At 47.4% G+C, this 70,041-nt stretch overlaps 4 protein-coding genes across 4 annotated transcripts in view; 1 reads left to right on the top strand and 3 right to left on the bottom strand.

Moving 5' to 3' along the window:
* Positions 1-1,872, top strand: part of LOC127013866 (secreted Ly-6/uPAR-related protein 1-like) — a 4,799-nt gene extending 2,927 nt beyond the window's left edge. The window contains exons 2-3 of the mRNA XM_050892924.1: positions 236-355; positions 1,661-1,872. Of these exons, the coding sequence (XP_050748881.1) occupies positions 236-355; positions 1,661-1,872 (332 nt within the window). The remainder of the gene's footprint in view (positions 1-235; positions 356-1,660) is intronic.
* Positions 1,873-23,282: 21,410 nt separating this feature from the next.
* LOC127013842 (ly6/PLAUR domain-containing protein 2-like) lies at positions 23,283-31,523 on the bottom strand. Its single transcript, XM_050892883.1, has 3 exons — positions 31,472-31,523; positions 24,982-25,101; positions 23,283-23,494 (listed from the first exon to the last, which is right to left on the bottom strand). Exons 1-3 carry the CDS (start codon positions 31,521-31,523, stop codon positions 23,283-23,285), a joined length of 384 nt encoding a protein of 127 aa, XP_050748840.1.
* Positions 31,524-45,882: 14,359 nt separating this feature from the next.
* On the bottom strand, positions 45,883-52,186 carry LOC127012977 (lymphocyte antigen 6E). The gene is made up of 3 exons (XM_050891479.1): positions 52,104-52,186; positions 47,855-47,974; positions 45,883-46,706 (listed from the first exon to the last, which is right to left on the bottom strand). Exons 1-3 carry the CDS (start codon positions 52,153-52,155, stop codon positions 46,498-46,500), a joined length of 381 nt encoding a protein of 126 aa, XP_050747436.1. The 5' UTR covers positions 52,156-52,186; the 3' UTR covers positions 45,883-46,497.
* Positions 52,187-62,696: 10,510 nt separating this feature from the next.
* Positions 62,697-67,588, bottom strand: LOC127029885 (lymphocyte antigen 6E-like). Its single transcript, XM_050915687.1, has 3 exons — positions 67,537-67,588; positions 63,720-63,839; positions 62,697-62,908 (listed from the first exon to the last, which is right to left on the bottom strand). Exons 1-3 carry the CDS (start codon positions 67,586-67,588, stop codon positions 62,697-62,699), a joined length of 384 nt encoding a protein of 127 aa, XP_050771644.1.
* Positions 67,589-70,041: the final 2,453 nt, after the last annotated feature.

The following is a 70,041-nucleotide window of genomic DNA, read 5'->3' as shown; positions in this document are numbered from 1 at the left end:
TCCTGCAACACCATCCTTGTCCTTTGGTGCTGGGGTTTGGTCTATCCCTCCTGACATATCCAAGCTTTGCCATTGCCTCCAGATATGCTTAGTTTCCAAGACCACTGCATCTTGCTCAAGGGGGGATGAAGCACTGACCGTCACATAGTCCCCACCACGGAGCAGAGAAACTGCAGACTTGCTGTCTGTCTTCGCTGCTGCGACCACCTCAGACCCATTCTGTTCCCTTCTGCAGCCCAGTCCTTACGATGTTACACGTGCAAGGAACCCACGGACATTGCTGAGTGCAAAACAGCCACCCTGTGCCCCCCGAAAGCCACTGTGTGCACAACAACACTGCACTCCGTAGACTCAGGTAAGTTTCATTGCTTGCTGTGAGTGCTCGTGGGCAGAGATCATAGAGTCATAGAATGGTTTAGGTTGGAAGGGACCTTAAAGATCACCTGGTTCCCACCTTCCTGTCATGGGCAGGGACACCTTCCACTAGATCAGGTTGCTCAAAGCCCCGTCCAACCTGGCCTTGAACACTTCCAGGGACGGGGCATCCACAGCTTCTCTGAGCAACCTCTTCCAGTGCCTCACCACCCTCACAGTGAAGAATTTCTTCCTAATATCTAATCTAAATCTACTGTTTTTCAGTTTAAAACCATTACCCCTCATCCTATCACTACACTCACTGTAGTCCCTCCCCCTATTTCCTGTAGGCCCCCTTTATTTAAAGTATTTACTAGAGGGCCGCTATAAGGTCTCCCCGGAGCCTTCTCTTCTCCAGGCTGAACAACCCCAACTCTCTGAACAACCCCAACTCTCTCAGCCTGTCTTCAGAGGAGAGGTTCTCCAGCCCCCTGATCATCTTTGTGGCCCTCCTCTGGACCTGTTCCAACAGGTCCATGTCTTTCTTCTACTGAAGACTCCAGAGCTGGATGCAGTACTCCAGGTGGGGGCTCACCAGAGCAGAGTAGAGGGGCAGAATTACCTCCCTCGACCTGCTGGCCACGCTTCCCTCTCCCCCTCCCAGTCCCAGTTTGGATTATCCTTTAACTTCTCTATAAGAATCCAGGTGGAGTTATCCAACTTTAGAGCGGGAAGGAGAGAAATCCATCACATTCAGAGCCTCATAGTGAAGTATACAGGACTCACTCTGCTTACTCTGTTTTGCCTTTCCTACCCCTATGCCCTTACGGACCCTGAACCTATAGATGTGTGCAAACATATCGCAGAAACCCAGGGGCTCTCTCCTTGTTTGTAGACACTTTCACCTAACACCAACTGTCTCACCAATGACCATGCTGGCGTGACACCAGTGCTTCTTGGCACTGCCACCTTCTAGGCAGAGCCATTGCAGGAGCAACTCACCTGAACAAAACAGACAGGGACTTGTGTCCCTCGTCCACGCTAGAATAAATTTGGAAGGAGGGAGAGAGGGAGTCAGCAGGGACAACTGGCGGACCTGTTCCTACAAAGAGCAGTCTGGATTACAGAGACCCATGGATTAGAGATGCTCAACACCCTATTTGCCTTTATGTACCTATAAACACTTTACTTTTAATCGTCCTCCATTGCACAAAGTCAGTGTTTCTCGATGCCAGCTGTCTGCACCTCCCTTTACCATTTTTTTTCTCTCTTATCCTTCTCCCCCTCTCCAATCTGCCTGTTTCAGGTTACCCTTTTTTCGGCAACATCACTGTGACCAGAAGCTGTGAGGAGGAATGCCTCTCCTATAATGGGATAGGGGCCACCAGACCCAAGACATGCTGCTACACCGACCTCTGCACCGATGACACCAGGAGCAGTAATGGGGTGGCAAGCAGCTCTGCAACGCTGGGTCTGATGGCCATGGTTGTTGGCACACTCCTCCAGTGCACTCTGTAACGTCGCAAGTGCCCATGCTCCAGCCAAAACATCCCCACCTCTCTCTCTGCCAAGCTGCCTCATGAATTTTTAGATGCCTTGGGAATAACTTTCTTCGTTGATGTGCGGCTTCACCCATCTTCAATGCTGCGAATTCAAGTGGATTCAAGCCAAGAGTTTGGGAACCGGGACCTAAAGCCCTCAAATTTCCAGTTTCCAGCTGCTAAGCAGATGTTCCTCACCTTCAGCTGCTTCTGGTCCTCAGGACCCACGTCTCCTCCTACACCTTTCCTCTGTGGGGAGCAGTAGTGGATCAAGCGCTGCAGCTCTGCGCAGCAGGAGGGACTGGGCAGTGCCATCAAGACTGGTGTTCTGGCGTCATCCTCGGCAAGAGCAGGGGCTGTACGCACACTGGATGCCGACAGTGCTTTTTTCCCAGGTCTCCTCAAGCTCCCACACAACCTGTGCCTGTGTGCCTTTATTAAATCCCTGTGCGCAACCCCCAAAAAATCGTGCAACCCTCCACCAGGAGCTTGACTTACTTTCTTTCCACTTTTGGTGCCATCTCCTGAGTCAGAGCAGCAGATGGATGTTGGTCCCCACTTACTAGCTGCTCAGCAGAGTGTGGCTTGCGATTGCAGAGACCTGGCACTTAATTCTGTCTAGAATAAGCTACGGAATGAGTTCAGAAGGGCTCAGCCTTCATGTGTTGAGATGGAATGTACTTCTGGAAAGCTCAAAACATGCCCTGGACTAACAGGCCAGGGCAGGTTAGACCTGCAAAAGCAAATCTGGGAGTTGGGCTAGACAAAACCCTCAGCAGCCCCTTTGCCTGAGCTCGGGTTGCAATCAGAGCTCCTGGATTTCCCTTCCCAGATGTTCTACAGACCACTTCAAGCAACTTCTTCCGTTATTCTGCCCTCCCCCGTCCCTTCACAGCAGGGGCTGCAGGAAAGGAAAAGTAACGGTTAACCCAGACCCTCACCTCTGGGAAAAGCCAATGGCTTTACTCACACCAGTTAACAGCGCTACTAGGTCCCAGCTGGGGATTTGCTCCATTCTCCCTCGGAGCAGCTCTAAGATTGATTTTGATGCACTGCCTGCTATAAAACCAGATGGAATGGAAGCAGATACAAATGAGCCGGGCATGCCCAGCTCACAGCCTTCTCCAGTGGGGGAGAGCCGGGAACTTGCCATTTGCTCTGTTCCTATTGCCAGGGCTCGTCCAGGGGAGCAGGAGGCAACCTGCAAGAGCAAGGACAGAGTGGAGCATGGGTACATCCCGTGCACCTTCCTTTTGTGTTCATGCTGTCCCTGCAACCTCCTCTGTGGCAAGGTCTATTTTTTCTCCATTTTTTTTTCTCCATTTTTTTCCATTTTCCACTCTGTTTCCATAAGACACCAGCCAGGAAACCAAAGGAATAAGCAGGGGGGCTCTTTTTATTCATTGCACAGAGGTAATTGTTTCTCAAGGTCTGTCTCAGTACCATTTGCAAGAGAACTTTGACAAGGCATTGCATTCCTTGGCAGAGGGCCCCGTGCAAGCCTGGGGCTCAGGAGGATGATGAGCCCCTGTGTTCTGGAGGTGAAATGCTCTGTGCTTCACTAAAACAGTGACAGCTTCCCTGAAACAACCTTGCAATGCTGAGGTCTGCAGGGGAAAAATGCCATTGAGAGGATAACGATTGGGAGTTACTCAAATACTGATATTACACCCACCCTTGCAGACATAGAGCACCAGCTTCTGCTTCCTACTCGTCTGTTCTCTGTTTCCCTGCTTCAAAAACAGTCTGATGTGTCAGGCCAGAAGCAAACCACCATCACTGCCATCCTTAGATCAGATGCCCTTTTCTATTCTGGGTTCAAGCTCTGGAGTAAGTCACTGTCCCCAGTGGCCTTTCCATGCTGGCTGCAGGGTCCTGTGCTGTGCTAACACGGGCTGAACTTTCCTCCATCTATTGCATGTGCAGATGGGGCAGGGTCTGGATACAGAGGAACTGGAAGGGTGAGGGTTCCCTTCTGGGTGAGAATCTAGCAAATAAAGTTGGAACCTCCAGTTTTCAGCCTGCAGCATCTTTCTTGTGCGCTCAGCCTTCACCCAGGAAGGGAGCGTGGGGCAGCAAGGGCTGCAGGGAGGACATGTCTCTGGCTGGTTTCCTGCAGCTCCCCAAATGCCCTGTGCCAGAGAGGGGAAAAGCTACGGAAGGGGACAAGCAAGGGAATGCAAAAATACTCCTTAGAAGAGCTAGATTTAAGGCTATCCCCGCTGGAAGAGGTGGGGGAGAAGGGTGGCAGAAGGGTAAAGTACCATCCAGCAGTTACAGGAGGCTCATCTAGGGCATGCACAGAGAGAACTGGGGGTTTTCTTAGTGCAGCTTCTCTTGCTGCAGGCAAAGAGAAAGCAGCTGAGCTCAGCACAGCAAGGCAAGCAGGCGGCTGGGAGCAACCACTCAGAGTCCGCTCTGTGCTGCAAAGATGCTGCGGGTGGGGACCACCGCCCTCCTTGTGTCACTGGTGCTGGCTGTGAGCATCCTGTATCACACTGCACTGCAGATCTCCTGTCACCTACGACTTGCCTGTTAATATGGCTCCATCACCAGAGCAGCGAGCTTCTACTGTGGCCGAAACAGAGTCAAAGGCAGAGTTTAGCTTCAAAGCACTTGTAATATGTTCCTAGATTAGGCGAGGTGGAAAGTCCCTCACACGGAGTGTCAGGGGTACAAAATGTACTTTTGCATTAATATTCATCAGTTCACACAGTGTTAGCCATAAGCCGTGGGCTGAACAGTCGTCACTGGGAGCCCTTGCAAAGTTTCATTTGCTGCTGCTTTGGTTATTGCTTTTATTTATTCTTGTTATTTGGTCCCTAGGAGTTAAACCCAGCAAGCACTACTGCCCCAGCAAATGCAGGACACTGCCAGGGGATTCAAAGGAGTTGGCCGACTTTTGCGTCACTGGGTCGAGTGGACATACAGAGGGAGAAGTTTAAATATAGGCTGAATAAAATAGAACAGAGAAAGATGTGTCTCCAAAGGGCCATAAAAAGACTAGCAGCCTCTCGGCCCTGCAAGATGAGGCTTCGCAGCAGGCGGCATCCAGTGCTGCTGTTGCTGTGTTGAAGGATTTTACCCGCCCTTCTGGGGGCTTGTTCTTCCCAGCAGTCATTCTGTGCACGTCCAGAGACTTTATCTCCAAATGTGAGGGCACTCCTCAGTGCCTTATGCTTTATCTGGCCAAGAAGCTGCCTTTTCCATCACCTTCCAGCCCTTCTGCAAATGTGGGGCAGCCCTACAGATGCACAACCCTACAGATGTGCAGCCCTGATTTGCATCACCTTCTTTCAGCTGCAAATCTGCAAACACTTTCATCCATCTAGAAATTAAAGAGTAAAGCATGACAGAGACTAAACTTTCAGGGTGGTGCTTGCCGACCCACGTTGGTGAGGATATTCAAACTGGCATACCCTGTTGAGTCCCACCTCCAGCCAACCATCATGGCGATATGTCTGCCTTGTGTGGCCTTTCCTTGTGGGCTCCACGAGCCTTGGTGGTGGAGTGGATATTTCAAAGAATAGTTCCTCCTCTGGAAACACAGTGCACAACCAGCCTTGGCTTGGACTGGATCAGGACCCAGGTTCAATCCTGCTGCTTTGACTTGAGCAAGATTCCCACAAAAGCATCGCTGGTGCTGTGGGAGAGCAAAGCTACACAAACAGCATGATTAATATGTAGAGGATCGGGGTTTCCAGCACGGATCACAGCAGGACACTGGTCACATCATGTGTAGCCGTGAGTGGTGGTAGTTATCCTGGCATGCCTTGATTGCAGGCTGGCTCAAGCTGCAAGGTGGGAAACACCAGGGGCTGTTTTGCTGCTTGAGTTCTTTCAATTTTATATATTTTGTCTTCTTTGGGAGGGAGAGGGAGGGGAAAAACCATACAGCCCTCTTGGAAGGTGCATTAATCCAGGTGGGCATGAAAGGAAAAGAGACAAGACAAGGGCAGAAATTATTGCAAAACGCCAAGAGAAGAAAAAAGAAGGGGATATTTTTGCAGTCCAGACATTTAATGTAAAACAGAGCTCTGATGTAATCAAATACAGAAAGAACTTGTAGTTCTTGCTAAAAATACGTATCTAGAATATAAATATACATTAGCATGTGGCTGCAAGGCTTATGGAGATATCTGCCACAGTCTTATATTTACAGATAGGGATTTAAATGTTTAATACTGCACATTCAAAAGAAAGTCACTTCATCTGAAGTAGTTATTAATTATAGAATGCGCTTGGCAGGACTGAAGTGCAGCAGGAGTGATATCATTTTCAATATCACTCCCAAATTATTTCTCGTCTAAAACCTATCATGTGCACTTTTTTTTTTCTTCTTAAAATAGATCTATTTTTCCATATTAAGCCTTGGATGACTTGGAACTGCTGCCTCCGACACGTCGGCACATCCTCTCTCGGCTATCTTCATTGCTCTCCTGCACGACTCTCGCATCCCTAATTCCAGAGGAATACAAATCCGAAGCCTCTTTATTCAGTATGGCCCCAGGTCTGAGAACAAGACAAATCCCCTAAAAATGAGGTGAAAGGAAACTTTAGGGTTTCTGAAGCAGATATGTTGAGGGGCAGGGAGGCAAGCACAGCATCATGGTTGGTATCTCGATTTAGCAAAGTCATTTAGGGTCACTTGAACTCGAGAGGGATGCTCAGAGTATTGCAAAAGGATGGGGCAGATGGCCTGCGTGTGCATTAACTGCCTTCACTGCATGCCTTCATCCCCATTCCCTAGAGCTCCAGTCTACAGTTTGCCACGAGGTTTTAAAAAACACAAGGTGTGTCAATTAATCATTCTGTGCCCTATCTGAGGCTGGGCTGGATCCTGATCCCCTTTCCCCAGTCAGTCCCTATTAAACAGATGGGTATTGTCACACATGGGTAGCTCCAGGCACGGTCCTGCAACACATCTTTAGTGCCAACTGAGCTTTAAGTTTCTGAATACACTTAGTAAATGTGGGTAAGGACATTGTGCCTTGGGGTGAACCAATTCTGCACTAGTCCCTTGTGGGCATATTGCTGAAATCCACACAGATCCACAATGTTAAAGGCAACCAAAAGCCATAGCATATGAAACCCATGGGTCAGAATCCCAAAAATCTAACTCAGTCATCTGAACAAAACCACTACAGGCTCCCTTTGGCCAGTAGGTCTCTGAATACAAGGGGTGAATATGTTTTTCATGTCTTCAGGCCATTCCTCCTCATTGCAAGGGCAATTTGATGTGCCCTCAGTCACATCAGCGATGGCACACCAGTACTGAAGCATTGTCCGACTCTTGTTTTAACGCACAGCCTTGCCCTGGACTCACCAGTGTTTGGAGCAGTAGAGCTCACTCCTGTCTTGTTGACAGCTGTAGTTGGGACAGGCATGAACATCCCTTCATCTCCTTGCAAAAGAAATTGCTTTTGCCCGATAATCTGGGAATGCAATAAAAAAGACTGCCTGGAAAAGGAGATTGAGTGATGTCAAGGTGCTCATGTCGGTGCATTTGCTTTTGCAGTACCTTTGGACTTGTGAGGATGAGGGTGAGGCACACCCCGATGCTTGGAAGAAGTTTTGCACCTTCTTTGAGCCCTGCTGCTACGCACACCCCTTTGCTGCTCAGCTGGTTCCCCAGATGCGGCACAAACACAGGCTGAGGCACAACGCTTTTCCACTTGCCTACGTGAAATCCCGGGGGCGGGTGGCACTTTGCCAGTCGAAACTCTCCCCCGGGCAGCGGCAGGATTTCAGAGGTTGGTTGTGAGGCAGCAGTGATGGGAGATGCTTGCAAGAGGGATGTTCCACCACTCCCAGCAAGGAGCACCAACCCACAGTGGGCAGTGGGGTCCAGGTTCCCGGTGGCACCAGGACACGTTCACCATGAGCTGTGAGTGGCAGAACAGCAAAGCCTCATTAACAATGTGCTTTGATGTAGCTCTTCGTCATGGATCCTCTGAAGCCTTAAAAAGGTCTGAGCTGTCTTCAGTCCCAGTGAAGGCTTCTCTTCTACCTGAATATCTGTTTTCCTGAAACCCACAGGGACTTCATAAACTCTTGCCACGCAACAAATCCAAACCAGCAGCTGTATGTTGTTACAGGTGCACGCACAAATCCACGATCAGATGAGCCATGTCTTTATAAAGCTGGGCTCAAAACAAGCCAGAATTTGTTTTTAATCTTTCCTGGCTGCTGCCGATCTCCCGGCTCTGGGGAGAGAGGACACAGGGGAAGAGGTGTTTTTAGTGTAATGACAGTTGTCGCTGTGTTTGGGGATGACATTCAAATCTGAAAAAGAAACAAACACCCAGGAGATAGTGACAGACTGACGCACTTACAGCAGAGGAGGAAAGCCATCCTGGTGAGGAAGGGAGAGTTAATAGCAAGACATCTGACTTCTGCCCCAGAAAATAAGGATTTTTAAACAAACTGCTATCAGCCACCAGCCATGGCCACCTTGGGAAAGGGGTCTAGTTTATGTTTGCCTTTGGGGAATGCAATTAGGAGATTTTTTTTTTTACCTGCTTTTGTCCTCAGCTCGTGATAGGGTTTTCTGCAAGCTTACTTTTGCTGTGCCAGCTCTGTGCAAAGATGTCATGGGCCAGTTGGGGTTCCTCATGCATAGGAAGCCAGTCTAGGTGCCTCAAGGGGCTTTTACTGCTAGCACAGTCAATGAGCACATGCAAAGGGTCTCCTCAGCTTATAAGACCCATCCCCTATCCTTACTTCTTTTTATCACTTCTTTAAAGAAAAAAATTCATCTGGCGTATATGCATCTGTGTGGCTCTGCTGGCAGGAGGCTGTTCCAGACCCTCACTGCTGTGATGGTCAGAAACCACATTTATAATACAATATTGCTCTTGCTTCTCCCTGCTCTGAGATGGTATTTCTATGGGCAGTTTGTCCTGTCTCAGATGTTTTGTTAGGCTAAACAACCCAGCCTGTTCTGATCTGCTCTGGGAGGATCAGCTCTCCAAGTACAATAATTTTCATTATTTGTGACTGTGTCATCTTCAAGCCATGGTTACCTTGGGCGATCCAAGCTTTGTGCAAGATCTCATGAGCTAGAAGGTCATCACAAAAAGGATCATAGAATCATAGAATGGTTTGGGTTGGAAGGGACCTTAAAGATCACCTAGTCCAACCCCCCTGCCATGGGCAGGGACACCTCCACCAGATCAGCTTGCTCAAAGCCCCATCCAACCTGGCCTTGAACACTTCCAGGGATGGGGCATCCACAACTTCTCTGGGAAACCTATTCCAGTGTCTCACCACCCTCACAGTGGAGAATTTCTTCCTAATATCCAATGTAAATCTACTCTCTTTCAGTTTAAAACTTACCCCTGATATGTCCCACCTGCGAGGAGGGGGGAGTGGCTCAGATTCGCAAATCCCCTCGGTGTGGATTAAGGTGAAATCACACTCAAGGTCCGTACATAAACACCAACTTTAATGGAACAAATATTCTGTGAACGTTGGCCCTCTTACAACTATGTCCACCTAAGCTATGCGGCTTTACGAAAAACCAAGGTAGGCCTTGTGTTACTTAACAATTTTGAGAGAAGAGAGAGAGAGAAAGAGATATAAAGAGAGGTAAAGAGAGACAGAGAGAGATAGAGAGAGATAGAGAGATCACCAGTCCTGGATCCAGCATTGGACCTGCCAATGGGGGTGTTTGGTGTAGAGAGCGCCCAATGTGGGGCTTGGACATGCCCCTATTTATTGGCCCCAGTCCCTGGACTTCTGGAACCTTCTCTTGCCCCAGTACCAGGAGTGGTTGAGACACCAATCAGTCACCAGGCCTCTTCCCGGGCTTCCTCCTCCCACTTCTGGAACCACCCCTTGGGGCGCTGCCTGGGCTCACAGTACAGTTACTTGGGTCTCGTCTCTTACAACCCCTCGTCCTATCACTACACTCCCTGATAAAGAGTCCCTCCCCATCTTTCCTGCAGGCCCCCTTTAGGTACTGGAAGGCCGCTATAAGGTCTCCCCGGCGCCTTCTCTTCTCCAGGCTGAACAACAACTCTCTCAGCCTGTCTTCATAGGAGAGGTGCTCCAGCCCTCTGATCATCTTTGTGGCCCTCCTCTGGACTCACTCCAACAGGTCCATGTCCTTCTTATGTTGGGGCCCTGGAGCTGAACGCAGTACTCCAGGTGGGGTCTCACCAGAGCAGAGTAGAGGGGGAGAATTGTGTCCTGCTGGCCACACTTCTTTGGATGCAGCCCAGGATACAGTTGGCTTTCTGGGCTGCGAGCACACATTGCTGGCTCATTCAGTTTTTCATTCACTAATACCCCCAAGTCCTTCTCCTCAGGGCTGCTCTCAATCCACTCGTCGCCCAGCCTGTATTTGTGCTTGGGATTGCCCCGACCCAGGTGCAGGACCTTGCACTTGGCCTTGTGGAACTTCATGAGGTTTGCACCTCCCATCTCTCAAGCCTGTCAAGGTCCCTCTGCAAGGCGTCCCTTCCCTCCAGCGTGTCGACTGCACCACACAGCTTGGTGTTGTCAGCAAACTTGCTGAGGGTGCACTCAATCCCACTGTGCATGTCTCCAACAAAGATGTTAAGCAGCGCCAGTCCCAATACCGACCCCTGAGGAATGCCACTCGTCACTGGTCTCCACTCGGACATTGAGCCGTTGACCGCAACTCTTCGAGTGCGATCATCCAGCCAATTCCTTATCCACCGAGTGGTCCACCCGTCAAATCCATGTCTCTCCAATTTAGAACAAGGATGTCATGCGGGACAGTGTCAAATGCCTTGCACAGGTCCAGGTAGATGACTTTTGTTGCTCTTCCCTTATCCACCAATGCTGTGACCCCGTTGTAGAAGGCCACCAAATTTGTCAGGCAGGATTAGCCCTTAGTGAAGCCATGTTGACTGTCACCAAACACCTCCTTAGATCCTTAGAGGATCCTTAGAGGATCCTTAGAGTCTCACTGGACTCCTCTTGTGCCTGTTTTCCTGAATGGGACAGAGAAAGCAAGTGTTTTTCATCAAATGGGAAACGGGGATGAGCAGGCATCGCTGTCACCTAACCAGAGCACACATGAGAGCACTTGCTCTCCATTGGCAGCGTAAGGATGCATGCACAGGGCTGAGCTTCAGCTTTTTGGGTCCCCTGTGAAAATCCTCTCAAACTCCTTAGAAAAATGTTGGCAAGCATGCAGCATTTTTTTCACGTGTAATAAAATGCAATTGCTGACAGGCTGCTGCTTCGACAAGCCACCAGGTCTGTGGGAAAGAAATATCAAGCGTGTGCAGTCAAGCACTAACTTTCTGATCAGGGGACAATCATTTGGTCACACAAGTGCATCTAACCCCTATAGAAAATCCTGTGTCACACGATAAATAGAAGCAAAGTGTAAATGGATCTTCATGCATTGGATTTTCTTTTCTTTTTTTTTTCTGGAAACTTCTCAGGGGTAGCAGACTCAGGCAGAATAGAGTAGAACAGAATAGAATAGAATAGACTAGAATAGAATAGAATAGAATATTTCAGTTGGAAGGCACCTCCAATGATTGTCTAGTCCAACTGCCTGACCACTTCAGGACTGATCACAAGTTAAAGCATGTTATTAAGGGTATTGTCCAAATGCTTCTTAAACACTGACAGGCATGGGGCATCGACCTCCTCTCTAGGAAGCCTGTTGCAATGTTTGAACACCCTTTCTGTAAAGAAATGCTTCCTAATGTCAAGTCTAAGCTGCGGTGTTCAGCTCCTCTTGTTTTTTTTATTCAGACTCTCTGTTTTTTCCACTTGCCCTGGACCCATGGATGATTCCATGTAGCCCACCAACCTGTAGAGTTCAACCATCCTCCACCCCGCCCAGCAGGGAGCTGGGTCCCACAACCTGTGGTGCTTGGGAGAGGGCAAGGATGCTCTCTTCAAGCCGAGAAGTCACAGAGACCTGAGTCAGGGTGGTGGGATCCATCCCGCAGAGGGCACAGCCGTCTCCCAATCTCCCAACCGTGGTGCCGGTGGTGTTTGGGCTAGGAGCTATGGGGAGTGGCTGTGTGTTTTGGAAAGGCCAGGGCAGCAGGAGCACGTGCATGTGGGACTCTATGCGTGGGTGGATGGATATGCCTATGTTACTGTTTCTCCCTAGTTGCTCAATAATCTCACTTGTTTACTTTGGCATGATCTTGGCAGCCCTGGAGGCCAAGGGAGAGTTAATGGGTTTTACGGTATCCTGTAATCATGCAAACCTTGAAATAACATGTGACAACATGATTGTTTTATTAAGGAGTAGGTGCATCCAAGATTAATGAGGCTTTTAGGAGATGCTTTGTTTGTAGTCAGGCACCAGCTAGCTGTCAAACACTACCTACACCTCCCCAGAAGTTTGCAGCTGATTGTCTCCAAGATCCTCGTGCTTTCTTTTTGGGGAGAAGGAGTGACATAGTCACCTCCTCCTGGCCCCAGCACTCAGAAAGAGCCCCGGGAAATGTCTCTGCCATGTCCTGGGTGCACCCAGTCCCAAGGGATTGACCATGCCACAGGGATCGGTGGCAGCAGGTTGCTGCACGGGCGCACTATCTATCTCTGCAGCCCAGGCAGGTCCAGCACAGAGTGGCGTCATCTTTTTCCTGATCACATGAGGAGGCATAGGGCCAAACTTTTCCTGTTCCTTATTTCGTAGCATCACTTCTCTCCTTGAAACTCAGTATCTGCCCAAGTCCCAGGCCAAATCCTGCCACGAGTATAGGTCTGGAAAGGCGAGGCGGAGTTAGCCACCGAAGTAAACAACTTTTAAAGCCAACCAGGTCCATGGCATACCTGCAGCTCATGAAATGCAGCACTGTTATTTCTAATGTTTTTTTAATTCCTCAGGAGGTTTTATTCCACTCTATTTTTGGTACTGAGATGTAGGTTTCCATTATAAATAGCTGCATATTCTAATTCAATCTGATAACTAGGACAAGGATTCACTGGGCATCCAGACTTTGATTTTGGGGGATGAAGACTGCAACATTTCCAGCCAAGTTTAAGGCTTTCTGTGAGATCCTTCTCTCAGGAAAACTAGTACCTTTGCATCTGGAAAGTGTCCTGCACTCCCTGGATATAAATCAAATGGGAGCACTGGTAAGGACTCGTTGCCAAGCTAACAAATCATAGAAACAAGGCTTTGAAGCTCTATAGCAGCTTTTCCTCTGAGGAGCTCAGAGTCTGAATTGAGACACAAGGACTTCAGCATCAAAGCTGGGTGATAAATATTATTCCATTTTATAGTCAGAGAAGCCGTGCCGTAAGCCTGCGCATCCTTGTATGTGACACTGAACAAAAGCCCTTTGCCAAAATAAAAAACAAAGGCTCTGTGTGGTTTGTGAACACTTTTAAATGACTAATTGCTCCAAAGAAAATCAGAAGCAGGTTGCAAACACATCCCAATAAACGGAAACAGTTCTGTTTGCAAGAAATATTGTTCATTCATGAATGAGGGAGAGCTGACGGTTCAGGACAACTATGAAGGATGGCTCAGTTCCCATCCCATCCTCATCCTACTGTAGCCTGGGGAAAGTCTCTCAACCTATATAATTTAGCGTGGACTTTGGATCAGGACTTCAGTCTACTTGTTTCCCAGCTGTTTGTGCAAAGCAATACTACTGCTCATGCTGCTGCCTTGGGGCTGGGGAAGGGGAGAACAGAGCACACGGGGTCTGCTCACGTGCGAAGTAATAGCAGCCAGTGAAGAGCAGCTGGATTGGCTCCCAAACTGGCCCTGCTTTGCCCAGGGGGTTGGACCACAGACTCCAGAGCTCCCTTCCAACCTCATCTGTATTGTAAGTCCAGATTTGGATCCACACCAGGGGGCAACTCCTTGTTTTCTGCTTTACCCTCAAAATGTCTTTCACTATACACCAGTTGCTGTTGCTTACAGTTGGATATCTTTTCAAATGTCAGCAACAGCCTCGATTCTCCCTCTTCAGAGGACTACAGAGCAGTGGCTGTGCTGTACCCAAGTCCTTCCCAGTTTGTTTGCAAAGGGGAAGGTAAAGTTGCCATAGGGAGCACAGATTTCCAAGTGCATAACCATTGACTGATGACACAGCCTTACCCTTAAGGGCATAAATAATATTTACATAGCCATTAAGTGAAATATAATCTTCGCGTTGTATAACCGTGGGTATTCTCCTCTGATTGAAATAAGTCATCTAGATTTGTTTTAAAAATAAGTTTTCAAAACAGCTTCCTGGATTTTACAAGTGTACATAACTGCTTCCCTGCCTATGCACACACGCAACTCTGCTTGCAAACCGTGACTCTGACTCTGGGTACAACTATCCAGTTTCTTTTCCAGGAGGGTAACGTAGAGCTGCGTTGCTGAAGGTGGGTCTCTCCAGGCTTGATCAGAAAGGTATGTGGAGAAACACAGCAAATGAGAGCAGCCATGAATAATAAATAAGCAGTAAATAAGATGAGGTTCTGCTGTGCAACTCTGCAGACAGCAGGGAATTAGTGATGCTCTTCCAGAGGGGACAGCACCAGCACGCCTTGAACTTCAGACTGTGACTCACGTTGTCAGCGGTAGCAAAGTGCATGTTTATGCAGGGACATAAAAGGAAACCTCCATGCCTCCTCCTACGGCTATTACTGAATGGCTCTGCAATCTCAGCAGGAGGTCACAGATGCCTTGGCTTCCTGAAATGCTTCCTCTAAGGAAGCATTAGCAAACACAATAGATTCATACTACTCTGTAAGGACTGTAAGCACGACAGGTCTGTGCTTCTCATGCCTTTCACAGGCAGCCGTGCCAGGTCTCAAACCTCCAGCATTCTGGCAGGGGTGTTTGCTGCCTCCCAGTTTCCTTGCTTGTGCTGTATCATGCAGTCATGAAGCTGAATTTTACCTGGAGGGCTTCCAAGCAGAGCGTTCACCTGCCCAGTCAACGCACTCCCTTTGCTGTGCCACTGGGGAAAGGGAGAAAACAATATACTCAGAGAGATATGCTGTAGGTAGCTTAGCTCTGCGTGCAGTGATGTTGTGTTTATCCAAAATCCTGGCTGATACCTGCTGCTCCCTGGGGAAATCTATCTTAGACGGCTCCAAGGCGCAGGGGAAGGGCTCTCAGGCGGGTAGCTGAAGCAACAAGCTACAGCCAGATTGATCTACAGAAACTCATCACTGAGCTGAGCTAGGAAGGGAATGCAGATCACTTTGGGAGACATTCACATTAGCAAAAAATTAGGTAGCAACTCATCCCAGCCCCATGCAAGTGTCAGGAAGGGGTGGGATGGATGTCTACTGCAAAGCCAGTCTCTCTCCACTGACCAAGAAAAGTCCTGCCTGATTTCCTCAAACAGCTTTTGGACACATCAAGTTATCCTCTCTCCCTGAAGTTCTCCTTGTCTTGCGTCTGTAACATGAACCATTGCCGTCTCCCAGCATTTCAAAACACTTGCTGGGATATTTTACATAGGGTTTTTTATTTTTATTTTTAAAGTAAACAGCCCACTTTCCACTTCTGCCATTGTTGCAAGGGGTTGGCAAAGAAGCTCCATGAAGTGTTTACACAGAGCTCAGATATGAAGTATGCTAAGCTGTTCTTTGTTGTTTCCAGAATCGAAAATTCCCAGGTTTTTTTACACTCAAAACTTTTCTAAACAAAATTAATCATTTTGATTTTTCACTAGGTTGGGCAAGGCTGGAAAACTTCCACTCTTCTATTCAAAAATATCAGTCAAAGACCTAACATAATTCTAGGAATTACTAGGGAAAATATTACCCAAAATATTGAGAGGTTCAGAATCTTTTTGGGAATGGAAAAAAGAACAATCTTAACTGGAAATTACATGAAACAAAACTCTTCTTCCACTCATCTCAAGCTACAAGCTATTGTGCAGGAAGATACGTACGGGCTTGTGAAGCAGCAGTGTGCAAGCAGACAGGCTGCTGATGCTGTTGTCTCATTTTGGGTGACAATACCACATCACTGCAAAGTACCTGATCTTACATTCCTGCACTGACAATGTTTCTGTCCCAGTTCAAGCACCGAGTACTTTGGCATAGCAAAAACCAGGCTGACTGCACTCTCAGCCTACCTGGGTCGTGCTGTTCCCACCAGGTTTCATGGCAGCTCTAGAAATGCTGCTAATCCCATAGTTACGTGTAACACAAAGTAGGCGCTGCTGGACGGCAGGAATGGTGCTGTGATGGGATGACGTGGTGCACGCCAAGGTACTCTCCTAGTAAAGGAGAGAAAAGCAAACACGAAGGAAAAATGTCATTCAGCTTTCTGGTTGAGGAGCTGAGATACTAAGAAAATCATAACAAGTACTCCTGCGTTGGGACATCAGTACTAGAAAGATGTTGAGAAACCAGAGCAACTCCAGCAGATATCTTCAGGGGGCTGGAGCCCAGGAGGTATGAGGAGAGGCTGAGGGACTGGTTTTCTTCACCCTGGAGAAGAGAAGGTGAAGGGAAGATCTTATTGCTGTCTACAACTGCCCAACGGGAAGGTATAGAGAAGACTGAGCCAGACTCTTCTTGAAGATGCACGGTGATAGGATAAAAGGCAACAGACCCAAGGTATTGGGAGAGCTTAGGAGCAGAGGCCATAAGTGAGCAAAAGACTCATTCCTAAACAAATGCAGGCAAAACTTCAGGGAGAGCATAAGCCTCGAACAGCCCCCAGGAGTGAGGAGGACCAGAAAAAACAGATGGACCTGGAGGTGAACTGGATGAGGAGGGAATTACATTTTAGCAAAAATGAACAAAAAAATACCTTCTGTGACTGGGGGGGGAAATAAATATGCAGAGACGTCATTTCCAGAAGCAGCCTAGGTGCAGACAGTTTTTACACCAGGTCAGTGGGAACAGAGCTATATACTAATTTTTCATGCCACGCTACCTGCTCCTTGCAAGAGAGGTTCAGGTTTATGTTTAACCAGATAGCGTTGCCCTGTGGTTTGAGAGCTCTGTTTTGGTCTGGGGATGCAACTACGAAGCACGGTGCCTCCCCCACACAGATTTTATGCTTTTCAGACTAGATCTTCTCCAGGAGCTGTGATCCCTGCCATAATAGCTGAAATGCGGGAAACATGCTGACAAATTGGCCAGAGATCAAAGAGGTGAAGCATCCATGGCCAATGAAGGGAAGGGAAGATTAGCCTCCCCTGCATGTGGCTTGTCAAAGCGATGGCAGCTACGCAGACGCACAAGTTAAAGTCATGGAGCATGAGCGCTTGAGAATTGGCTGCAGTCAGCTGTGTCTAATGCTTTTTAGCTGGTGGGGATTTCGAAAAATCTCCTTGGTTCAAGTGCATCGTAAAAGGGAGGGCTGAAGCATGCAGCTGTATGAAGAATTCTCACCGCTTACCTCTAATGAAATCACAGAAGAGTCAGGCTGTTGGGACTTTCTGATTTTCTCCCGGGTGTCACTTTTTGTGCTCAGCCCAATTTGCTACATGCCTGCCTCCGTGGCTTTGGCGTGGCTGGAGAAATCCCCACCAAGGACTGCTGCGCAGTCACAGTTTACTTTCTTTCCCAGTGTATGCTCCTTGTTCTGGCTTGTAATGCCAGGCTTGGTACAAACATGAAAAGACACTGAAGATAAGGCCCATCTCACCAAACCCTGGACTTTTTTAATGTCCACCAGAGCCAGAAGGCTCCACCAGAACTATTCGTTCAAGCTCCTTGAAGAGTCACCACTAAGAAATGGCCATTTCCAGCCCACTCCATCCTAGAATAGATGTTAACAGCACATCAAATTAATTGTACCCTGGTCAAATTAATTGTGATTCTCTGTCTTTCACTGATTCTTAAGGGAGCCATGAGGAAAGGCTGCAGTGTAGATCTCTACACCGCAATTCTGCCCCATTCTCAGTTACACCAGCCCCTACAAAAAATATTTCCCCTTAGAGAGAATCCGTCCAAGCACTTAGTAAAACATTCTTTGTGAGTGACCTCTGAGGTTAAAAATGTGCACCTTATTTCCAGTCTGAATTTGTCTGCCTTCATCTTATAGCATCTTGTTACGCCATTGCTTGCTGGAGTGAAGAGTCCTGTGTTACCAGATTTCTTTTCCTCATGGAAGTACTTGCACTGCTCATCCTCGAACTCATAGCATGAGCATTTTCAAGCAGTGGTATGGCACAAAAGAAAGAAGGAGAAAAGTGCTGCTCATTGCTTCTCTCCTCCATGTCCTGCCATGAGAAGCCCCACCGGTCCAGAGCAGAGAGGTGACATCATAACCTTCTCAGCCTTGTAGTGTTATGTCCCACTGAAAACACTTACCTCAATAATCCAAAGGGTTTTGGTGTCTCTCTAGAAGCTCTTCGTCAGATGTCTACCCACAACATCCAGTCTTTTTCAAAATCACTGCTCCCCAGAGTAACATGTCCCTTGTCTGTGAGTTTCTCAGATACCACGAAGATGCCTTCAGTGTCAGGAGCTAGACTGACAGTCTCCCACGGAGATATTGATGTACACTACAGCCAAATAAGCAGCCCTTGAAGGAAGGCCTACTTAAGCATCTGTACACCTAGCCATCTCTCCACACCCACCTGGGAATCTCCATGTTTCTGTTACTGTCCTGGTTTCGGCTGGGACAGAGTTAACTCTCTTCTTAGTAGCTGGTACAGTGCTGGGTTTTGGATTTAGTGTGAGAATAATGTTGATAACACGCTGATGTTTTAGTTGTCGCTAAGTAGCGCTTATCTTAAGCCAAGGACTTTTCAGTTTCCCGTGCTCTGCCAGCAAGCAGGTGTGCAAGAAGCTGGGAGGAAGCATGGCCGGGGCAGCTGACCCGAACTAGCCAAAGGGGTATTCCATACCATGGAATGTCATGCGCAGTATATAAACTGGGGGGAGTTGGCCAGGAAGCATAGATTGCAGCTCTGGCATTGGTCAGTGGGTGGTGAGCAATTGCATTGTGCATCACTGGGGTTTTTTTTCCTTCCCCCCCTCCTTTCTTTTTGTTATATTCCTTTTCATTACTATTATTGTTATTATTATAATATTTCATTATTATTATCATCAGTATTATATTTTACTTTAGTTATTAAACTGTTCTTATCTCAACCCACGAGTTCTATCTTCTTTCCCGATTCTCCTCCGCATCCCACCGGGAGCAGGGGAGGAGGGGACGGGGAGTGAGGGAGCGGCTGTGCGGTGCTTGGCTGCTGACTGGGGTTAAACCATGACAGTTACTCTCAAAGTCTTGTTATGGGCGAAAAGAAAACACATCTTATATGTTAAGCCAAGAATTTATAATTACTATGTATGAAATCTTAACAGCTTAATCACAGAATTATGATTAGTGAAGATCAAATTATTACAGACATAAAAAGAAAAAGGAAATAATTATTAGTAGTACAGAAGAAGTTTCAATAACAATACAGTTAAAATTCTTATACACATACTGACTAGTTTCTACGCATTTTCCTGGTATTATACTCACTCTTCCACTAACATTGCTGCCTACCACCTTAAAGGGAGGTACAGTGAGTCATCTGCATTCTGAGTCCTCCATTGGGAGGAGTACGATGGTGGAAATGGATTCTTCTTCCTCACCCGAAGGTCTACTGGGAGTCATTTTGATTATGTTTGCTAAAACACTTTCATACCTTGCTCTTTTTTCCTTGGTCAGAAGGTGCAGGTCCACCTCACATAGGATTTTACCCTGTATGGTGCATTTTGCACTGGTTTGATATTTGCTCTTTTTTCTCTTTGCTATTCCTAAAGATGATTTTGTCCACCTCTAGGTCTGCATTTCTTTGACTGTTGGTGAGTTGTTTATAGCCAAGGGGTCTCTAATGCCAAGCCGGTGCCCCACCTCGTATCACCCCATGCCCGCGCTCCTCTGTGCCATGTCCTGCACCTCCATCTCTTGAGGCCTCCGCTGCCATACCAGGCCTGCATTTCTTTACGTCAGAGTTGTAAATAGCTCATTCTACATACAACAACTACTTGTTACGGCTATCTATGTAAACTTACAGTTGCACCATACAAAGATAAACAAAAGTAAAGCAAATCAGGCATAGCCACATGGCCAGCTTGGGAAACTGCTGTTACAGCTGAGCAAAGGAAAAACAAAGCTGAAGGCAGGTCAAGACAAGTTCAGACAAACAAAGCCAAACAAGCCTCAGCCCTGAGGACTTGCAAACTCAATAAAAAGAGTGTGGCCTATAACGAGCAATGCCAGTATTGCGTTCACTGGACTACAGAGCTATGTCGTAATCTCTTGCAATTAGGAGCCAATGGTTTTTCTTCTGTGCACCTTTCTGGTGACGTGACTTTAGCTCCACCAGCCAGATATGCTCCGCTCACCTTCCCAAGCCCAGCAATGGCTTGGTTTCAAGCATTTTCAGTATCTCTGCTCATGACTTATACTCTCAGTGTCCATGACTGCAGTGGTATTTTTAGTGTTGTTCTCTAAGATGACGATATAACACAATAATCTGGCTCCTGATGTATTTGCTTTTAAATGCTCTTTGACATGATAATTTTGTGATGTTCTGGGCCATGACTGCACTGCTGATCAACCAACGCAGGGTAAGGACAGGGTAGTCTGAGCCCAGTGACTCACATCTGAGAAAGAGCAGTGCTGTGCAATGAAAATCTGTGAAAGTTGTATTTCTTTCTGAGTTTTGCGAGTACGTGGTTTCATGTGCAGAAGTGCTGACATACACACACTTCTGGACAGTGAATAGGAAATGTCTAATATTTTTTTTATCCCTAACAAGTGAGTGAGTAGCCAGGTATTTTGACCAGTCCTAATAAAACCTCCATTTACAACAACGCAAAATGAATGAGGCTCTCTTCAGCTTTGTTTGGAGAAAGAAGGTAAAATGGGGTTTGTCACAAGTGCCTATGGACAGAGATGAGGAAGCACTTATCCACATATCCGGGCTCCAGCTTTGCTTTCAGGGAAATCTCAATTTCTTCAGACTGTAGAAGAAAGTTATCAGCTATGGTAAAGTGCCCTGGGCTTCTGGATGTAAAGAACATCACTCAGTGATGCAATGAAAAGCAGAGAGGCGGCCATGACGGAACCCAGGGGCCATGAGGTGGCCTGTCACCATTGCATTTTACCAGTGCATGACAAATCACTTGTGTTAGGTCTTAGCCATAGCACAGCAAGAACGTGAAGTGCCCACTTCACGTCTTGGCACTCATGTATGTCCTGGGACTGGTGAGAATATTTGACACCCTTCTTTCCCCATGGGGTTCATTCAGGGTTTTTAATGGCCTCTCTCTATTGCACCTAGTACCTGGAGTACAGATGGGTTCACGTACTCATGGGTTCATGAGTGATACCTGGATTTAGACAAGGGATCTTTGGTTGGAAAAGAGCTACCAGAGTGGACATAGGGCTATATAACATAAATGGTGTAGAAAAGGTAGACAGGGAGCAGTCTCACTACTGCTCATCTATGAGAGCAAGGGGTCTGAATGAAACTGTGAGGCAGAGAGTTTGAAAGAGAAACAAACTACCCTTAATGAAATGGTGGCATTAAGCCTAAAAGAGTGCTGTGAAGGCTGGGAGTGCGAAAAAAATCAACATGCAATAAGATATATCAGTGGTGTTTCACTGTTGATTACCATACACAGCGGTCCTGATGCAGCCCCTGGGCCAGCAAAACCTGAGACTGCTGACTGCCAGAACTGGCAGACAAAAAGAGAGAACCTCCATGTGCCACCCTTGTGCAGCAGAAAGCCGAAAACGTATCAAACACCTCTGAGCACTGAGCTCTGGGCATGGCTCACAGGTAGAGGACACTGCAAAGCACACACTGCCAGCTAATGCAAGCCTGCAGGTCATTTCCAAAGTCCTTCCATAGCCAGGGATGTGGTTTATCCAGCCACCTCCATGCCAGTGCAGCACCCTGACCACTTACACAATGTTGTTCCAGCAAAGGAATTATATTTGAGCAATCTGGGAGCTGTGTGTGAATCCAGAATTGCAGTTCGTTCCAAATTTGATTTCATTTTGGCAATGGGAAGCAATGCAGGACAGGTGAAAATCATTGCAGAAACATCTGCCAGACTTTGCAGCATGCCTGAAAATAATGGTGCATGCTCTGGTGATCTCAGTGGGTGCATTGTAAGATCACAGAAAACTCAGATTGGAATGGGGAACTCAGGTAATGTCTAATCCAAGTTCCTGATCAAAGCTCTCAACTGTGAGGTCAGCCCAGGTGTCTCAGGACTTCATCCAGCTGAGTCATGAAAACTTCCAAAGATGGAAATTGTACCAACTCTCTTGGAAACCTGCTCTTATGCATATGCTACATGGAAGACTTTAAATCACATCTTTAGTGATTATTTCAAATATCACAAGCAGAGTGAAAACTGGAGGAGGACATTTTTGCTGGTTCTTGAAAAGGGGATTGTAGGAAAAGGCAGAACCAGACTGGGATGGATAACATCAAAATGTAGTAGCCCTTACCAATACACAAGGAATTGCAGATGATGCTCTGGAGGATTGAAGCAAGGGGGAAAGTCATTCCACTGAATTCCAAATTCAGGCCAGAACCGTTACACAAATCATCCAATCTTGCCAGTAAAGGTAGTTTCATACCAAAGGAATTGGTGGAAGAAATGCGGATGGAAGGCCACTGCCAGTGGGGGATAATGGGAAATGTCTTACACATCTGCTGCAAGACTGACCGCAAAACCTAACTCGTCTAAATGTATAAACAATACTGAAAGGTGGAACTGGAGTTTGGAAATAAAATAAAATAAAATAAAATAAAATAAAATAAAATAAAATCTTTATCAGAGGACAGGTGCACTATAAATAACTTCAGTGATCACTACAGTTTTAACACCACATTCTTTTTATTCTGCTCAACAGGGTACAGAAAACAAGAGATTTTAGCCTCTTTGGATCAGATCACTGGCACGGGAAGATTAGTCTCCTGCCTCATATTTTGGACACGGAAGTGTCTCCTTAATTTCTTGTGTACAAAGAAGGAGATCGAGACGGCTCAAAGAGCCAGCACAAAACTGTGGGGTGCAGAGGACCTGCCACATAACTGAATTTTGTCTGAGAAGACTGGCCAATTCATCTATTCTGCTGACTAACACGTGGGGAAAAAATGCTCTAACGAGGTATGGAAGGCTCTTAACGCAAGGTCTTTTGCTTTAAATATACTTCATACAGCAGAATTTTTTAGTTCAAAACCAACCAAACCAGCACAGCAAAGAAACTCCATAGTTAGTTTTGTGGGAGTTGTTGAAAATTAAATTCAAAAATTTGTGTTGGGACTTCCTGAGTTTTGCTTCTCTCTTGGTTGTGGGAAAAGCGCGGGTACTAAAAAAGCAATTTCTGGGAGCTGTTGAGGGTTGTCCATGAGGCATCCAAACAGAAAGCTGGGCTGGCAGGACTTTATTCTCTTCTTCACTGGGTTCTTCAGCATGAAAGACCTCCCCATCAGCTCCTCACTGTCTAGCCCAGAACACGGCACAAACAGCACTTGCTAGCATTCCAACCGGCACAAAGCTGATCCTCAAACTAGCTGCACCATCAATGTTGCACAAGTCAGAGTAACAGCAGGAGACGGGGTGCGTCATGCCAATCCCATCCACATCGGATGGGATGCAGATGGAAGAGCACATCCTGGTGACAGTGAAGACTCCCACAAAGGGATAAGCTACAACAAAGCAAGAAAGAAGGAACAGTTAGGAATGGGAGGAATGGAGGAGAACTCTCCTTGTCCCTAGTGAAACATTAGCTGCCTTCACCACCAAAGTCTTAGCTCCAGTTCAAATACAATTGGTCTATGTCCTACCAGGAATATAGGAAACAGTTTCCACTGAGTAGCTGCAAGCTGAACAGCACCTTGCATCCTCTGTGTCCTGCCTGGATCAGCTTTACCCTGCAAGACGTCAATTAGGCACTTTTTCTGCCTCTGCTTTGACTCTACTCGCTATCTCCTGCCTCTCCCACGTGCGACCAGAGCCTTATCAGCAGGACCATGCAAAAGAGAGAGCCTCCATCTTCACAGTGCATTTCTTTATTTGGACAGGTCATGACCTATAGGATCACCAGTCAGACTGATGATGCCTTCCTGAGAGCTCCAGAGAACTCAAGGGCATTTCTGTTTTGCCTCCAGATGACCATAAGTCAGTGTCCCCACCTTACTGAGCTTGGCTCATCTCTACTGGCCTCTTGTGCTGGTTTTGGCTGGGATAGTTAATTTTCTTCATAGTAACTGGTATGGGGCTGTGTTTTGGATTTGTGCTGAAAACAGTGCTGATAATACAGGGATGTTTTCGTTACTGCTGAGCAGTGCTTACACAGAGTCAAGGCCTTTGCTGCTTCTCATACCACCCCACCAGCGAGGAGGCTGTGGGTGCACAAGAGATTGGGAGGGGACACAGCCGGGACAGCTGACCCCAACTGACCCAAGGGATATTCCATACCATAGGACGTCATGCTGAGCACATAAAGCTGGGGGAAGAAGAAGGAAGGGGGGGACATTCGGAGTGATGGTGTTTGTCTTCCCAAGTCACTGTTAGGCGTGATGGAGCCCTGCTTTCCTGGGGATGACTGAACACTTGCCTGCCCATGGGAAGTGGGGAATGAATTCCATGTTTTGCTTTGCTTGTGTGCGCAGCTTTTGCTTTACCTATTAAACTGTCTTTATCTCAACCCACGAGTTTTCTCACTGTTACTCTTCCGATTCTCTCCCCCATCCCACCAGGGGGGAGGGAGCAAGCGGCTGTGTGGGGCTTAGTTGCTGGCTGGGGTTAAACCACGACACCTCTCTACTCCAACCAGCTTTCATAAACAGTTCTTGGGTCAGGAGAGCACTGTTTAACCCACACCCATTGTGCGAGTCATGCAAATGGTCTGGAGAGCCAGAACTCTTTAGCTCCATATCTCAAGCTCAAGTCAACGTGTTTTATCTAACCGTGCTCAACACTGAGCATTGACTATGAGCTTGTATTCACTAAGTATTCACTCACATGAAGATGGCTTTCTGCAACAACAGGAGACTGCTTTCTGCCCCACGGGAGCTCTCTTCCAGGCTTACATATTTAAGTGAGAAAAGGTACTGCTCCCCACACCAGCAGTCTTCACTGTAGAAACACTGACTGATGTTAAAAATATGGATAAAGAAGTAATTGCTCTTACATTCCTCCAGGGAATACATAGTAGTCTTGCACATGGTTTCATTCTTTGTGCAGTTCTGGATGGTCAGGCACTTATCAGCTGCGGTAGGTTCATGGCAAGTGTAACATTGCAAGGTTTGCGCTGCAAGGAGGAAAAACATGAGGCTGGCCTTAGTGTGAACCACCAGATTCTGTCCGTGCCCCTCCAGATACCTCTGGGGAGGGTATTTTTCCAAAATACTCATACTGAGAACAGGAATGGAATAGTAAAAGGTATTTGTACCAATGGGAATGAGAAATACAATAGTGTGGTGGTCAAAGAACAGCCTCAGATGTGCGTTCAGACCCCCTGTAACAAGTCAAGCAAGACAGAGCCACACACACAGAAGACTCCATGATACAGGAAAGTCCTGTCAACATCAGGCTGCTGAATGTTTGGGGCACAAACATGGTCCTTCCGCTCTTGCTTTGTTCTGGGGGGTTTGGTAGGTTGGCTTTTTTTGCAGAAAGGTCTTAAGTAGTCTGCAAGAGAGTACAAGGGTAATTTTACTTCATTTTTGGATCTGCACCCTAGACCATGCAGTAAATATGGGCTGAATGTGCTGGGACATCCCAACTCCAACAAAAATGATGAGGGTGATTAAAAAAAAAAAAAATCAGGAGCGAATTAATGAAAATAGCAAGGAGGAGCTGCTTGACCCACCTGCTTCTTCCTTATCACTGTGGGGGTAAGTGGGTTGCCTAAGGCAGGGCTGACTATTCTGTGCAGTGGCTGAATGCCTGCAGACAGAATTTGCAAAATGTGACTTCTCAGTGCTTGAATTCTTTGAAGATTTTGCCCTGGGTGCCTGCAGCCAGCTAAGACATGCAGGGACCCAGGAGAAGTCCAATACTTTAATTGTGCAATTTGCAAAATGTTTTTATTTTAATCATTATCACAATTAGTCAATAGGCCCTGCTTCACATGTTTATGCCTAATATCTAACTGTTCTGCTTGCCAGTCAACCACATCCTCAAGTTCCTTTAATCTGTGTTATTCCCACAGGAGAGTGAACACATTTGTAGCTGGTGTACACCAACGCTCTTCTTACTTTGCATCTGCTTTTCTCCTTGCCTTTGCATTAGCAGAGCCTCAGAAAGACATCACAGACTCACAAACTCACAGAATCCCAGAATGGTGGAGGTTGGAAGGGACCTCTGGAGGTCATCTGGTCCAATCCCCCTGCTCAAGCAGGACCACCTAGACCCAGTTGCCCAGGACTGTGTCCAGCTAGGTTTTTAATATCTGCAAGGATGGAGACTCCACAGCCTCTCTAGGACGTGCAGTGCTTCGTCACTCTCACAGTAAAAAAGTGTTTCCTGATGTTCAGAGGGAACTTGCTGTGTTTCGATCTATGCCCATTGCCTCTTGTCCTGCCACCGGGCACCACTGAAGAGAGCCTGGCTCCACCTTCTTTGCACCCTCCCTTCAGCTATTTGTATACATTAATAAGATTCCCCCCTGAGCCTTCTCCTCTCCAGGCTGAATGGTCCCAGTGCTCTCAGCTTTTCCTCAAAGGAGAGATGCTCCAGTTCCTTTATCATCTTTGTGGACCTTCATTGGACTCTCTCCAGTATGTCCATGTCTCTCTTGTACTGAGGAGCCCAGAAGAGGACACAGGACTCCTCATGTGGCCTCATCAGTGTTGAGTAGACGGGAAGGATCATCTACCTCGACCTGTAGGCAATACTTCATCTAATGCAATCCAGGATACCATTAGCCTTCTTCGCTGCAAGGGCACATTGCTGGTTCATGTTCAACTTGGTGTACCCAGGACCCCCAGGGCCTTTTCGGACGATCTGCTTTCCAGCTGGATGGCCCCCAGCATATATTGATGCATGAATTTGTTCTTCCCTAGGGGCAGGACTTTGCACTTCCTCTTGTTGAATGCCATGAGGTTCCTGTCAGCCCATTTCTCCAACCTGTCAAGGCCCCTCTGGATGGCAGCATGACCCTCTGGTGTATCAGCCACTCCTCCCATTTTTGTGTCATCCGCAAACTTGCTGAAGGTGAGCTCTGCCCCATCATCCAGATCATTAATGATGACGTTAAACAGGACTGGACCCAGTATTGACCTCCGGGGTATACCTCAAGTTACTGGCCTTGAAGTAGACTTTGTGCTGCTGATCACCACCCACTGGGCCTGGCCATTCAGCCACTTTTCAATCCACTTCACTGTCTGCTCATCCAGCCCATACCTCAACAGCTTGTCTATGAGGATCTTATGGGAGACAGTGTCAAAGGCCTTCCTGAAGTCCAGGTAGACAATATCCACTGCTCTTCTCTTGTCTACCAGGCCAGTCACCTCATCATATAATTTTATCAAGTTGGTCAAGCATGACTTCCCCTTGGTGAAGGATCTGGATACACACAAAAGTCAGACTTGAATGTGAGTTGCAGCAGGGAGAATTTCATCTGGTGCTGTCCATTTCGTCGGCTCTTTCCAAAGACTGGGAACTCTCAGGTGGGAGAGTGTCCCAGGGAGAAGGAACTGTCTCCATCAGATTTATTGAGCCAGGAGAGCAAATTAAGCACAACCCCTCCCCTGTACTGAGATTCTGGGTTTGTGAGAAGAACGTGTAAGAAGTTATTTTAAAAAGATGACAGTGGCCACAATAATAGAAAGCATGGGGACATGTACTGCTCCAGACAGAGACCATAGAAACAGACTTTGGTACCCAAGTCTCCAAATCCAGCCCAAGGTAGCTCACCCTGCCTCATCACTCACCAGTTCATAGATGCTCTTCATCACCTCCTTCTTGAGCTGCAAAGGCCCTTGCAAGCCTGCAGGTGCCAATTGGCTCCTAGACATGCAGAATAGCCACAGCCCCAGTCTTTCAGTGCCGAAAGTCTTTTGAGATGGAGAGATTTTAGAGGGAGAGACTGAAGAGCCCGGATTGTTGTGATGCAATATTTCCAGAGCACACCAATCTAAAGATTTCGAGCCAAAATAGTGTCTGGTATTTCCTATCACCAAGGAAGCCATTTTTGGACAAGTTTTTCAGGGCACTTTGCTCTCTGCAGGTCTTTCTGAGGAACCCAACACTTGATCTAGGTCCTCTCTTCCACCCCCTAGCAGACACCTGAATGTGTGTGCCTTACAGGCATAGCAATGCATTTTGGTACCATCACAGACCAGCAGCCCCTCCTTGGTCTGGAAAGCAGTTCTCACCCCATCTGTGTGACAGCCCTGCTGAAAACCCTTTAAAGCCCATCGAAAAAGAAAGACAATTCAGCTCATGTCAGCACGCCTAAAATGGGGTGTCATAACAGCAGGCTCAGGCAAGCAAGCCACCTTATGAAAAAAGATAATGCAACTTCACCCTAACTAGTAAGCCAGAAAGAGCCTTTTATAAACAGACATAGCAATTGTCTTGCTTTTATTCAAAGCAAACTTTATTATTCTGTTTTGCCCATTGTGGACTGATGTTTTGTTTGCATTAATTCTATGTCTGACAGCTGTCAAATACATCTTTAGAGAGACAGTTTCATCATTATTCTCAGATTTCATGATGCTCATCACTGGACAAGCCAAAGCCACAGCATTTGTGTTCCTCTTTGAAAACAAACAAACAAACAAACAAAAGATAAGCATAAAGGGACATCAAATTAAGAGAACATTGTCCCCAGCATGTGCAAACCCAGTATTTTCGTTAACCTCACTCAGACTAACAGGTTCAAACACGGCTAAATATGTTAAATAGTAGCTATAGAATTTTTTTTTTTTTTTTTGAGGTGGAAAAGATAGTGGATCAGGAAGTGTTCAACACAGTAAAATAACCAAAAGCTGAAATGAAACAACTTTACTTTTGCAACTTCAGCAGCAACAGTCAGCTGACATCTCACAGAGCAGGGACGAAACACCATGACTTGGAGACTTAAAGAGCTGTGGTCTAAAAGCCCTGTTTTAAGCAAGCTTTGGAATATCTATCTATCTATCTGGCCTATTTGTGAATGGTAGATATCTGTGAAGATAACAGAACTGTAGTAGTTCCTTTTTGTTTTAAGAGCCTATGAACTTAAACACAGACAAGCAGACATGCAGTAGCTTAAAAATGAAATTACACTATTAAAAGGCATAGAGACATATTAGAAGTCTTATTTAAAAGAAGAGGTAAATATAAAATGCTAAAATATTTCAATGTAGTTATAGCACATTCTTTTTAGACCATTGAAAGCAAAAGAGGAGATAAAAAAGCAGAAAATCTTAGAATTTCTTAGAAGAGATTTTACTAGCTTCAATTGGATATTGGCAGATTTTCCATCCTTCAACTCTAACTGTCTTTCCAGGAAACGCCAAAATTAGAGATTCCACTCATGCCCAGAAGAAGGCTTGGAGGAACTGCAGATACATCATGGTTTTATCCCAGCTTTGCAGAGGAGAGAGTATGCAGAAGAAATTTGCCAATGTTTGCCCGCTAAATCAAAGCATCCATCCTGACTCTGCCCACCTGAACGGGACAGGGAAGTGGGGAAGGACAAGAAGGGAGAAATGTGGCAGCACTGGGTCACAGCAGGGGCTTCTGCTCCCCAGCTGCCCGACTCTTCACAAAGTCTCATTAAGCAGGATGGCAAAATTAGGTTGGTGAGTCAATCCTAGACCAAATTTGTATCCCATCCCATTGCTTTCCTGCTACATTCTGCCTTTCAGATTCTTGTCCGTCCCTTAAGGAGATCTGACCATAGAGCCCCCTTCTCTCCAAGCCGTCCTCTATTAATTAATGATGTTCCTTTTTGAACTGCTGTCTCTCCATTGACAAGGAGACACGAATCCCCAGAATGAACAGGGTATAACGATGAAAGGAAATATGTCCTGCTCTGGACACCAGTGATGATTGATCTCTACTGTAGCAGCTGTGGTGAGCATATGACGCTCCCATTGATCTTGACACAGCACAAGCACCCCAAGACTTTGAACTACTAGTGACCAAAGCCAGGACACATATCTTAGAGATAACAGGACAGTCAGTGCATTACACAAAAGAGAGGGCTACTGTTCAAGCTCTGGGTCTGCCTCTCCAAACAGCAGCTGTGTTCTCCCCAAAAATCCTCCAAAACCCCCATTTTTCTCCACCCACTTGTCCCTCTCTTGCTGAATCTGCTGTGCAGACCCAAAGATGGAGGAAGGAAAACATCCTTACATAAGAAGGAAATAAATGCAAAGGAAAAAATCCTAACATACCTCCACATCCCAGTCAGGCTCAGATAAAATCAGACCCTATGCCGCCTGGATCTGGAGGACTAGTGCAGAGCATGCAAATATCCCAATTAATAATCACAGCTCCTGCACTTACCCTGCATTGGACTTACCTTGGCCACCCAGCCTAACACAGACTCTGAGCTTGGGACTGTCAGTATAAAATAAGTTTTTGTGCAAGAAGTTATTCCGCTGGCAGCATCAAGGGATGGGGAGTCTATGCCAGGGTGTCCTTTCCACTATGCAGTCACCTTCCACCATGAGAGGTTATGGCATCACCACTCATGTAGGATTGCCTGCAATGAGGGGATTCCCTACTTCCTAGGGAACAAAAACACTCATATCCCAAACACCCTTCTGTGTTTGGTTTCATGGAGGTGGCGACGGAGGAGAAGCAACTAAATCCCACTGATGGAAACAGAGGGGTAAGGTTTGCATGGCATCCCTATACAGACTGGACTCAAGGGGCTTGTTCCCCACCTCCACATCCCAGATGGGTTTCCCCCAATATCAGGCTGCTGTTGGCTGCCCACCTTGACTGTGTGCTTCAAGCCCTACTCCCTCCAGCGAGGTGGCAGGTAGCCTAACAGGGACAGAAAGGAGGGAAGGAGGATGGTGGGGGTCACTCCCTGTGGTGACAAACTCTCAAATCCTCCTGCAAGTGGGGAAAATCCCCAAAAGACTTCACACTTGTTCGTTTTCCAAGGTGGTCTGCCAAAATTGTCTTTGACTTCATGCAAAACACAGTGTGTTACTAAAAACAGAGCTGGAAAAATCCACCCTGCAGTATCTGGGGCACCGGCTTTGTGTCCCAGCCCATCTTTCCCACTTCTAATGGCTGAAGTTTAATAAACCACACATGCAACATGTAATTAGAGAGAGCCGCTACACACACTGCATTAAACTGGCTAGCTGGCTTCAGGGTTAAGTATCAAAAGAGGAACAGAAAGTTTAAAAAAAATTAAAAAAAAAAAAAAGATGAGAGTGAGATTGAGCAAGAACACGTAAAAAGTGAGAGCTGGAATTTGCATTAAAGAAATGACCTGGTATAATCACACTTTGTCTTGTAACACTTCCTAAAGAGCCTGAACTAACAATCCCAATGAGACCATGATGGTCCTGAACATCTGACAGGCTGGAAATATTCCACAGACAGATTTTTTGCTGAAAACTGCTCAAAGTGGGAGGCATGGACTTCAGAGGGAACGGGACACACCCCATCCCATCACGCTGCATCTCCTGCAGGAGTTTGGATAAATCAGAGCAGGAACTTACCGAACTCCATGCAAGCGAAGGCAACCAACAGAAGAGACAGAAACACCTTCATCTTGCACGGACCCTCGTCGCCTGGTCACTCGGCTGCCACCGCTCTTCACTGCTGGCTTTAGTGGCACACCTGCTGGTGGCTTGCCATGTACCACCCAGATCCAATTCTACTGGAAAAACAAGTCTGATGATTGAGCTATAAATTAATTGAATGGGCTACAAAGCAGGCCCCACCTCCTGCCATACCGTCATCTGTTCTTTGGAGAAGAAAACGAGGGTTTGCACGGTGGACAATAGCTGAGATGATTGTTCAAACCAGGTGCTTTGTGTCTAGGCGTGATGTGTAAACCCAGTGGTATTAAATAACCCTGGTGCCTATGCCTTGCCTTGCAGCTTGGTGATATTCTTTCCTTTTTGTAGTGGTTAGAGAGACCTAGGTGGTTTCCACGAATCCGGGGAAAAAAGGCTCTGTAGCTGTGAACAGCAAGGCATCGAACCTCATGTACTTTTCTCCTCTCTGTTTTTACCCTCAGCAGGGGCTAGAGTTTATCACCAGGAGGAGAAGAGGGAAGATGACTTGCAATCTCTTACTCACTGGAAACATCACGGTTGGGGTTTTGGTACTGTAATACCTCTCCCCCAGCTGTGAGCAGGGTTTCAGGGGGCTGTGGGTTGAAGCATGCTGTCTCCTTCTCTCCTCTCCCTGTCCTCTATGGACAGAGGCGGTGGGAGCACTGGGAAGACAACAGGACCAAGCCATGAAAGTTTGTGCCAAGGGAGTCTCTCAGGCTCACTTATCCCGAGCCGTTCAGGGAGGATGGTGCATAGAGAAGCCCCTCTGCTCTGAGCCAACCCTCTCCAAGTGTGGCAGCAAGCCCACGACTTCTTTGGTTGCCAAACACCTTGGCTTTCTCATCCCCAAACCCTGCTGCCCCAGGCATCTGCTTGCTTTTCCTGTGCCTCAAGCCAGCCCCATGCTAGTAAATCCTCCTACAATGTGTGATGAGCAAGTTTGATTGTGGAATTGCAAAAACTGGTAAAGAAGAGCCTTTCTGTGGTTATGCCAGGTGCCCACCCAACACACACTTTTAATAAGGAAAGAAAGGAGGGAAAGCTGAAACAAAGATGTTCTTGGAGATATTCCCACCACCTTTGTTATCTGTCGCACCATCAGAAGAACTTTATTCAGGGTTAGTATCACTCAAATACTTGAAATGTTAAAAGGTCTTCTGCTATTCCCAGATAAACAACCCAGTCATCATCTCTCCAAACCTAAAGCTCCAGCGATGGTGGTCTCATGATTTTAGCAAGCCCTGCCTCATTTACACACAACACTTCTGGGTGATCTACACCCTCAGGAATTTGGACCCATTGTTTCCACAGTTGCCTTCATAATACAATCATTACGTTGATTATGAAAATTTAGCAGTTATTTCCAGCCCAGAATTATCTAGGGAAAGGCATTTTGGTATATTCTTAGTTTGGCATTCCTCATTTTCAGCAGAGAATTTTATAATCCTGTTAAGAAAGGGGACATACACTGATCGTGTTTGCTTTGCTCTTCGGAAAAAAAAAACCCCTGAACATGGAAAGGAGTGTGGTTTCTGGTATTAAGTGGCCTCAAACAATGTGTGCTAGACGATTGGTTTCACATGCACATCTGAAATGTGATCTTCATTACATTATAAGATTTTGGACAGAAGAATATATGCCAACACCCTGCTTAAATCCTGTGCACTCCTTCAGTCTGGAGGGTTGTTTTGGGGGAGTAACAACATACCTCACTTATTTATAGTTTCAGTTGATCTTACCTGAGTCTTCAAGCATCGCCTGAAATGTTTCCTCTTTTATGCACACCCTATGTAATTGCCTTGCAGTGTTGGCAAGTCACCAAGGAAATATAAAATAATTAATAGGAGCATGCAAACAGCACAGCTTTTTGTTGAACTCCTTTTATTCTTTTGTGGGTAATCACAGCCTATTGTGCTGGGGGTTTTCCATTAACTACAGAGAAAAAAAAAATAAAAAGACACAAGCTGTATAAATCTGCCTCAACAACCCGCAAGATGGATTTGAAAAAAAAAAAAGACATTTCCTAGTGTATGTGTTCAAAGGCAAACTAGTAAAAGAACTCTCTGCATTTCAGAGGAGTTTGTTATCATAAATAAAAGGAAAAGCTCAGAGTCAAGTGCTTACTTCCAGCCTGAGAAAACTGTGCCAAACCCTTTTCCTGCCCTACCTGGCCAGCTGAGACAGTCTCTGGGTGGAGGCATCTTCATCTGATGTGAGCAGTCCTGCAACAGTTGCATCCATGCTGGAAATAGTCTCCAAATCCCGTAACCTCCCAATAGACTGGCTCACGCTGCCTAATTACCAGGCTGAGAAGGTCCCCTGGGAAGTCTTAAGATATGCCCATCCACCTCCAGTGCAGAGTTTCAGGGACTGTGGGCTGTGGACGCACTTAGAGAAGTGCAGGCACTGGTTTAGATTGAGAGCCTTCTTGACTTGATAATGTTATACTCTCCATTTTCTTGATTCTAATCAGCTCATAGGAATGTCTCCTAGGAATCCCACAGCTTTCCAGAGCAAACAGATATATAAGCTAAAGCTACGACTGGGTTCAAAGGTAGATGTGCTGACATGACAGTGTCGTACACTAGTGCTAATCTTTTGCTGCACACCTACAAGTAGGTTAAACTTGCAAGTTTAACCTACTGTAAAACCACTCTGTAAGATGAGTAAATGTTGTTATCTCAAAATCAGATATAAGGAAGCTGAGATGCAGAGAGGTTAATTAGGCTTACGGAGCAAGGTAGTAGCAAGTCCAAAAATAGAGCGAGCATTGTATTCCGCATGGTTTAATCACTAGTTAATGCTCCTTTTTCATCAGTGCTCTTCTGCTATTTTTGTGCAACCTTGATTGATAGGAGGTGCATGAGTTACTAGAAGCAACAGGAGTGAGTGCTGGCCTGAAAGCCACATACTTAGAGGTTTATCCTAAGCTCTGTCAATGATTTGCTAGCTGACTTTGGAAAATTAACCTCAGTTTCCCCATTGTAGATGTTAAGTTAGTGCATGTTGTAGGGTTGATCATAACTACAACATAAGCTCTGTATTAGAAAGGCTAAAGAGGAGATTTGTTCAAACAATTCACAATTCTCTCCTAGTAGCTTCAAAATAGTGTCAATCATGAAAGCCACTTAAGGAAGCCAGCAGAAAGGATGGGCTAGTCTAATCAGTAAACCTGCTGGTGCGCAGAGTGCCAGGGATTAAATTACCATGAACTTCACCTCTGACGCATCAAGTCCCCCATCTACCTCCCACAGAAACCACAATTCTCCAGAGATGAGAGCCACTTTGCACCAAAAATAGGAATTAAACAGATATCTTTGCCCTCCTCCATTTCCTCCATTGATGAGGAACATCTTTAAAAGTCAAAGAGAAACCTGGAAAAGCAAAGTAAAAACTAAACAGTGCCAAGCCTGAATCTGGCCTATCCCTATGAATAATGCATCAGGAATCCAACCCTGCAGCTCTCTTAGAGCCATTTCCTCTCAGGCATCACTCATCAGCTCGTTAGTCACAGCAGCCTTATTCCTACTAATTGATTCCTACTACAATTCTCTACAATGTATGGCCAAGATCCAACATGTCTCTGCCTGGCTTTAAAACCATTACATTGGCACAGCTTTGCAAGACACTTCAGCCCTCTCTCAAGCCTATTGAGCATGTAAAGGTCGGGTGATTCCCAGAACCGAGTACTTGGAAGGTGCCCTTGGGGAAAGGACGTGTCCCCTCAATCTGACAAGCCGTAGGCTCAAAGCACCCTGCTGAGCAGAGAGTTGTGACTTTAACACCTGGTAGCAGGTCAGTCTGCTATAGATCGGAGCTGCAGATGGGTACAGAAAGTTTGGCAGCTCTCTCCACACTGGTTTCCACCTCGGTACTGGACTGGGACAAGAGGGATGCTGGTTAGTGCAGGATGTGGGACAAACAGATCAGACCAGACCGCAAGTACGAAGGGTTTCCTTAACTCTGCTGCTCTTCCCGAATTCCCACTGGACTTCACTGTAGCTATCCCCTCTGCCCCAGGCATGTGTTGTATGCTGTGCCTGAGAATTAGTGATGTTTTGTATATTCACCAGGACAGGAAGGTAGGGAACAAGACGATTGATTTTTATAAGGAGTCCTGTTACCTGTATGTAATGATTCACCTGCCTGATTTTTTTTTTTTCCAACCTGGGTTTTTTTTCCCTTTAAATTCAATGCAGGTAGCTCTTATCTCTAGGTTATTATTTATACTAACCTCTGTGTAGCACTTAACTCTTTCTGGGTGGGACCTTCATATTTATCACTTGCCTGGCCAGTGGCCTGCGTATGGATATAGTGGTCCTATGAGGGAATCTTACAGGAGTTAATAACTACTAAAGTGTGTTCTCCCTCTCTGTTTATAATATGCATAGAAAAGATCGATCATATATTTATAACTGGTGGGAATTTGTCTTCCTTCCCTATCAAATTTTTCTAGTTTCCTTTTTTTCTTTTTTCTTTCAAGCCGGTATCTTTTCCCTTCCCATCAACCCTGACTGACTGAGGCAGTAATCACTTGTTTTGAGATTATTTGTTCCATCCAGCTTTCCAAGGCATTGTTAATGATGCAGGAACATAAATCGCTTGCTCAACTTAGCTGTTGCCTGCTTTAATTATCCCCTACGTTCCTTCAAGACTTAATCCAATGAACAAGAGATACTTTCCTATCTGAGTCACTTCTCATTGACCCAGAAGGGAAGAACAAGGACAATACATGTAAAACGGTAAATGACCTGACTGAAAGGAAACAGCTTTACCTCCAGGCCCTTTTCATCTCCCTCTAATACTGCAGTGCTTGGCATTGAAGCTGGAAATGTCCACATGTCTTTGGCTGAAGACTGGTAGGAGTGTATTCTCAGGTGCAGTCTGCCCAAACCAGTAGAAAACCTAAGTGTCTTGAAGATATCTCCACTGCCCAGGTGATAGGCTCAGCCTATCTCCCACCAGCAGGAAGAAACATCCCAGGTTTGGCCTGCAGATGCTTGAAGAGTTCAGGAAGATGCTTTTGACCCAAAAGCTTCTGGCTCCCAGAACATTTCTCCCTGGTAAAGGTGAGGGAAGCAGCCCTGCGGTGATGTTTCCCAGCCAGGTGAGCAGTTCAGCCTGTCTGATGGTCCTGGCAAATGGGCAAAGGAAGGTCCATGGGAGACAAGACCGGTTCATGGGCACTTGTCACAAAGCAGAGGAGTGCAAACACCCCCAGCTGCACCGGCAGCAGAATTCACACAAATTACAAAATGGTTGAGCCTTGCAGGGACCTCTGGAGAGTGTCTAGTCCAACCCCTCTCCTCAAAGTAGAGTCACTACAGCAGATTGCCCAGGGCTGTGTCCAGTTGGGTTTGAATATCATCAAAGATGGAAACTCCACGACCTCTCTGGGCAGGCTTTCCCAGCATTCAACCACACTTATAGTAAAGAAAGATTTTTCTCATATTTAAATGGAATTTCCTGCGTTTCAGTTTATGCCCATTGCCTCTTCTCCTGGCACTGAGCACCACTGAAAAGGGCCTGGCTCCATCCTCTTTGCACCCTTCCTTCAGGTATTTGTAGACTTTGATAAGATCCCCCCCCGAGCCTTCTGTTTTCCAGACTGAAAAGGCCCCGATCTCTCAGCCTCTCCTTATAGGATAGATGCTCCAGTCCCTTCATCATCTTTGTGGCCCTTCATTGGACTCTCTCCAGTATGTCCATGTATCTCCTGTGCTAGGGAGCCCAGGACTGGACACAGGACTCTAGGTGTGGCCTCACAAGAGCTAAGTAGGGAGGAAGGATCACCTCCCTTGACCTGCTGGCAATGCTCTGCCTAACACAACACAGAAGGCTAGTGACCTTCTTTACCACCAAGGAACATTGCTGATTCATGTGCAACTTGGTGTCCACCATGACCCGCAGTTCCTTCTCTGCAAAGCTGCTTTCTATCCTAATCAGCTCACAGCCTGTCCTGGTGCCTGTGGTTATTCCTCCCCAGATGCAAGACTTGGTGTTTCCATTTGCTGAATTTCCTGAGGTTCCCTTCTGTTCATTTTTCCAACCTGTTCAAGTCCCTCTGAATGGCAGCGCACCCATCTGGTCTATCAGCCACTCCTCCTGGTTTTGTATCATCTGCAAACTTGCTGAAGGTGAGCCACATCATCAAGGTCATTAATGAAGATGATGAACAGTATTGACCCCAACTTTGAGTCCTGTGGTACGCCCCTAATGACTTGCCTCCAACTGGACTTTGTGCCACTGGTCACAAGCCTCTGGGCCCAGTTGCTTCACCAGTTTTCAGTCTACCTCACTGTCCACTTATCTAACCCATACTTTGTCAGCTCATCTATGAGGATGTTGTGGGAGACAGTGTTGAAAGCCTTAATAAGGGAGAGATAAACAACATCCACTTCTCTCGCATCATCCACCAAGCCAGTCACCTCATCATTGAAGGCTATCAGGCCGGTGAGGCATAATTTCCCCTTTGTGAATCCATACTGGCTCCAGGGTTGTGATGCTGCTTTTGTCTTGTTCCCCGCTCTGAGGATCTTGAACTCCACCACCTCATGGTCACTGCAGCAAAGGCTGCCCCCAACCTTCACATCCCCAACTAGTTCTTCCTTGTTTGGAAGTATGAGGTCCACGAGAGTACCTCTCCGTGTTGGTTCCTCAGACATCTGTGTCAGGAAGCTGTGACCAGTGCAATCCAGAAACCTCCTAGATTGCTACTGCCCTGCTGTGTTGCTCCTCCAGCAGATATTGGGGTGGTGAAAGCCCTACATGAGGACCAGGACGTGTGAATGTAAGGCTTGTTCCAGTTATCTGAAGAAGGCCTCATCTGCTTCTTCTTGATCAGGTGGTCTGCATAAGACACCCACTACAACATCACCTATGCTGATCTGCCTGCTCATCCTGACCCGTAAGATCTCAGCTGACGCATCACCCATCCCTAGGCAGAGCTCCAGGCATTTCAGCTGCTCTCTCACATACAAAGCAACTCCCCTTCCTCACCTTTCGGCCTGCCCTTCCTAAACACTCTGTATCCAGCCATGGTAGTGCTGAATTATGTGACCTATCCCACCATGTCTTTGTGATCGCAAGCTTTCATGTGGTTTGGCCAGGGACTTGACCACAGGTATTACGAGGAGTTATGAGAGAGCTGGGTTTGTTCAGCCTGGAAAACAGGCTGAGAAGAGGGGGCTCAGGGGGTCTAACAGCATCTGACATAAAAAAGGGTCAAAGAGAAGGCTGAGCTGGACTCTCCTTGAGAATGTTAATTGACCACAAGTGGCAAGAAGGGAAATTCTGGTCACATACAACAAAAAATATTTCTCCATGTGAGTGTTCAAAAACTGGAAGAGGAGACCAGAAAGGCTGTGGTGTCTCCATGCTTGAGATGTAGTGAAGAGCATGCTGAGCTAACGCACTTCTTCCTCATCTTCAGGCTCCAGATGAACTTTCTGCATCATGTCCCTTAGTGGAAGGGGCTTGTGGTCCTGGTATGTCAACACACCCATCCCAGGACATCCTACTGAGACTGCACTGGCAGATCTGGGGCCTGCCACTGCCACCTTCCGACAAGAGAAGAAAATGCAAATGCCTGGTCCCAGCCCATTTCCCAAGGAAGGAAGGGAGGAATTTTCAGGATTATTTTGGTAGTTTTTAATTTTCACTGCTTCCAAAATTCGGGTTTCATAATAATTTGGTTCTAGCCAGCTTTAGGATGAGATACCTCCATGTGAAAATAAATAAGGGAGAAAAATTCAGTCTATATAAATTGCCTTGAACAAACCAATGAGTGGAATTCCAACATGAGTAGCTACACCTTGCCCTTACAAAGAACCTGAGCGCTGCAAAGCGTCACATACAAGGTGCCACTGCCCCATATCTTTGAGTGCTTGTATTTGTTTTTTGTCATCTTTCCTCTAATAGTTTGGACCCTGATACTAAATGGGTGCTCTTCCTGGAACCAGCAGGTTTAACTGGTCTGAGCTCAGGAAGGAGTCCTGGTGCGAAACTCAGACTCTCGTGTGAGAACGGGTGACCGCATCCCCACAATTTTAGCAATGAGAAGACAGAATCAGAGCCAGAAGCACCTGGCGCTCAGGGACAACAACGTGACGTGGGCATGACAAGAATCTGTGTGAAATACAATACACCCAGTCGTTGTTTGTGTTAATTGGCATGGAGAAGGAGAGCGAGGCATGCTACTCACACCTCTCCCCCCATGGGTTTGATGCTGTACGTGTTACATTTTAGTCGTGCTAGCTTAACTCCTTCTACAAAGGACAAGAATTATTAACTTAATGGCAGCTCGGATGGCCAAGTGTCCCTGTGTCACAGGAAGGGCCAGATCACCAAACCCAAGGAGACCAAGGTACATTGTGCATTGTTTTAAATCTCTTTTCTTGGGAGATGATAAGCAGGAAGATTGGAACATGTTCCCACAGCCACGCAAAGTACTTCCCATCTTTCCAGCCTCCTCCCATCTCGGCTGCTGCTCAGGTCAGCATTGCAGCCTGGAGGTGCCATCTTCCCCCTCGCTCCCCATGGCCTCTCATGTGGACCACAATACCCATGGACTGGGGAGGGAAGGAGCCAGGAGGAAAGAAAGTGGAGAGGGTTAGCACTGGCAGGAAGGTGGAGCTCTTGTTTCAGTAATTTTTTTTCTTCCTTGAGCACCACTCAAATTTTCACTTGCGAACTATCTACCTACACACTTTTCTTGACTCCTCCATGACAAAACTAACAAATGAGCCCGTTTTCTGGAGACTCCCCTCCAGCCCCAGAGCTATTTCTTCCTCCAAAACTTGTGTTTGCCATGGCTAGGGTGGTGGCGTGTCCAGAGCGACAGTAAAGGGCAGGGATGGGGAGGCAGGAATTCTCCCGCTTCAGACCCATTTGCTAGCACATGGTGACTCATACCCTGAGATGATCAGCACGACCTTGGGATGACAGTGAGAAATGTCTGCAGAGCCAACTGAAACAGAAACGCTGGCAACAGCCTGTGTTGTTTAGTTTCCAGAAATACTTTTGGGCATTTGGTATTACTACATCTCTTAACAAGGCTCACGTGGAAATACGGACCTTGACAAAGGAAGCAGCTCTATTACCTCTGTGTCAAAACATTCATGATGTCCCCTCTTAGATTTGGAGAAATGGCACCATTTCCCTGAACTTTCTGAACACCTGAAATGTGGGAGAGCCCATCCTGGGCCTGTCTAGAGACAGACAGGTCCCCATGGAGCAGCAGGAGCAGGGACATGGGCAGCAATGTGAGAAGAAAGGACGGGAACGCCAGGTAGGAGGGAGGTGTAGCCTCTTGGAGGCAGTTTTTTTCTGTGACCACCTGCTGCGCAATGCCCTCCAGTCCCCAAAATACTTCTTGTCACCACTGGTGCCCTCCCATCCCCACAAACACTTGTAAGCGAGGCTGCAAAATACAGATTGCAAGGAGGGAGAGCAGTGGAGAAGACCCTTTGCCAGGAAGGAGATAGTCCAGGCTGGGGTTATCCAGAGAAAAGGAAAGACATTTTTATGTCTTTCTTTCAAACAGCCTGTGGCTGTTCCTAAGAAACTCCTGAAAGCTCATCACTGTTATTCTGCATTTGTCTTACATTCCCCAGGGAACATAATCTCCTTCTCCCACGGGATCCAACTGGGCTCCCAAAAATAATAAAGCTTTAAACAAAAATTAGAATGACACATCTTTGCAAAGCAGCAATGAATGCTCCCCGGTTCAGGAGAGCAGGGGGGAGTCTCCAGAGCAACCAGCCCCACGTCTGTGTGTCCGTGTGTGCATCTGTCCGCAGGCAGGAGCGGGGCCAGAGCGGTCCCTGCAGCACTGCAGCCCCAGGGAGCTCGGGAAGAGGAGCAGCTGCCCACAGACACCCACACAGGGGCCATTATGTGCCCAAAATAGCCGCCCTCTCCAACAAGAAAGAGCACAGGCTCAAAGGACAAATCCCATCTCCATTCCCAGCAGGGTCACGGGCAAGTCAACGATATTTATGAGCATGACTATTGAAGACAGAGACGATCCCTGTTCTTTATCCATCACCAGGAGGAGACTCCAATGGCCTTGAGATGGCATGTATGGATTGATCCCTCCCTATAGTCTATACGCTCAGCCTCATGTCTGTCCTCCTTTTGACCGGCCTGCAACCCCCAGCCCTGGGCTTGGAATCCAACCCAAGCACTTTCTTTTCACACAAAGCAAGAGGTAATATCTGTAATATCTGCAGAACCATCCCAAAATTTTGTTCCAAGTGTACCTTTTTTATTAATTCCATATATTTTTATTAGAGCATAAGAAACAATATGTAACATACACTACACTTATGTTAATATATTTAAAGGAATCAATGTTTCTTTATTCTGCTTATTCTGTTACAATAAAGGTAATAATACACAATTACAAATCTCACATATATGTATTAGTAAAATCAACATTTCAGTGTAACCATCTCAGTGAAATGAGATCATCCAACAAAGCTGAAATAAAATGTGTCAATATTTTTTCTACAACACTTCACGGGCCTTATTACATTTTCATGAAGTGTTCCAGTTTCGATGAAACGGTAGGGTTTGGGCTGGAAAAAGTGTTCCCTCGCAGAATGTTGGACCTGGGAAGCCTATTAAGCCTTTCATTTCTCAATTTACGCTATCAGAGCAAAGCTGGACAAATTAAAACATTCAACCTGTCTCTGACGTTTCTGATTCTATGCTTTGCATGCAAATACCTGCTTAAAGGTAGCTCGCCCTTGGCTCCCTACTCCCGATTTCATGTGTGAACGGTTCCTCCTTGACTTGTGAGATCTGGGCTTCAAAGCATCTCTACCAAGTCTGGCAAAAGCCAGTAGATGGCAGGACCGACCCAGGGCTTCGCTTCCCTGGGCACCATGGACCCTCCCAAAATGCAAAATTGGGTGTGTCTATCCCCATTCCAGTTTGACTGCCTCAGACTGCAGCTTTCCAGGGGCGAAAGAACTCCTCCAGGATCAAGGAAGGATTCAGAGCCATCTTCATCCCAAACAGCTGAGACCCACAGCACCTCACCGCTGAGGATGACAGCGAAAGCACAGCCCGGCTTCAGGGCACAAAAGCATTGGGATCACAGGAGCAAAGGGCTTGTGATAGAGCCCTAAACCTCCAAGTATCCAGATGTGCACCACATCTGCTTTTCCCAGAGACAGGAGAGCACGGATGCCTATACCTCATTCCAGCATGGAGGCACAGCCACCCGGACCAGAGCTACCAGGCTTCCCACAGGGGTGGTGGGCCCCCAGCCTCCTTCATGGCAAATAGGGTCCCTGGGAGGCAAATCATTTCAAATAACCCATAGCTTGAGTAAATTAACACCAAGCAAGGACATTCTTTGAGTAACAATGTGGATCCTTTGAGTAACGATTAAGCAAGTGGCCTTATTTGTTCTGGCTGTTTGTGCAAGCAAGTCACATCAGGTTTGTGTTTCCCAAAAGAAGAAATTTTGCCCTTTTGCGAAAAAAAATTCTCAAAAACAGTTGGAAGAACTTTGTTCATTTTTAAGTCCTCCTTTTCGGCAAACAGCAAACCACAGCGAACCTGGGTGGAAAGGGCTGGTGCCACAGTAAGCTTTGAGCATGTACAGACAATACACAAAAATGAGAGCCCTTGCGACGTTGGCGTAGTGGTAGACGGCAGCAGCTGCCGTTGAAATACAGCCATTTCCAGGATGGAAGCACAGAAACCATTTTCTCATTAGCATGCTCCAAAATGGGCAGGTATTTGACTCAAGCTCTTCTTATTTTCCAGTGAAAACTGTTCCGGGATATTTAATGCTTGTACGGAGCAAAGCTGCCTCCCCTCGTAACCTCTCGCCTTGTCAGAAAAGGTGAAGATCTGAGTTTTCTGCTGAGATTTCGATCTCTAATTCCACAGTCCAAGTAAACACATTCAAAGCACTTAAGGGCTGTCCCACTGTGGCCCTCAAGTTCCAAATCAGGCATTTGGTTTAACAAGCCACCAGTTTTAATGCTCTATAAATGCTGGGTTCTTGCTATTTATTTTCTTCCTATTATTAATGTTTTTAATTACTACAGCTGCACATTTTCAGGCCTTTCACTCCTGGGCTTTACGACAGCTGAGGTTCTCACATGATTTCTGGTGCTGGGGATTTGGGGGCAAAAACAAAAAAATCTATAGTAGGACCAGAAATCGTGAGAGTTGGCAGAACTGATCATATGATGCTTGGGATTAAACTGTTGAATAACATCTCTTGCATTTGACAAGCTGTCATACCCTCCCTCTCTCTATTATACATATATCTATCAAAGAGATCTTTGTCACATGTGTTCGAAAGGAAAAACTGCAAATATCTCTTCTTCCGTATACTAAGTGTACAGGAGTATAGCACATGAAGAGGAGAGAAAGACAAAAAGAGAGTGAAGAGGACAAAAAAGTATCTCCATATGCAATCTATTCATCATCTATAGGCTCAAGAACACGTGCGAACTGACCTTCAGATCCGTCCCCTGGCAATACCGTTAATATAACTTGTTATTTGTATAGGGTAAGTAGCCTGCTGAATGCTCTTCCTGCCAGCCCTTGCTCCCTTGCATAACCGAGTCCTTGGCATGAGCAAACTCTGAAATGCCGAGATAGGAAGGAGACGGCCACTGGAGGAGGCAACCAGGTCTCATAACCCTGCTCGTAGCTTTAGCCCATGAAATTGTCCAGTGTGGCATCCTCAAGAGCCTCGTAAAGGCATGAACAGGCATTAGGACACAGCTATGCTGATGGCTTTTAAGTTTAGCTCTTTGCTCACAGCAGAGGCGTTGTGAGGGTAATTGAGCCCAAAACCAAGATAACTTTTACCAGGTGGCTAGAAAAGAGTTACAGCCCCATTACTTGCAAGGTAGAGTACTCTGGGTGCTGCCTTGGTCTCACTACAGCATCTGCTCACAGCAAGTGGTGAGGAACAAATTAACCCTGCAAACGAGGTTTCCAACCCTCTTGGGAGGAAGGCTCAGGCACAGGGAAGCTAGGGAATATTTACCCCATTTCTAGTCATTTTTTTCCCCAGCTTTCCCTGTGCTGTACGTGCATAGCAGAGGTTTGCGGCGCACCTCGAGCCCTGTGGTCCCAGCAGGCCCCAGCAGGCGAGGGAGGATGCATTAACCAGAGGAAGGCACATCTGAGGACCAACGAGACAAGCGACGCGTTCTGACCAAACTCATCACCTAATTGCTGGTCACGTCACGATGACCAGTCCCTCCTGTTGTAAAGGCTGTCATTAGCATCTGTGTCATTTTAATTAAAAGGAGGAGGAAAAAACATGTCACCGCTTTTGTTGCAAATATTTCTATACATCTGCACACCATCTTTCAAAAGAAGCTGTTTATCACTCATTTAAGTGGGGATAGAAGTATAATTGAACTGTGTGTGCAGCTTCAGAGGCTTTTGTTTGTTTTTTGACACAAAATAGGGGAACCATGTACAAGGAGGGCATGGCTAAAGAGTACCAATACTACACCCGATTTTTGCTGCTAGAAGAGAAACAAAGCGCAGTGCACCTCTGATCAATCAGTGGAAGTGACAGCAAGCTTTCACCTGACAGTTTAAGGCTCCATTTTGGCTTGTTTTGTGTCTAGCAGGTCCACAGGTAGGCAAAGCAGGTAGGAAACCAGCATGATGCAGAGATGGCAGGAGGACACATCTCCCACGGGACGGCTGAGAACTTCCAGGAGCAACGCTGCCGAAAGACCTGGGAAGATCCTGGGATCTGAGGGATGGCAGGAGCGGCAGGTTTGGTGGTGAAGTCACCTTCTGCAGTCCACGTGCACCATCAGCCCATCAGCCAGGGATTGCAGGTTGAACCTAAAGATCTGAGTATTGATATCTTTGCCTCTGACTTCACTAAATTTTGCAAACAGACCTGTTGCCCTGGATCATTTAGGTATCGATGTCATTGTCTATCACCATCACAAGTCCAAAGTGGGGAAATCGAGGCACCAAGTCTTTGTAACATGCAGACTAATTTTTAGAGGTCCTCTTCCCAGTGCGCTTGCTCCGTTAGGAGAAATAGGGTTGACTCGGACCCCAATAACTGGCATTTTTCACTAAAATGCACCTGGAAAAGGCGATTCCCAAGAGAGGTGAAACAAGCTGGCCCCCGGGGTGTTTATCAGAAAGGACAGCAACAGGGAGGAGATGGACTTGCTGCTCAGAGGTGAACTGGAAGGAATGCTGAGATGAAGCACTCAAAAGCTGCTTGAGAGGGTAAGAGGCCCTCGTGCCGGGCATAATATTTGGGTTTTCCATAACAGCGTTTCTAATCTCTCTGTCTGGAGCAAGGAAACACACACAGCACACGTCCCATCTCAGGTAACAACAGGAGCATGTTTATTCAGGTCTGGCACTTACAGAGCTCGGAAGGACAAGGTACACGTCATTTGTTTTCCAGAAAAGTCAGCCCAGGATCAGAAGAAACGAAACGATTTTATAAAAAGAGACTGCAGCTGCAAGGGGCCGGGAATGTGTCTCCCTTCGGGTCATGCATTCCCGATGCCCAGGCCACCCATGTGCTGGAGCACGCCGGTACCAGGCACCTCCGCAGAGGCGAGAGGCAGGAACGTCTGAACGCTTGACCGGGTGGTGTCTGGGGTTAATCGGTTCTCAGCGAGTCCCAGCCTTGTTTTAACCAACCTTAGAAACGAGGGGGGGAGTATTAGGTATAAAAGCAGAAACCCTTCCAAAACAATCCACCTTTGACAAGGAGGTGTGAGAGTGCAGTGGGGTACGTCCACAGGAGGAGGAGAACAGCTTGGCCAAACCGCCCAGGTCTCCGATGCTGGAAGAGCATAAAGTCTGGGAAACAACCACCTTTGAAGCCTGCCGAGAAGTAGAGGATCTCCTTGCAGACAGCGACAGAGAAGATATTGGCTAATGAGACCTGCGACGGCCTGTGGAAGACGGCTCTTCCTCGGCCAGCTCCATCACTCGCGAGCCCTGAGGACGTAGATGAAGCTAACGAGGACCCCCAAGGCCAGGACCGCGTAGCTGGCTTTCACGCTGCTGGAACCACTGATGTTGCAGAGGAAGGAGTCGCAGCAGTAAACGGAGGCAGACGCTATGCCGAGGTTAATCCCAGCGCTGGGGCAAATGGGAGAGCATCCTTTGGAGATGGACTGGCCAGACTTGCTGCCTGAATTTAGGTTGGGGCCGGGGGAAAGGAAGAAAAGCAAAAGGACACGGGTTTAGAATGTCTCTCAGCTTTCTGATCACCTGTTCTGCAAAGGAAATAACAGTACGGAAATAGCTGAAGCGTCACAGGTGGCACGGAGAGGATGGAGTGCTTCTCGGCGTCAGGCTACGACAGTAATCTCAGCCAGCCCACACACTTCAAGGAACACCCATGATAACCTCCCACGCAGACCCTACAGACCATGCAACACCCCAGGGACACCCCGTCCAGGCTGTCGGCCAAAGTTTGGCCGCAACGGCTCCGGGGAAGAATCTCAAAAATCTCACTCGAGCTTGACTCTGGGACTCCTCAAGCGAGACAGGGAGCATGGGGCACACACAGCACCAGGGAGGCACTTGTGACCGAAGTCTGCGTTTCGAGCGTTGGCTGTGAGAGAGGCGCGGCACGCATTTAGCAGCAGGAAATAGGAAACAGTTAGCACTGTGCTAAGACGACAGGTTTATAACAGCTCCCAGCCTCCATTTGTGCATGCACGACCCGCTCACATTGTGCACCGTGCAACTCAGGCGTGCAACACCCCTCCCTCCCGCAAGGGAGAGCAAGGCAAGCCGGGCTGAGCTCTGGTCTCTACAATGGTGCCAGGAGACCTGCCAGAGCAGCCTGCTGCCCTAGGAGCAGCAGCCGGGAAGCACAGACCCTCCCCAGATCTTTCCTGGCACTTAGGGAGGAAACCTGCAAATCTCCCTTCCTGGCAACCCCACCTCGTCCACGGAGAGCAAAGAAGCCAAGGTGAGACTCGGGGATGAACAACCCGAACACAGGGCAAAAGGAGGAAGGGCAACCCTGGAGCTTCCTACAGAGGAAGCCTGCAGCATCCTCCACACTTTCACTTATTCATCAGCAACCTCCCCGCCTCCACCCCGAAATTCCCCTCGGACTCCCAGCATCGGTGCAGGCACGTGGGCTTTAACGTGACTCCGTCTGGCAGCACGTCCCTCGTAAAATTTCCCTTGGGATGGTCTGACACTCAGCTGCTAAGAAGAACTTTCCCCTTCTTCCAGCCAAAGGAAAGAAAGCCTTCCTGCAGCTCAGCAGGTGAACCAGGAGAGCAGCCAAGAGGGGCAGAAGAAGGTCCTGTCACCACTCACCGATTCCCACTCCAACATACGTCGTCACACAGTGGTTTTCATTCTCCCCGCACTTGACAGGCGTCAGGCAGGCCCAGTTGGAGGATGCATCCGAGCACGAAAAGCAGACGAGCGTGTGAGCTGCAAGGGAAAGGCACGCCTTGGTTAGGGGCTGGTGGGAACACCTCCTCGTTTGGTGGTCCCCACCTCTGACGCACGGCACGCACCGCATCTGGCCACAGCCATGCTCGCTATTTTGGCTGTATCAATCTGCGATAGGTGTTTTCCCTAAACAATTGGCCAAGTGAAGGGTTCAAGCATAAGGGATACATTTTGAGCTCTTGGCAGGATCAACTGTCAGCTAAAGCCTCAATACAACCCCAGGTCAACCTGGTAGTTTATGGCATGCTCCTGTTTGCACCAAGAGCAGGTTCAAGCTACAGCTGCTAACTTGAAACTAAACAACGGAGGTAAGTTCAGGCCTGCAATCTGGAGCCTGAGATTTGGGCTTATTCAGCTCAGCTACCGTGGACACTGATGGAAAATGCTCCAGGCATGACCATGGGTTCGAGCTTTCCGTGACCTGCCTCTGGCAGCAGGGCACAAAGCTCAGGCTACGCTTGAGCTAGCGCACGTGGTGGAAACGATTTCTCAGCTAGAGCAAGCCCAGCATTGCAGCAAGACCTGCAAGGACTTGCACGGTCCTGCTGCCCTGGGAGTCATAGCACTATGAAGGCAGCACATGCAACCAATCTTTTTAATTTGGAGCAGGGGGATAGCAAAAAAACCCCCATGGCTTCCTCTATGGCAGGTCCCCTAAAATGGTTTATCCTACACCAGCAGGATGGGCTGCACCAGCTGGCTCCCATCCCTCATCCTTCAGATCTGCCCAAGAAAGAGGAAAGATTGGAAAATAGCATTCAGTGGTGGGTAATGGTTGCAGAAACAGCCTGGACCGGTGACTCAGCAGGGACATATGCACTTTGCAGTGGATGGATGATCTCTGTATTTTACATAGAAGAATATCACATCCACACTGCAATTGTTGACCTACATACGCAGACAGATCAGGTCTGTTCCCGATGTTTCATGGGCTCTGATTTTTGAGCACTCAGGCAGCAAGCCCTTCCATGAGGCACTGCCTTTCTCTTCTGTGTTTCCAGGATGCAAAACGGAGTGGGGGCTGATTTAGGATGGGAAGTGCAAGGCAGCATCATTCCTGCTCCTACCTCTTTCAGCCCCACCACAAACAGATTATCCTAAGGAGGTGAACTCAGTGAAGCCCTGGGAGAGCTCGCTGAGGCTCAGCAGTCCCTGTCATGGAGTATTTTGAAGATTAAGTCGGGCAAATATTGGTCAGCAGCTGTCCCACTCTGCTGTGGGACTGCATGACCTCTTGAGGTTCTTCTCAATCCTGTTTCTCTCAGGAAAAGAAAAGCTTTTTACAAGAAAATTGGGAAAAAAATAACAATTGTTCTCAGAGGAATGACTTTTGAGCAGCCACAGCCAAGGCAGGGAAAGAAGAAAAAAACATAATCTCAGGGAAACGGATTACAGCGGGTTAGTGGGAGATCCTGAATGTCACATCAGGGCAGCCAAATTACTCTGCTTTGGGGAAGAGATGAAGCCAACACCACAACCCCCTAAGCAAGAATTTCGTGGACTGTCTCATACATCCTTCCATGATCATCAGCCTGCCAACGATCCTTGCAACAAAATCGAGTTACCTGAGCATGCCAACGCAGCAGCCACAATCTACACACAGCACCCAGGATCACAGGGCCACCAGTTGAGCCAAAAGCCCTGGGAGAGATTCGTCAGTGGACCTTGCCTCGGGATCTAGGAGAGGGGGAGCAGGACGGAGCCAGCCATTGAGCCTAAAGGCTGTCATTGTCCCTTGCTGAGCCCTCAAGAGCGTTTCCGTGGGTGGCATTTTTGACCTCATTGGCCCAAACTCAGTCTGGGACCTCGGAGTAAAGCCCAGCTCTCTCCTGCTCCCTGGTCCCCAGCATGTTTCTGCTCTCAAGTCTCAGGTGTCGGTGACTTGTCCCAAACCCTTCTCCTTGCAACCACCCTGAGGGCAAAGTGAGGAGGCAAATTGACTCATCCTATTTCACAGGAACCGTCTGCAACCAGGAACGAAGTGGATTACAGGCTTCCTGTGGGCATTATGGCAGGACGTATGTCCCCATATGTACTTGCTCACTATGCTGAACGCACGAGTCGAGTGGTGCAGTGCTATTCATTAAGGCTTAGAGGTTCCAGATACAAACACATCAGACATATTTTTACATGCACATAAAAGTGCCTTTAGGCATGAAATTCTCTGCCACGTGACTAAATCTATGCTCCTACCACAGCACTCCTACCTGTCCCCATGTTTTTCTTTGTCACGCCTACCTATTACCCCTTCTCTTAATATAGACAAAATCTTTCCAGGAGAGCAAGTCTTTCAACGTAGTTTAAGAGAGGAAATACGCAGTCATAACTAGTGCCACTTTCTGCCCCAGCAAAACAGATAACTAAATAACCCACTGCAGAGTTAAGAGAGCAAGCAGGCTGAGTGTTTTAGACAAAAGGCACAAGAAGGGTGGCAGAATTATTTTATGCAGCTGGAGACAGAGCAAAGAGTTGAAGCTCAAGGCTACCAAAAAAGAAAAAAAAAGAAAAAAGCCCAAGACTGAACAATGCAAAAGGGAAGCCTCGTTTTCACCAACTAGAAAATGCAGCAGGAAGAATTTATGTGTTTATTTGTTTGCTGCTCGGCTCCTCAGAGGAACAAAGAGCTCCCAAAACAGAGCAGATCGTCTCCTCAGATACGAGGCTGAATCCATTCTTGCAAAGAGCAATGCAGAAAAAAAAAAAAAAAAAGCCTTTAAAAACCTGCTCTGAAGCTCAGCAGCACCAGTGAAAAATGCTGTTGCTTCGGCAGCTCTTCCATTCGGTTCCTATGCCGAACGCTCTCTCTTTTCCATTGCTCTTAGACAAGATCTTTATATATCATACGCAAGATCTTCAGGGCACTTTGAGCAGAGGGTAAAGCTTTTCTGCAAAAGCCTCCCTGGACGTGCTGGAAGCGTTTGAGGATAAAACTACCCGCAACAAACCCTTTTGCCTGGCTAAGAACTTACTTTAAAGCTGAAAGGTTTTTTGGAGGGCGGGGGGGGGGGGGAGCGAAACCCCTTACCGCCTTGGCCTGGACAGCCCATCCTCCCAGCTGGAACTGAGCACATGCCAGCTGGGCTCTGATGGAAACCCAATGCTTGAATTGCGAGTTGCTTCCCGGACTCCACCGGGAGGGGCACATGGGAAGGGCAGCAAAGAACTAGTTTCTTCTCATCGGTGCCCTCAGGAAACAAGAAGGGCCCGTGTTTCCTGAGCAGGGGCTCAGAGGGCCCAGAACTCTCCTGTTCGCTCTTTGTTTGGCTTCTCCAAGCATCGACATATGGAAACGATATGGGGTTTTGCACGGCCCCACGGAGTTTGGGTAGTCAGAAATGGAGTCGACAGGAAGGCGGGGGATTGCAGACCCTGCGACTTGGACAACTTGCAGTTTAACACTCAGCAACAGGAAGCATGTTCTCCCCAGCTTCGGTGGCAGCCCCAAGATGTGCTCCACAGGGCCATGGTCCCTTGGGGGTCACCTCCCCACATGCTGGCCACCGCAGCCTGCCCCAAAGGATGCTGGGGGGGGGGGGGGGGGGGGGACAGGAGCCAGGATCACGAGTGGCTCTGCCCAGACTTTGCTCCATCAGCCATTGCCAGGGCTGGGCTTCATCTCTCCCTTCTACCCTCCTTCCCCTCGGCTGCATCTCAGCCCATCTGTGCGCCGTTATCCCGGCTCACTGCGCCGAAAAGCGGGAGCGGAGCCGGCCCTGGTCTTTGTTCGATCTGCAACTGGGAAAAGCTCCACAATATCTACACGCACAGCTGGAGGTGCATACCTATACATACAGGCACGGAAGCCCTGAAGTTCCTGCTTCAAGAGGGACACTGCTGCGAGGCAGGTCTTGGAAAGACACCCCCCCACCCCGCGCCAAACCCCGGCACGGCTCAGCTCTGTCCCCCCAGGCCCTCTGCAACCCTCACCCCCTCTGCAAACCTCCAACTTCCAGCGCCCACACTGCAAGACGCAGCACACATACTTCCCCCCACCCCCCCACCCCCCCGCCCCCAATTTGCTCCCAAACCCAGGGCTGGCGAGGGACTGGGGGACCTCGGGGGGAAAGGTGGTGGTGACTGGGTGGCAGGGGCATCCCCCTCCCCTTACCTCTCTCCACGCACAGCACCGCAGCCAGCACAGCGAGCAGGAGCGCCTTCATGGTGCGGCGGTGGGGCCAGCAAGATGCGCAAGGCGGCTCGCTGCGCGCAAGGCTGGCAGCAGGGCCGGGCGCCGGGGGTGGGGAAAGGCCAGCGGCCCCGCCCCGCGGGCCAGCCCGTGCCCCGCACCGCCTCCCCCCACCGCCTCCCCGGCCCTCCCTGGTTTCGTTTCCCGGCTCCGGAGAGCCGGGGCCGGGAAAGGGGGCAGGCGCCATGGTGCTTCGGCTTGCCAGCGCCTGGCCCGCCGAGGGGTCTTAGAGCCCGCGGGAGCAGAGCCAGCTCTCCCCTGGCCCTGCCCCAAAGGCTTTTTTCCATCCCCCTTTCGGGTCCGCTCTGTTTCCCTGAGGGAAGAGACAGCGGTAGGAGGGCTCCCTGCATGCCGGACCCCACTCATGCACAGCCCGTTTCAAGTGCAACCCCCTCCATCTACAACTCCCTTCACCCACGAGGACCTGCTGCGTTCATGTCTCCCTCCCCTCTTCCATGCATCTTCATTCACAGATCCCCTGAGCACGCACACCCGCCCCATACATTCACAACCACCCTGTATGCACACATGCCCTGCATATGCAAACCCCTGCGTGCAGGACTACTTCATGCATGGATCTCCTGCATGCAAGACCCCCTGAATGCACAAGCCCCCTGCATGCATGACACCCCCTCTTCATGTATAACCCCTCTGCATGCACAGCCTCCATGCAAGACCCAAGCATATAGAGAACCAACTTCCCTAGCTGTTAACCAGAGCTTAAATGGGATTAGACATACAGGGTTGGGAAGCTTGAAGGTACGAGGGCCCAGCAGCTCGGGTGGCACGGGACAGCCTGGGCTGCGTGGCAGGATGGGTCTTCAGAGCATAGGACAGTCCACCAGAATGGTTTGTTGGAGTGGCCCGGGTTCAGTAGGTCCCACAGAAATAGCTAAGTCCTCTAGGAAACGAGCGGCAGGGAGGGCATTGGGGGAGGGACCCTATGAAGCTGGCTGTCAAGGAAGCCTGGGAATGGAGGAGACTGCTGGTGAGCCAGCAAGAAACAAGCAGGTTTGACAAACTCTGTATGCCACAGATGGGTTTAATTCTGCAGAATCAGCATTTCCTGGCAAATGCATCTGTCAGAAGGAATTCCAGCTCCTGTCTTGTCAGAGTGCAGAGTCCTCTACTTGGAAAACAAATCCATGCCTGCAAACCCCCACTTCCCTTTTCTCTCCTGTGGCTCATTTTTATTTGTCATTGCCAGTTATTCTAGCAGGAACTGACTGCGAGCAGTGTGTTTCTGTGGTCTAATATCTTCCACTGGAACGGGCTGCAGGGACTGTTTCATTCTCTGGTTTACAAATCAAATACTAAAAGACTGGGAAGTTTCAGCTTTGCAGTAGCCTGAGCAACCGTAATTTAGATACACTCACAAGACCCCTGTCTCATACAGACCTTGTTCAGGTTGTGCCCGTAAGAGTCACTCTGGCTTTTTGTAGCCTACATGTGAGCAATCTCGCAGCATTTATCTCAGCTTTGAAGTGGGGCACCTGAGATGTAATTTCTGGGTGTCAGGAAGACATAGCATGTTCCTTCAGCTCTCCTGTTTCTTCGATGTCTTGTACACTCCCCTCATCCCCACGAGAAGTGTACAAGGGCCTACAGCTTTCTGGTTTTCTCCCCCACACAAATTTAACGTTACCAGTTCCACTGTTTCCTGGAGAGGGCCTGTCTGCTGCTAGGAAGGAAGGGAGAGGACCTAAGAGTCATGGGACACGACTCACCATGGGATCTGGAATCATCCGAATACTACTGAAATGGCTGGGTGGGGACAGCATTAATTACAGGATGCTGCAAACGGAAGATGTGGGCAGAGCGACTAGAGACCAGTTCGCTATAGTGGAAGATGCATCAGGTAAGGAAGCCCTTCTGAAAGCTTGCTGGTCTAAGCCCATGTCTCCCACCTCCTTACCAAGGCTACAGTGTGGGACAGCAGACTGCAAAGCTCAACACGGCGACTCTGATGGCAGGGCTTTCTGTTCTAGACCAACACGCAGCAAAACACTGCACTGAATGCTCCAGCCTCTTCTTGCAAGTTTGGGGGTGGTTGGAGGGCTTCGTTGAACCATTGACTTCATACTGTGAATGCAAGGCAAAAAAATGTCTCTTCACAAGAAGAGGGAGGTGGTAAGAAAGGCAGCAGGGGTAGAGTCCAGCAACAGGTATGTGTCTGGGGAAAGGTGGACACAGGTACAAAAACATGCTTAAGGGGAAAAGGAGATAAGGAAGAAGCTGGATCATAAAGCAAACTGGTGCTAGAGTAAATATTTCAAGGTTTGCTTGCATGATGGGGAGGAATGGCTAGTTTTAAAATTAGGAAATTAAGAGTATGGAAGCTCCCTTCATGGGTCAAGGGAGCAGGGTAGCAGAGATGGGTGCAGCAATTAAAACTAGAATTACTAGGTCTGCAAGGCTTCGGTGCTGAACTGGCACTTTAGGAGTTTGAGCTTGAAACGCAGGCCCACTAAAAGCTTGCTCAGCTTCTGTGGAGCCAGGTGGCATGCAGAGAGTTTCCTTCACCGCTACGTTTCTGTTTCAGGGCTGGGTGAGACTTCCTGAGCCTGGCCAGGGCTGTGCACATGGGTCTCTGTGAGGCACATAAACCCCAGTCGAATTTGCAAATGAGGTGTTTCCCCAGTTAGTGGAGCAGAGTTGGTTTGTGGAGCAAACCTGCTAAAACCACCTTGCACAGATGCCACAGGAAGGGGACAAAGTCCTTTCTTTTCAATAGTTACATCGTTCTCTGGAGATGAGAAGTGTTCAGACTTCTCTTCTGCCGGAGAGGATAGGGACTGCTCTGTGGAGAGTCCTGTCCCACCTGCCAAAGCTTTCTCGCTGTAAAACGTGGAGTATCAGTTTGGCAGAGCAGAGGACTGAGAGGACATGACCTGTTCTCTAGCCTGAAAGAGCAGGAGCCCAGGATCTCCATCCTTGCCGCAAGGTGTGTTTCCTCTGAGACAAGTCTCTTTGCCCAGAGCAGTCTGCTGCAACATAGTCATGGTATGAAGGCCCTCGCTGCCCCAGGTGCTGGCATAGCCTCCTACACTGCAAAGAGTGCTGGAGCCGTGATGCACCATCCCTGAGACTCCTGCTCACGCTGTCCTGCTCCACCTGGCTGAATGCGAGGGCCGACTTCATATGCCAGCCCGTCCCCATCATCCCACCCCTGGATGTTTTTCCTCCTGAAGCCCCTTCTGGTTGCTCTGGATCAGAGTTGCCCAGAAGACCTTCAGGAACATTCTTGGATCATCCAAGGATGCTCCAGACACAGGTTTTTCATGGGCAAACCAAGCCACAGGTGCTTTTTTGAGCCTTCTTGCTGTCTACAGTGTCAAACAGCTCACTGTCCTCCATCACCCTGACAGGCCACTCTCTGCTGCAGCCCACAGGGACAGACCTGAGATAGCTCTCAGTTAGCTGCTGAGGTTCCTGGAAATGTGGGTGTATAACCAGGTACCTCTTTGGGCTGCACTATTGACTGGAATAGGACCTTCATCTGCCCACTTAAACCACAACCTGCAGTCACAATCAGGCTGTCAGATTAATCAACTTTTGTTTCTGGTTGATGTCAACGTTTCCATTTTCCTTCTCTCCCAGAGCTATTAAGGTGAGGGTGGTTTGCTGGCTGGTGCATGCTCAGTCGGTATGGGAGAAATCAGTGTTCTCACACTCTCCTCCTTCCAGCGTCTGCATGACTCACCCTCTGTCTTGCTTGTTTATTCTAGGCTTTTGACAGGAAAACAATTGTGAAGCTTTAAGCAGGGGTAAAAGGTAAAAGGTTTTCCCTACTCAGGCAAAAAGTTAAACTGTGATTGCTGCTGTAAACTCTCCAGGCTGCTGGAAGTGTGCTGGAAGATATGTCCATGTCTGGAGCGACCAGGCTGCCTCTGAAGAAAGGTTGCTCTAGAGTGCTTCAGCATTATAAGCTGACTCCTCTACAAACGGGCTCATGTTGTCATGCCCTGCGTGCATGCATAGGCCTTAATAGCCCTGACCACTTTCACCAGGAACCTCTCATCAGACTGTGCCCATGGGTCCAAGAGCCCCATTTAAGCTCAAGGCTGAGCCTTTTGTCCTTGCCAGGACTATGCTGTAAGTGTGGCTCTCTCCAGCCACCTCCTGGATGGACCTTGGACCCATGCTGTAGGTAGTTCATCTCCAGCTCTGTTTCTGGCCCGGTGATGGCCGCTGGACTCAGGTTGTGACCTTGTCTCCAACCCTGTCTGCTGGATGGCCCTTGACCTATGTAGTAGGTATACCTGTCTCCAGTCCTATCTCCATCTCCTGGGTGAACTTTGGACCCATGTTGTAGCCTTGTTTCCACTCCTGGCCTCTTTTGAACCATCAATGAGATTCTGCAGTGACCTTCAAAGGTTCCTGTGCCTGGGGGCATCTCCTCTCCCACAGCAGGGGCCTCATCGCCTGGTTGTTTTGGCTAGGGAAAAGGGTTTTCAGGCCCTTCCCCATCCCTTCCACCAAAAATGTGCCTGTCTGTAAACAAGGAATTCACCAGGCTCCAGGGAGGCTGCACAAACCGTGCTGAAGCTGTAGGCAAGCTGCTGGGCTTGTGGAGATTTGTAGTAGAAATGTTAAGTTTGGTATGAAAGACATAGGAGTGAGAACGTGCAAGTGTGTGAAAGCACTTAGAGGAAACAGCAGAGCAAGGGTTAAAAGGAAAGGCATGTGTTGACTGCTCTAGAGCACCCTGTGTCTGACTTCATTCGAATGAAGAGGAGGAACAAACTAACCTTAGATAAGAGTCTCCAGAGGATGAAAAAGGGAGTGGGAGCCATAAAACACCCAGATAAAGAAAACAAAAGAACTGGGAGATTGAGGAATTTCACCTAAGAGGGGCAAAATAAAAGGGAAGGTGAGCCAAAAGAGCATCCTCTCTCTAAAGGCTGTAAAAGGCAAGTCCAAAATCAGTTTGTTGTGCTCTGCCAAGAACCTCAGAGGCATGATGAGAACTGCATAGCTGTCATCTCTTGGCTACCTCTAGCATAGAAGTGACACTGGCCAGATCATCTGGGCACACACATGTTGGTGCTTGTGAGACAGTGATCAAATTAAATCTCTAAGGATGAGTGTGAGAGGGCAAAATCAACTTGCTTAGAGATTTTGTGTGATAAAATTGCTTTCTTCTGGAAGATCTTGCAGTGAGTTTTATTACACTAATTTCCTGTAGACTGCAGAAGGGAGTTTCTTGTTCCCAGGAGCGTTGTCTGCACGTTATCTAATTGCTGATGAATATCTAATGCTGGAGCAGGCCCTGGAGCTGGAGGCAAGTCCCAGATAAGCTATTGTGAGAACCAGGCAAGGAGCCACTGACTGTTTCCTGGCCCTCCTGGACCAAGGAAGATTGAACCCCTGTCACCCCCATGCATGATGACAATGCTTTGTGTGGTGCTTAGGGATTTGCCTCGGTGAGAAATCAGGTGAAAGAGGAGAAAACCATATGTTATTCATATTATGCAGAGCTGTCTCTCCACTCACTGGAGAGTAAAGCATGTCTATTGCTTTACTGTTGACTGAGATCCTGGGAACCCTCAAGATATTCTGGGGGTTGAACATCCTTTGGAGTAAAGTTCCTGCATGATGTCAGTGGAAGAGCATCTTTGTGTCACCTTTTCTGCTAGACATTGCTATATATTTGGCTTTGAGCAACCTGATCTAGTGGAAGGTATCCCTGCCCATGGCAGGGGGGTTGTAACTAGGTGATCTTTAAGGTCCCTTCCAACCCAAACCATTCTTTGATTCTATGATAAAGCAAAGAAGTCAAGCCTGAACACCACAATTCTGCTCTAGTGAAGGGAACCAGCACCCACAACAGGTACATGGGAATGACAGAAAGGAGACGGAGAGAATCAGGAGAGGCAACTAAGTTCATTCTCCAGCCCCAGTGGAGACACCAACGAGATGCTGAGGACAGTATTTTTCTATCATGCTTTGATGCATCTTGATAATGATGCTCAAGCTGCTGATGCTGGAGGCAGTTCTCCAGCTCTTCCCTATACATTAGATGCTAGGAAAACTTTCTGATCCTATCTAAAAGCTCCTTTGCTGCTGTGTGAACCCTAAAGCAAAAAGTGGGGAGAATGGAGCAGCCCAGGCCTTCCCTTTGGAGAAGACACTGGAAGGATCTCATCCCATCACACACCGGTTTATACTTCCCAGTGCAATGTGTAAGACTTTTCAGTGGATTGCAGAGTTCCAGCAAGGCCTTCTTCATAATTTTTTCCCTGTTTGACACATGTTAAACTTGTCATCTATTATAACACCCACCGCAACTTCTTTTTCTGCCACGTTGCTGCAAGGGAGATTTCCTCATCCTGTATTTGTGCAGATGATGGGTCCACACTAACTGTCGAGCTTTGTGCTTGTCCTTCCTAAATTACATCCTCTTTCTCAGACTACTGCTTAGATTTATCAGTCACCCAGAATTCTTCTGTTTGCAGATTCTCTCAGTTTGTCACCTGCAAGCTCAATGAACTTATTCTCTAATCCATCATTCAAATCGGTAATTAAAACATTGCATCATACCAGAGCCAAGGCAAGCCACCGAGGACCCTGTTTAATAGATCATTCCAGTTTGACAGCAAACTGTTGACAGTTATTTGCTCATGATTTTAGCTAGACCGTGTTTTCTTAGTTTTGCTTATGAGACTGTCATGTGATACGGTGCCAAAAGCTTTATTAACACTGAGCTATGTGACAGGTACCACTTTTACCCTAACTACAGATTTTGCCATCTTGTCACAGGTGGGAATAACACCCATCTGTCACAAAGCTCTTGCTGTTCATCCCCATCTCCTTGATAGCCCCTACACCATTGCAAATTGTTTGATGATTTATTTCAGAGTTTTTTTCCCAGACTGGGGTCTGGGTTGACTGCTCTGTATGTCCCCAGAATCTCCCCCATCCCCTTTATAATGATGGATGCTGCATTTGGTGGTATCCGGTCTTCTGAAATACTCAGATGTCCCTATCGTGAAGAAACAGGAGCAGGTGAAACAGGCTGGGTTTGGTAGCTGCAATGGATGCCAAAGATTTCTTTTCCCAGTGCCTCTGTGCCTGGACACCACTTAGTTTGGCTGATATCCCTCGCTGATGCGCATACTCATATTGAAAACACCACCTTTTATTTGCTTAGACTTGTGCCCTGCTTCATTTTAATGTTCTTGCTTTTGATGTGTTAGTTGGCTAATCCGTGTTAATCTCATGAACATCCGTGGCAGCAAAATGGCTCTGTTACTGTTGTGTTAGATGTGGTTAGTGCCTCCACACCTGTCTTCCCTTTTACTCTGCACGTACTGCAGACTGGAAGCAAAAACACATCTCCTGCCTCTTGGGTGTGCAACTCAAAGTGGTTGTGAGATTGCAAAACAAATTCTACACTGAAGTGGCACCTCCAAGCATCACCTGCGTGTTGTCTCCCAGCAAGCGCAGCTAAGCCTGGAGAGCACCACCAACCAAACGTCACACTGCAGCTTCATTTGAAAAGGCAAATGTGACTGATTCTTCCCATGGAGGAAGAGGAGACTTGGCTGTCTGTGCCTAAACTCCTGGGCCACAGGAGCCCTGATCTTCTACCTGCACCATCCTCCAGCCCAGGGAAGGCAGGTACCGGTGTGGAAAGGGAGCTGTGGCCTTGTCATTAGCCAGACCAACATGTACCCCATTTCTCACCCCCAACCAAGAAGAACAGCTTTTAAGTGTCCCTCTTCCTTCTTTATTTGAAAGAGTTTCAGTGATTTCCCGCTCAGAGCATCAGCTCTGACAAAGTCCATTCGTAAATCCTACCCCCATACTCACTTTTCAGAGACCTTCAGCTCCTCATTCATGACTGTTGGCTTTCAGTCCAGGAACCAGGTGGGTCCTGATATGACTGCCAATGTAACCAGTAAATCCTTTTAAACACAGTGAAAACCTTAAAGCACTTCACCTGCAAAGGATCAATCAGCATAATCCTGGTATGGTCAGGTGCTCTGGCATCCAGAAATTTCAAGAAAACAAAGGGTTCCTCTAAATTTGTAGACAAGGAGACCTAGGAACCCCTCTGTCCATTTGATCCAGCTGGAGGCCACATCCATTTGGGTGCTATCCGCAGGCAGCACTTAAACTGGCGTGGTGAAGAGGAGGGGAAGAGCTAGGAAGGCAATAAGGGTCTGCAAGGGGGGACAATGCATACAGAAATCTGCCAGCAGGAGAAAGTCCCCGTAAACCGAACCAAGGAGCTTTTTTAAAGAGTGTCCGATAGCCAGGGATCCCAGTGCAGAAGTGGAAGGACACAAAAGGGAGTCTTCAGTAGTGGTTGCTGGGCTCAGCTGGGCTCTGAGCGGACCATCTCTCCTTCCAGACCCTGTAGCAAGCAACTCCCACTCTACTGCTCTAAAAAAAGATCTGGATGAGGTTTGCTCTCCCTCCTTCGCTTTGCCCATCCTGGTCCCCCGCATGCCACTGGCCTCAGTGGACTTGTCTCAACCCTTGACTCGTTCCCTCCCTGCCAGCTGGTCTCACCCACCAGGTCTTTGCCTTCTCACGTCCAGTGAAAGTGGCTGAGATATAAATTGCTCCTTCTGCTTCCCCTTTCCTGTGCCAACTTGCCTAGCGGTAAAAACAGTAATGGCTTTGGCCCGGAGCCCAACTTTCCTGGAGTTTTTTGAAAGCACCCGATGTGTTGCAGGGAAGAAGTGTCTTCCCTCTGTGCAGGGTATTCATAGAGCACATACTCATGCAGCACGGCCACCACAGCCCCTACCAGTGCTGCCAGCCCCTGCCCTTAGCAACTGGACACCTCTTCCTTCCTTTTGGTTTAAAAAGTCTTTCCCTTCCTCTTCTCCATCATAGCTTTCCTTCCCTTTTTTGTGGTTGTCTTTGGTGAGAGAAAATTAATAGCATGTTCTGCTGGCAAGTTCACATTTCTCCCTCTTGACATCTGTCATCGCTGGGCACGGCTCACCAGTATGCTCAGATCAATGGGCGTCAGCATCTTCTTGTCCCTGCCCAGCACACTGGTGTCACCTCCTTCATTTGCTTTGTTTCCCTCCTGTCCTTTAAACAAAATGTTTAAAACCAGGCACCGGGCTTCACAGTACAAAACATGAAGTCAATGGGGCATCTTTGGCTGACCGTACTCTTGGGAAACCAGTTGCTTTGTAGTCCAGGCAGTGTGAAACATCTCAAAAACGTGCATCCTTCCACATGTGCAACCAAAATACAGCAGAATTCCAAGGCAATGCTTCAGGCAAACCAAAGATCTCATTCAGCCATCAAATACAACATCTCATCCAAAAAAAAACCCACCCTTGAATTCTTTGTATGAGCTCTGGTTTCCCCCAGAACACAGCTGAGCTAGTGATGCTGCCAACTCTTCCTCTTTTTTTTTTTTTTTTTTTGTTTTCCAGAAAAGTGAGCTTGCAGCAGGGACTATGACCAAGAAGCTCTGGGCTGTTTGTGTTAGCCTCTGGCTGCCTGCCCTTCTTCTTCTCTGTAGACACCCTCAGGCGTCCTACAGAGCTTTTCTGTCTCCCCTCAGCTGCAGCTCTCACAGGGAGAGGAGGGAGCAGAGAGCCTGGAGTGCAAAACCAAACAAAGCCCAGCACAATCAATCGTTTCTATGCCAGGAACACGGTTTTGTAGAAACCATCTCACAATCTCTAAATGACTGGGGTTGGCAAGAGCTGTCAGGTTGGTTTGTCCCTGCAAAAAAAGAGGGAAAATAAATAGATATGGGGACATCTTCTTTTCCAGCTGGACCAGGTCCATGAGGAGGCAGCCTGCGGGCAATTCCCAGCGCAGTGTTCACCATGCTGCGCCATCCCCCTTTCCCTTCTCCCTCCCATCTCCCCACTGGTACCCTGCTGCTGCCTTTCCTCTCTCAGCCACGTTTGCTCCTCTCTGCCTTTTCCCCAAGCTCAGCCAACACATTGGAGCTGGGCGATAAAGGATGCTCATTTCAAAATGTGATACCCCTACGAAAGCAAAGAGCCAGAGGAGCCAGAAATTGTTCCCCACTGAGGCTGGAGGAGTGTCCAAAACGCTGCCAGAAATAAGCTTTACCGCTACTTACTTGTTTATGAACTGCTTGACTGATGTGTGATAACCAACTTACTGTGAACAGAAGATACTGAACGTCCCTTCTGTGCTGACATAACTATTGAGCTATTACCTGTGGTTCAGGCAGGATGGGTTGTTATTCCTCACAGTGCTTTGAAACTCAGAGACAAAAATATGTCTTCAAGGATCTCTTCAGAGCTGTAACGATTTGAAGCCCAAACATGTCAAAAGGGCTGTCTTTTATGTGTTTTCTTAGGTGACTTGAATGTCTGGGGACACTTAGGATTCAAGTAGGTTTAGAAAATCAATGGAAGTTCAGCACCTAATTAGACTCTCTTGAAAATCCCAGGGGAAGCTCAGCTGCAAAGCACGACTCTTTGAGAGCAATAATTATCCCAGAGCAACACACTTTTATTTCAGCCAACAATGCCATCACGGGGAGCTTTTCCTAACTCGTCACAGTCCACATGCAAAGATGTAAGTAATAATGGCTAGGACACCCAGGGACATCACTCCATAGCTGCTTTGCTTGCTGCTGACTCCATTCACATTGCATAATGGTTTCTCACAGCACGAAACCCTCTGATAGGTTTGGTTTTGTTGCTGACTTGCTGCTGGACATGCTGGAGAACACATCTTAGAGATGACATATTTAGGCTTGTTGGGCTCTAATGCAGAAGAGAAGGGGGAAAAAAAAAGAAAGAGTAGAATGTAAGAATCATTGTTAAAATGTTTTCCATGGCTAAATCTGCATTGGTGAATAAAAGAAGGCCAGGCACTAGTCCCCGAGGCAAATATGTCCTCTGCTCAGGACTAGCAACAGTCTGGCCATGTCCACACGTGTTGCTGCAACAATGATGCTGGTCTTCTCTGGGCTCCATGTTTCATCTGTCCCTAAAGTGGAATTAGCATGTATGGGTGGCTTTCAGTTCAAGCTACCTGAAGCGATGCTCAGGCTGGGTTGCTGCCCACCAGGACGGTTTTCCTACAGCATAAAACCAGGGGGAATGTATTGTATGACCTGAGATTTGATCTGAGAGCACACGGAGGTGTTTGAGGGTGCAGAGCCCCAAGGACAGACCTGGGGGATTGTCCACGGCAGAGGGAGTCAGCCATGGTGCAGTTTTGCCCAAACATTTTTGAAAACAACCCTGGGAGTGAATATTGCCATAGCAAGAGCTAGCTGGAGCGGTCAGCAGAAAGCTGGGGGGAGCTAACCGTGAAGCAGTGCACACAACCCCAGGCTTGAGTTCACTCTCTGGTGCTGCTATACGTGTCTTCAGCATTGCCCAACTCCTGGTGACAACATCAAGTATGTATCGACATTGCAGCGACTGCAACAGCGAGCAACAAGGTCGGTGTTTGCTGGCAGCTGGTGAGCAGGGACTCTTGTTTCCATATGTGGCCGTGACTGGGATGAAAGCCCATTCCTGGGACTGCTCTTCTACAGCACAAACAAGGTGTTGTTCAGCAACGTACTTGTTCCAACGTTGTTACGGACAGTCACGCAGTATTTGTCTTCCTTTGCGCACATGGAAATGGTCAAACAGTTCTTGTTGGACTCCTGTTCTTGGCACACGTAGCACATAAATGGGTAAGCTAGGGGAAAAGAAAAAAAAGAAAAAGCACATTACATGGTTTAGGAACCACAATACCTACCATCCAGATATCTCCATTTTCCCTGTTATAGCCTGATGAATGCTTGGGTGTGAATGACCAGTGACTTTCTTTATCCCTTGACCCGTGGCAGCGATGTTAAATCCCTCTCTGTCTCATACGTCTCATACTGCGAAGTGTTATCGATCTGTTTGCAGTCTCTGGCAGCAGTAGATGTGAGTGGAATTCAAGGATTTGGGGTCTTTTATGATGGAGATTATTGCTGAGCAATAGCTTCTCTGTCCTGAGAGCTCTGCCACGTGAATTGCCAATTACTGCTCAGTCGCTTCTCCTGGGCGAGCCTAGGCAGGGCTTTCCAAGGAGAACTTGAGGATGCCTGGAGCATTTTGAGGAGGTGGACAATGCCCAGTGTCCTACTTCTCTTTCGTCTGGCTCAGAGAATACTGTCACGTATTCTTTCTTGTGGTCGAACGCCACTAACTGAACTGGCCTAACCTCAGTCCTAGGAAGTCTGGCGAGAGTAGTCAGATGCTCTGTTGAACTTCAGCATAGTACTGTAAGATAGAGAATAAATGGGAAGTCTTAACCAAAAGTATGGTTTAACTGGTAAGCGCATATTTGGTGGGATAATTCATACATCTGCAATGCAGATACAGAAGATGACTGGCAGGAAGGGCACGCAGCGATGAGCTGTCTTATCTGTCAAGAATGTACACACTTGACCTCAAAACCAGAAGGCGGTAGGACAGACCTCTGGAAAGCCTCTGTAAAGTAATGATAAAAAGGAAGAAGAGCAAAAACACAGTCTGGATGAGAGACCACACCAAAGTGTCTGCAGAACGCTCCCCAGCTAGGCAGATTAATTGATTTATAGGTTTTATGGTGGTGGTTGGGTTCTGAGCTTGCAAAATCACGCAGATCAAAGTATGTGTTTTTGTGTGTAGGAGAGAGGATGAGTTACTTTAAAAACACAGACATTTTTGGAAAGGGAAGCAAACACAGCGCAGAATGCTTGCTAAGTTCCTGGTAAGTCTGGGGACAGTCTGTCAGTATGGAAAGGGCAGAAAACAACTAGAGGACACATTCCTTTGAGTGCAGTTTTGCCCGATAAGAAGTTGGCAGTAAGAAAGTGGAAGGGCGATGTAGGTCAGAGAGACCATTAAATGAGAAGTTCCTGGTGGAAGGGAAGGGAAGGAAAAAGTTGTCAACTGTTGATGCTCAGAGGGCCATAACACCGTGTAGCTTTTTTTGCTTCGTTCATCACTAAAAAAATTGAATCTTCATGAACAGGAAGAGGAGATGCAATAAGGTTTTACCAAAATTTTTGGCACAATTTTGAATGACGTTGTTATGAGCAAGCCCAGGAAACACAAGCTAGTGAAAATGCAACAGAATGGGTGCAAAGCCAGACATGAAAACATCCTCACAGGGTAGTTCACAATGGTTATTGGTCAAACCAATCGGAGCAATGCAACTCATAAGGTTCTCAGAGCTCTGCTGTGGGCTCGGGTCTATACAGTATCATCACTAGTGACAGTAGGGATGCGATAGAGCGTGCACATCACATTTTCAGATGATGCCAGGGACAAAATAGCTGAAAACATACTGTAAGAAGAGTTCTAAGTGATTTTGACGGATGTAATAAAAGAATGAAAAAAAGAATGGATGCAGTTCAATAAAGAGAAATATATTACACTAAGATAAAAATTAGCCACTTAAACGTAGGATGAGGAACAACTGGTTGAGTTACAATTAAGGACTGCAGTGTAAACAGCAGGAGTCAACCGTGTCACACTACAACGATGAAAACAAATGTCACCCAAGGGAACACAGGCAGCAATGTCATGTGCAAGATATGCAAAGTGGCCTTTCCACTCTGGCAAGGCCTCAGTTGGAACACTGATGACCAAATCTGTATGCGGCACTTCAAAAGATAGGCAAAGCATTTTGGGAGAGACCAGAGGAGAGGGACGAGAAATGGTCAGAGATCTTGAAAATATGACCTTGTAGAAAAGGTTGGAAGCATTTAGTTTGTTTGTTAAAAATGAGGAAATGCTGAGGAAAGACACAGTAACCTTCTTCATGCAAACAAAAAGAAGCTGCAGAGAAGAAAGTAATAAACTGTTCTACACATCCTATGGTGAAAACACAGGAGAACTGTAGAAAAAGAGATGTTAAGAGATATTAAGACTAACTTTCTAAAAGGCTGAGAGTCTGAGCAATTCTAGGCTGTGGAATCTTCTTTGTTGAAAACTTTCAAGGACACATTAGGCAAACATCTGCCTGGTTTGGTCCAACATTGGAGCAGGGAAAAGGATCATGACTGTTTAAGATTTCTTCTGGACATACTATATCTATAATGGTGAGTTAATGGACGCACATGGCAACAGACCCTCTTTGGTGGGCTGAGAGATCAACAGTTTTGATCAAAAGTTGCTTATTAGGGTCTTGAATGGGACCCCAGATACATGAGAAGGATCAAATAACAGTTATCTCCAAGTTTTCCTTTGTCCCTCTATTAGGCCAGAAAGCTGTGATCTCTTAATCTTGAATGTGAAAGCCTTGGTATTAGAATTACTAGCTTTCTCCAATCTAGACTGGGCTACAGAAAAGTGCTGTATAAAAGACTGTCCTTCAGTCCATTTGGAAGCTGATGCCTATATAAAATGTCATCAGCCTGCTACAGCAATAAGGTATCCCACCATGAATGTGTGCTACCAGAGTCTTGGATCTCTATTAGCTTTCCACTTCATCCTGGGGAATGCTGAGGACGTTGCCTTTGATAATTACTCTCCTCTGTCCATGTTGTGTCACTGCATTCAGGAATTATGGACACAAAATCCTTTCTTTTTTTAGAATTGAATACTCCTTTTCCCATCCCAAAACTGGCCGAAGCTTCTGATCTTCCAGGCGTGCTGCAGAACCATCTGTTCAAAAAAGGTAGGAGTAGGGGGTTGATACATCAGAGAGCAAGAATTAATTAGATGCCTCTTTCTCAACCCCTGCTAGATATGTATCATGGTTTCTGGGAAACAATCAGGTGTGGGGGAAATACTGGCAATCTGGTCATTATTCCTACGTTCAAGTAGCGATGTAGCAACACATGCCTATCAGTCCCGGAAGAAGGACACACATTCAGAGTACTTCAGTCTTCCCTTTGGGAGAAGGATGCCTTTAACATGACATATGCACAGAAAACCTCTTTCACCTCTGCCTCTGATTTAATCTATAAAAATTCTCACTGGTGCATTTGCTAAGGAGCAAGACACATGGCAAACCACGTGGCTCACTACAGTGGAGGAAGCAGCGGTACAGAAAAGTCTGTAAAATACTCAAAAACCAATATGGATAAAAAAATATGTCTTGCTATGCTTTCTTCCAGCTTGCATCATTTGGGACAATCCCATAGATCACTGCATGGATATAACCTGGCATCCAGCACCGTACAATTAGGGGTCTATCACTCAGTACTGCCGCTGGAAAGAAGAATTAGTTTATCAGGATCTTATTTCTGCAGCAAATCGTTAATCAAAGTGCAAAAGGAAGTTGGTGGCAGCGTGGCTGCAGCATTGCAATACTGCAAAGCTGGTGACAGCCCTCCTAATTTTTGCCACATGAGAAGTTTTCACCATCTTCTCTATAAGCCTTATCTTAACTAGTAGCAGCATTAGAGGCTTACCTTGCTCCACACACAGGACAGCAGCCAACAAAGTGACAAGAGTAGCCTTCATCTCCACCAGATCCTCTCCGCTGGACTGGTAAGATGTTTGGAGGACAGGTTATATACCTTTTTAATGGCAGCAGTTTTACAGGTTCCAGATGGCTCACGGGTGGACATGAAATCAGCTCAAGGGTGTGTAATGTGCATGTGGGAGTTCTCCATGCTGGAGCCCATGGAACAGGCTGGCACCTTGGGGAAAAGTCCTTTTAGCGACACATTTCTTGCTCTTCTGGTCGTATGAGTGATGGGAAATGAGGATCTGCTCTCTTCTCCTCTGAGTTTCTTCCTTTCCTTCCTCCCAGCAGAAGCAGCAGCTGCACTGATGAAATAGCAGAGCCCGGAGGCACGGGGAGATAGTCCTAGCAGTGCATTTTTCTAATCCCTTTGGATAGTCAGCGCGTGATGTACCAGGATTCATACCGTTCATTTTCTTTAATTATTCCACAGTACCAGAAGCTCAGGCTCTCAGCTGGCCTGCACTGGTTTACCTCCAATAAAATCAGTGCATTTTACACTAAATGAAATTAGCTAACTGTTAGTTAAACAGAAGATTTTCCTCAAATTTTAATGTCAGTCTTCATTTCGTTATAAATTTTCCATTACCTGTAGTTAATCCCTCTGCTCGCTTCTCTCTTGGTAGTAATTCTCAAATACCTTATACACTTTTTATTTAATGAAGTTTTGCTTCTATTTCAGGGATCCTTTAGAGGGTCTGCTTTTCTCCACGCTAAACAGTTTCTGGAAATCAGCCCTCCTTTTACGATACCACAAATTGGCATCCTGGAATTGCTGCTCTATTTTGAAAAAAGCCATCTCTCAAACTGTCTCTTTTTCAATCTCTCCTTTTAAATCAATCCCTTTTCTTCTATTCCTCTGTGTTGCTCTCCTCTGAATTTCTTAAAATCTGTTTCTGACATTCTGGGAAATAGACCCTAAAACAAGATGCATCTTGCAAGAGCTCAAGCTGCCGTCTCAACAGAGCTTCTTCCAAAGTGAGGTTAGTCCTGGAAAGCAGGTAGCAGAATGTGCAAAAGAAAAAATTACCAAACTCCGCTTTTGCTGGTAATTATGGAATAACTTAACAGGCAGTTACCTAGAAGTAGCCGTCAGTAGGGTATTTTTGTCTGTGTCTAATATGAATCATTCCAACACTGGATGATTTCCTTATCCATGTGAGTTTCTGATACTTTTTCAGGCCCTCCTAAATTGCTCCTAGAATGACATCATCAGGCGGTGAATTCCAGAGTTGTTCAAGCCTGATGTCAAAATAGACATTCCCGTTCTTGGGTTTGGAGGTTTGCGAGGTCAGCCGGGGGACGTGCTGGTGATGATCAAATCGAGCCTTCTGCTTTGCAGAGGGCAATTCAGTTTACTGCCCAAGTGTGTTATAAACAGATTGTTCTTCATAATTAGTGGGTGTGTCCTCTTGCTGGTATTTTGCAATGAGGGTAAAAGGAAGCAACCATTTTTTCCTTTTTTCGGTCCTATTAATTATCCCATAGACTTCTGTTATATATATTCCTTTTCCCTTCCTCCATGAATGAAAGAGTGCTCTAACGATTACCATATGCCCCCTCATGTTGACTTTGCTGACATCCATTTGTTTCTACATGAACCTTCATGCAATAGGATGTTGGCTCAGTGCGAGTCAGCTTTGAAAGAGAGTGGCGAGTCTAAGACATCCCCAGCACTGCCAACAAACGTGTGCTAAGGAGAGAAATTTTAGTAGGAAACAGGCTCTTCTACATCAAACAGTTATCTGGGAGCTTTCCCCAGGACGTTAACGTCTTCGTTAGTACCTAGGCATACTGCAGTGCTGGAGCACGCCCTCTTCTCAGCGTCTGGAGAGCAGTAATTTTGCAGCACAGTGATGGGGTCGCAGTGATTCCTTCTTTCTCAAGAGGGCAGATTACGAAACTCAATGCAGTCAGAGGCAACACTTAAGCAGCCAGTGTGGGGAGGGTGTCTCCTGCTGCCCAGCATCACAGCCTTCAGCCTGGAGGAAGGCCTGGAGCAGGCAAGCCAGGGACACCAAGTGAGAAGTAAGATTGAGGAAGACTGCAAAAAACGCAAGGAAGCTGAGTCACCTCTGTAGAGTAATATCCCATTGCTACCCATTCTGGAAAACTAAATTGGACCTCAAAATGGAGCCATGAGTTGGCTATATGACAAGAGAGCAGCAGTTAATTTTGAAAAAGGGATGCTTTTGTCACTTTCCATGGCTTCCAGAAGCTTTTTAGACCCAGTGAAGACCTTCCTTTGATCTTTTGCATCCATCTTGTCTCTTGCTTTGTCATTGATTCACGGGGTGTTTATCAGATCTGGGCAAATAAGCAGAGATAAAGGGAAGACATTTCATGCTGTGACCGAAAAGACAGCCAAATTATTTGAGGAGAGAAGGCGGCAGCATAGGTCCTTCAGAATCAGTGGTGACAGAGCCCTGAGTGAGGGAAAAGAAGGGCC

The sequence above is a fragment of the Gymnogyps californianus genome, chromosome 2 (genome assembly GCF_018139145.2).
Source record: "Gymnogyps californianus isolate 813 chromosome 2, ASM1813914v2, whole genome shotgun sequence".
NCBI lineage: Eukaryota > Metazoa > Chordata > Aves > Accipitriformes > Cathartidae > Gymnogyps > Gymnogyps californianus.
This window is presented reverse-complemented; position numbering and strand designations above follow the sequence as displayed.

What these genes read in the sequence shown, in the direction of transcription:
- LOC127029885 (XM_050915687.1), bottom strand. Translation starts at nt 67,588, where the DNA reads ATGAAGGCTACTCTTGTCACTTTGTTGGCTGCTGTCCTGTGTGTGGAG. An exon ending in TGTCCTGTGTGTGGAGCAAG is followed by an intron (nt 63,840 to 67,536) that starts GTAAGCCTCTAA and finishes CTTTTCCCCTAG; the next exon opens with CTTACCCATTTATGTGCTAC. An exon ending in CCGTAACAACGTTGGAACAA is followed by an intron (nt 62,909 to 63,719) that starts GTACGTTGCTGA and finishes CTTCTGCATTAG; the next exon opens with AGCCCAACAAGCCTAAATAT.
- LOC127013842 (XM_050892883.1), bottom strand. Translation starts at nt 31,523, where the DNA reads ATGAAGGTGTTTCTGTCTCTTCTGTTGGTTGCCTTCGCTTGCATGGAG. An exon ending in CTTCGCTTGCATGGAGTTCG is followed by an intron (nt 25,102 to 31,471) that starts GTAAGTTCCTGC and finishes TCCTCCTTGCAG; the next exon opens with CGCAAACCTTGCAATGTTAC. An exon ending in TATGTATTCCCTGGAGGAAT is followed by an intron (nt 23,495 to 24,981) that starts GTAAGAGCAATT and finishes GCTTTGTTGTAG; the next exon opens with CTTATCCCTTTGTGGGAGTC.
- LOC127012977 (XM_050891479.1), bottom strand. Translation starts at nt 52,155, where the DNA reads ATGAAGGCGCTCCTGCTCGCTGTGCTGGCTGCGGTGCTGTGCGTGGAG. An exon ending in GGTGCTGTGCGTGGAGAGAG is followed by an intron (nt 47,975 to 52,103) that starts GTAAGGGGAGGG and finishes TTTCCCTTGCAG; the next exon opens with CTCACACGCTCGTCTGCTTT. An exon ending in GTATGTTGGAGTGGGAATCG is followed by an intron (nt 46,707 to 47,854) that starts GTGAGTGGTGAC and finishes ACCTAAATTCAG; the next exon opens with GCAGCAAGTCTGGCCAGTCC.